The following is a 72,089-nucleotide window of genomic DNA, read 5'->3' as shown; positions in this document are numbered from 1 at the left end:
AGATCTTTGTCTTTCAGTCGGCACACACTTAGAATTCTACATTACATTAGGTGCACTGTACAGCTAGCCAAGCACACTAATTTCAAACGTGTACCAACAATTAGTACCTGAGAATGACTTCCATCTTATCTTTTTCTCTACCTCAGAAATTTGCTGGTATATAAAAATTTGATAAATTCATAATTCAATATTATCCTTTTTTTTAAAAAAAAAAGTACATTTACCCAAAATATTCCCAGCTTCTCTCAATACATTTTGTCTACCAAGATCTCTGAAGAAATTATATTTTGACTTGCCCAATATTCTTGTTAATGTTCTTCACTTTTGCATTTAGGTAAGGTCATTATTACAACAAGGCTATTTGATATGTGGACGTTGAGTCAACCAAATAAGGAGGTGGTTGTGTGTGGAGGTGTCAAAATATGTGTTGTGCTTAACCATAAAATGGTTTCCTGAAACTGCTGTGATAGAGGATCTGGCATCTTGTCAATCCTCAGCCTGATCAGATCTATAAAGGGTCTCCAAAAAGTTCATGAATAGTGCGTAGGATGAAAAAAATATGCATGAATGTCTATAGTTTCATGACATCAGTGATTATTTAAAAATTTATTGTGTATGCATGAAACAGACATCTTTTTATCTGAGTATTGTTTATAGAGTCAAAAAATTGATTCTTTTTCTCACAAATTTCAGGAAACAAGATTATAAAATATCTTCACATTGTTAAATCCAATGAAAGAATTCTAATTTTTATTCACATTGACGTTTCATTAACTTTTAACACAATGGGCAATTTCCTCCTTAATAAAAATCATCCATTTCTTTTACTAATAAAATTCATCTATTTTTCTAATATTTCACTTCATTACATTTTTTTTCCTGTTATATAACTTCTTCATCACTCATCCAATGTTAGCTGTAGGATAAAATCAGGTTTTGAACTTTACAGATGCCTTCTCTCCTCCTCCCCTTTTTAAAAATTGCTTAGGTGATTTTATCCCTTCCAATGAATGCAAATGCTGTTTATGTACCGATAATTCCCAACTCTACACATTTTAATTACTTTTTCCTTCTAAGATCAACACAGATATAGTCAGTTTTCTAATTAAAAACACTGAATGAATAAACTAAATGCTTCTAAAATTGAACATGAACAGGGAGTTACAGCATCAAAATCCTGGATCTTGTCCAATGCCAAGATTGCTGCATCTAAAATAATCTTTATCTTACTACTATCAACTTAGTAGGGCTACCTATGTAACTGGAAAGTTTATACCAACATGCATCTTTAACTTCCACTCCAAAAATAAGTTATTAATTTTACATTCATAATTAATTCCTTCAATACTAAACAATTAATTCAAGCCACCTGTACTATTTAGATATTTTTAAAAAGGAAGGAGGTACCTTTCTCTGAAGGGAGGAGAGAACTTCCACTTTGACTATGACCCTATCGTAATAAGATTAAAGTCAGCGAACTCTAAAGGCTTCCATAGCCATGGCAACTCATGACTAGAGCCTAGGGAGATTACTGACGCCATGAACAGGAGTGTCAAATTGTTAAGTCAGCAACAGGAGTCACTGTGTACTTACACCCCATGTGGGATCTGTCCTTAATGTGTTGTCTAATGTGCAGTGATGCTATAACTAGTACTGAAACAGTATTTTTATACTTTGTGTTTCTGTGTGGGTACAAACTGATGAGGTCTTCACTAATTATATACTGAATTGATCTTCTGTATATAAAGAGAATTGGAAATGAAAAAAACAACCTGGTGTTAAATTGGAAATGGCATAGAAAATTAATTAATTTTTTTAAAAAAACTATTATGTAGTATCTCTGTCTTTAATGTGCTGTACATTATTATTTAATGCTATAATTAGTATTCCAATGGTAGTTTTTTCACTTTGTGTTGCTATATGGGCAAGCTGTTGAAATCTTTACCTAATATGTACTAAACTGATCTTCTGTATATAAAGAGAATTGAAAATGAATCTTTATGTGAATGGAAGGGGAAAGGGAGCGGGAGGGGGGAGGGTTGCAGGTAGGAGGGAAGTTATGGGAGGGGGGAAGCCATTGTAACCCATAAGCTGTACTTTGGAAATTTATATTCATTAAATAAAAGTAAAAAAAAAGGTATTTTGTGCATTTACTTTTACCTCTTTCAAAGAAATTATCAACTAGGCCACCACACTTATCTTTGTAATGAAAACTTTCAGGATAATCTGCCTTCATTAGATAAGCTCCAAACAGTCTTTTCAGGGTTTAGCTGAGGCTCCCTACATCATCACTCCCACATTTTGCCCAAGATCTGCACTTTGCCTTTTTCTTTTTCTTTTTTTTTAATTTATTTTTTAACTTTTATTTAATGAATATAAATTTCCAGTGTACAGCTTATGGATTACAATGGCTTCCCCCTCCCATAACTTCCCTCCCACCCGCAACCCTCCCCTCTCCCGCTCCCTCTCCCCTTCCATTTGCATCAAGATTCATTTTCAATTCTCTTTATATACAGAAGATCAATTTAGTATAAAGATTTCAACAGTTTGCACCCACATAGAAACACAAAGTGAAGCATACTGTTTGAGTACTAGTTATAGCATTAAATCACAATGTACAGCACATTAAGGACAGAGATCCCACATGAAGAGCAAGTGCACAGTGGCTCCTGTTGTTGACCCAACAAATTGACACTCTAGTTTATGGTGCCAGGAACCATCCTAGGCTGTTGTCATGAGTTGCCAAGGATATGGAAGCCTTCCAAGTTTGCCGACTCTGATCATATTTAGACAAGGTCATAAAAGACAGAGTGAGGATAGTAACCAATGATCCTAAGAGTGGCATTTACCAGGTTTGAACAATTATACAGCATTAAGTGGGGAAAAGGACCATCAGTACACACAGGTTGGGAGTAGAGCCATTGGTGGTAGAGTAGAGGTTATGATTACAAAGGAATGAGGCCCAAGTGCACTAGACAGGGCCTAGAACAAAGGACAGAGTCATTATTAGAGGAGCTAAGAAAGGTGCTGTCTAAGCTACAAGTAATTTTTCTGATTGAGAGGCAAATAGAACCTGATAGAAGGGGCTTGATAATAATCTGGTGGGCTTTAGGCCTTGTAAATTCAGAGGCCCAAACTTTTTTTTTAATTTTATTTTTTGATGCATTATGCTAGCCCTGGCATATGTATTCTTCCTTCAGAGTATCTGTCACTATCTTTGAAGTCTAGACCAGGCTTCCTTATACTTATCATGCAACACTGAAAAGTATTAATGCTTCTTATTTATATTTACAACTGTTCTCCTCTTAACACAGACTTAGCACATGTGTGGCATTAATTATTTATAGATAATATGTGAATAGATACTTAGTTTTGAAGTTAGAGTGTGTAAATTACATTATTTTAAGATTATTTTAGCCAATCAATACTCTTTTTTATAGCAGTTAGGGTTATTTCACAGCTGTGATTTAAATATACCTATTAAAGTCATAGTGCCTGAAATAACTTGAAAAAATATGATTTATTTAACTTTTTTGTTATTCTAGAGTATGACATTTCTTAAGTTTTATTTCTTAATATTTATTTGAATCATTTTCAGAAGTAGATATTGGAAAACCTAGCCATGACATTTACCTGGTAATAATTTTTAACAATTTCAAATTGAGAATTTGTTAAACATGACAACCAGAACTATTTTAACAGAATAATATACCCATGGCTTAGTTAAGCTCTTTTTTCTACAATATCACAAAAGACAACTTAAAACTTTGGCTAAGAATAAATCTTTTCAAAGAAGATTGGGAAAGTCAGGTCAGAATGATGAAATTATACATAACCAATTTCCTTTCATGACATTTCTTTTAGAATCTAAAAGAAGATATTTTCAGTCATCAAATTGTAATTTGAGCATTTTATTCCATCATGATAAATGATAAATACTTCAAATCATGCTATTATTCTGACTATATAAATAAGATATTTTTTATAGATTGATTTATTTATTCGAAAGTTGGAGTCCGGAGCTGTGGCTCACTAGGCTAATCCTCTGCCTGTGGCGCGGGCACTCCGGGTTTTAGTCCCGGTTGGGGCACTGGTTCTGTCCCAGTTGTTCCTCTTCCAGTCCAGCTCTCTGTTGTGGACTGGGAAGGCAGTGGAGGATGGCCCAGGTGTTTGGGCCCTGAACCCACATGGGAGACCAGGAGGAAGCATCTGGCTCCTGGCTTCAGATTGGTGCAGTGCGCCGCTGTGGAGGCCATTTGAGGGGTGAACCAACAGAAGGAAGACCTTTCTCTCTCTCTCTCTCTCTCTCTCTCTCTCTCTCACTGTCTAACTCTGCCTGTCCAAATAAATAAATAAATAAATAAATAAACAGACAAAAAGTTAGAGTTTCAGAGAGAGAGAGAGAAAGGTCTTTATCTACTGCTTCATTCCCCAAATTGCTGCAACAGCCAGAACTGGATCAATATGAAGGCCAGGAGCCAGGAGCTTCATCCAGGTCTTCCTGGTGCAGGGGCCCAGGGACTTGGACCATCTTCCACTGCTTTCCCTGGCATTAGTAGAGAGCTGGATTGGAAATGAAGCATCTGGGAATCGAACCAGCGCCCATAAAGGATGCCAGCACTGCAGGCTGTGGCTTTACCCTCTTAGCCATAGGCCCAATAAGATCATATTAACCATTTTGCTATTTCCTGTAATTTAAGCTTTGGGTATTAAAACAGCTCTAATCCACATGAATAATTTACTGCAAATATTTTAGCAAAATATGTGTTAGCCATTTTCTCTAAGATAAGTAGCATTAATATGACAATAACCATAATGTGTTAATCACATTAATGTAGTAAACTTTTATTTATTTTTTAAAGATTTATTTTATTTATTTGAAAGACATAGTTACAGAGAGAGGCAAAGGCAGAGAGAGAGGTCTTCCATCGCTGGTTCACTCCCCAGATGGCTGCAACGGCCAGAGCTGTGTAGATCCAAAGCCAGGAGCCAGGAGCTTCTTACAGGTCTCCCACACGGGTGAAGGGGCCCAAGGACTTGGGCCATCTTCTACTGCTTTCCCAGACCATCATAGAGAGCTGGATTTGCAGAGGAGCAGCCGGGACTAGAACTGCTGCCCATATGGGATACCAGAGCTTCAGGCCAGGGCTTTAACTAGCTGTGCCACAATGCTGGCCCCCTTCAGTAAACTTTTAAACTGATCAAAATACTTACAGTGGATTAGCAATTTATATTTACACATTTTCATTAACCATTCATTAGTGGAAGGTCACAGAAGATTGCTTCCATTTATTGACTATTGTGAATGGTTCCCTAATAAAAATGGGAATACAGGTATTTTTTTTTTTGACAGACTGATTTCATATCCTTTCTGTATATACTCATTTGTGGGATTCTTGGATCACAGAGTGGTTCTATTTTTAGGTTTGTGAGGACCCTCAGTACTGTTTTCCACCATGACATTTACATTCCTACAAAAGTGCACAATGGTTCCGTTTTCTCCAAATTCTCCCAAACTCTTGTTACTTTATTATTCTTAATTTATTTATTTGTATGTGAGTGTCAAGGGCTGACTTTCCATAGATCTCAGCAAGGGAGCTGCTCTGCTACTTATGAAACAACACCGCTTTATTTTTTTTTTAATAATGGTCAATCTACTTGTGAAGTGATATCTAATTTTAGTTTTCATTTACATTTCCCTGAACATTGGTGACACTGAGCAATTTTTTTGGGGGGGTACCTGTGAAACATTTATGTATCTACCTTTGTAAAATGTCTGCTTAGATTTATTACCATTTTTGTTGTTTTACATGGAAAGGTCAAAAGGGCTTTATATTTCTAATTTATTTTTTAATTATTTTTAAAAATTTTGAATAACATGTTTTTAATTTGCATTATAGACAAAGGCTTAACACACCACTAAATAAATTGTTCAACAAATAAAAAGTAAGACAAGTTCAGCAGAACTGTAGGTAAATGCTATAAAAAAAATCAAAGGACAAGATGTCAATTTCACTCATAAATGATAAACTTTTAAATGTACCAGATCATTAAAACTATGGTAGTATATCATTATTAATAATTTGCTTGACAAAGAGTTAAAACAAATTTGACAAGACACTGTGTTTACAGCAAAAATGACACATAATGGAATATTCTTTTTGTATTAGGATGCTGGAGTTTCTTGTATTTTCTGGATCCTAATCCATAATCAGATGCATAGCTTGCAAATATTTTCTCCCATTCTGTAATTTTATTCTTCACTGTGTTGATTGTCTCCTTCCATTTATCTATTTTTTCTTTGATTTCCTTTGCTTTTTCAGACTGGTCAAATACTTACCCATGCAAAAGTGCTAAAACATTTCTATTATGTTTTCTTCTAGTAGTTTCTAGGTTTCAGTCTTTTATTTTAGGACTATAATCCATTTGAGTTAATTTTTTGTACATAATAAGAGAAAAATAGTTTCACTATTTTGCTTGTCTATGTCCAATTTTCCCAGAATTGTTCATTGAAAATACTGTCCTTTCTGAAATGTGAACACTTAGCTTTGTCAAAGATAAATTGCATGTATGTGCGTGGGCTTACTTCTTGGGTTCTTATTCTGTTCCCTTGGTCTATGGATCTGTTTATATGCCTCTACTATGTTGTTTTAATTATAATAACTGTGTGATACATTTTAAAATCATGGAGTTTAACGTTTCCTGTGTTTTGTTTGACTCAAGACAGCTTTGGCTATTTTAAAGTTTATTTTTAATTGTTCCACACAAATTTCATTAATATTTTTCTGGTTCTGTGAAAATTAATTTTAGCATTTCTTTTAATTGTTTATTTAAATTTTTAATTAATTTTTAACAGACTTAATGCAGATTGATGTGATTTTTAGATGCAGTTCTTTTTTTTTAAGGTTTTATTTTATTTATTTGAGGTAGAGTTACAGACAGTGAGAGGGAGAGAGACAGAGAGAAAGGTCTTCCTTCCGTTGGTTCACTCCCCAGATGGCCGAACAGCTGGAGCTGCACTAATCCAAAGCCAGGAGATAGGTGCTTCTTTTGGGTATCCCATGTGGGTGCAGGAGCCCAAGGACTTAGGCCATCTTCTACTGATTTCCCAGGTCATAGCAGAGAGCTGGATTGGAAGAGGGCAGTCAGGACTAGAACTAGCACCCATATAGGATGCCGGCGCCACAGGCAGAGGACTTACCCAGCCCCTAGATGAAGTTTCAAGAACATAATGATATTTTCTTCCTCCCCTCCCTGTCTCCCCATCCCACCCACAGATATTGCATTGAATTTGTAAATCTCTTTTGCTAGTGCACATATTTTTATGACATCAGAAGTTAGAGTTTTTTCTTATTTTTATATTGTTAGGAACAACTGAAATGTATGAAAATTACAGAATTTAAGTCAACATTGGAGCTAACTATTTCTAAAAAGTATTGTATATATTTATAGAAATATAATTTTATTTCTCTAAATTAATAAAAATATTGCATTTTATTTGATCAAATTCTACATGTTTTATATTACATATACATATAGAATAAACAAAAATTATAAAACTTGAAACATGTTTGAACTAATGTAGCTACTTTAGACCTGGCTTGCTTAAAAATTCTCTCATACTTAGACAGAATTAATTTCCTTAGAAAAGACATTTAGGTGATGAGAATGGAATAATTTTATGAATAGGAGACTAAATCAAGCACAAGTATTTTATCTGAAATCTCTCCAACTGGGAAGGATTTACTGCTAGACTAGTAAAACATAATTTAGTGTTATCTGAAAGAGTCAATAAAGACATTTGGAACAGGAACCTGAGCAAAATATGAAGTCCTAGCTTCACAGTGATTTGTCAAAACAGAGAAATGATTTGTTGTGTTGAAATTTAATTCCTGTATGTAAGACCATCTCCTTATGCATTTCAGCTTGAATGATTTTAGCAGGCCTATTAACTTATAATCCATGTGCTTTCCAGCTATACAGTGATCTCCAGGTGAGCATTTATATTCAGCTAACCAACCTAACAGGAAATTTTGCTATGAGTGCAACTGGAGAAAAAACAGTGTTTAAAGATCCTTTTGTAAGTGTGAAAGAATGAGTGAGGATCAATAAGTTCATGAAAATAAACAGCAGTCTTACATAAACCATATAAGAAAAAATAAAACATATAGAACAAACTAAAAGTTTCATCATGACACTAATAGAGATTAAGAACAGAGAAAGAATGGAGCAAAACATACGAACAATAAAATAATACATAGATCCCAATTTCTGTCATCATTATCTTTAAAATATAAATTGAACTATTTCTAATCTCCTCCATTGCCTCCAGCCTGTCTTCCTGTGGACTATGATTGTTCCTTTCCAGTTACAAACATTTCCTTCATTTATTTGTTACTTCCAAATTTAAACAAGTGATTCTTGTAAAACATAGAACTATCCATTTGATAAGGAATATGCAGTTACATCTGCACTCTATCAGGGTATAATCAAATTCCTTTCTAAACCCTACAAAATTCTATAGTCTTTGACCTTGAGACTTTTTATTTGGTTCAGTTCTTAATTCAATATAACTTTTTTGTTTAAATGAAAAGTGTTTTTTTCATCTATTACTTTTAATTAAGAAGTAAAAAGTGTGCATATTTTTGGAGTACCATATGATAAGCATAAGGTACTTTATCATTTCAAAAAGCTAGAAGATTATTTTGATTACTTTTATGATCAAAAAAGAAGACAAATGAGGAGAACAATGTATTTAATATACACATTACTCGAAATACTACCAATAATGACATTATAACTTTACTTTCTCCCTGGAAAATTTGCTACTTAAAATTCTTTAAATTAATTAATTAATTAAGTAAGTATTCTGTATGTATCATTATAATGAAGGCTTCAAGACTGCAGAATTCTTTAAAATGTTTATTTCTTTATTGTCAACAGCCTAAGAGTGCCTGACCTACAGTAGATGCCTAATTATGAATGGATTTTTTTAAAGATTTATTCATTTATTCGAAAGGCTGAGTTACAGAGGCACAGGCAGAGAAAGAGAGAGAGAAAGAGGTCTTCCATCCACTAGTTCACTCCCCAAATGGCGACAATAGCTGGGGTTAAAGCCAGGAACCAGGAGCTTCTTCTGTGTCTCCCACATGGGTTCAGGGGCCTAAACATTTGGGCCATTTTCCATTGCTTTCCTAGGTTATCCCAGAGAACTGGATCAGAAGTGGAGCAATCAGGACTTCAACCCGCACCCATGTGGGATGCAGGCATGGCAGGTATCGACTTTATCCATTAAGCTACAGCACCGGCCCTAGGTTGGATTTATAGTTAATACACTAATGCAAGGGTAATGCATTGATAAATCAAATTTAAAAGAGAATAAATAGAAGTCTCCCAAAATTAGAAACATTTTTGTATGCTTTCACAATACATAATTTTAAAAAGATAATGAAAATCATTCAGAAAGAAATTAGGAAAGAAAAATAGCAAAGAAAATCAATTGAGAAGAAATATTCAAACTGAATTATATTTTTTCATATTTCATATTTTTTTAATTTAAGAAAAACAGTTTTTATGTATTGTATATATACAAGTTTAAGAATATAGTGATACTTCTCAGCTTACTTTCTCTCCTGCCCATGTTACCAATATTCCTCCCCCCCTTATTTCTTCTCTTACTTTTTATAATTATCTACTTTCAGTTTACTTCATGCTCATGAGATTAACCCTACATTAAGTAAAGAATTTTACAAATAGTAAGAAGAAAAAAAATCACTGTTCCTCAGCAGTAGAGATAAGGTCTGTAAACAGTTATTGAATCTCAAGATGTCAACTTAAGTCCAATACATTAGATTTTTTGGTATTCTACTAGATACCACAGATTAGTGAAAACATATTTATCTTTTTGGAACTGGCTTATTTCAGTAAGTATAATGGTTTCCATTTACATACATTTTGTTGTGAAACACAGGACTCCACTCTTTCTATGGCAGAGTAGTGTTTCACAGTGTATATATACCATAATTTCTTTACCCAGTCATAAGTTGATGAACATCTGGTTTGATTCCATATCTTAACTACTGTGAGTTGAGCTGCAATAAACAAGGGGATACAAATAACTCCTTCATTTGCTGATTGCTTTCCTTTGGGTAAAGTTCAAGGAGTGGCATTTCTGAGTCATGCTGTAGATCGGAAAAGATTTCTGAAGAATCTCCATACTATCTTCCCCAATAGCTGTACTACTTTACATTCCAACCAACAATGCATTAGGGTAACTTTTCTCCCCACATTCTCACCAGAATTTATTGTTTGTTTATATCTGTATGAGAGCCATTCTAACTGGGTTGAAGGAACCTCGGTGTGGTTTTGATTTGCATTTCCCTGATGGCTAGTGATCCTGATCATGTTTTTATGTCTGTTGGCTGTTTGAATTTCCTCTTTTGAAAACTGCATATTTAAGTCATTTGCCCATTTCTTAAATGGTTTGCTTTATTTTTGTTGAGTTTCTTGAATTTGATTAACTTTTGAATTCTGATAATGAGTCATTTATCAGTTGCATAGTTTGCAAACAATTTCTCTCATTATGTCAACTGCCTCTTTACTTTGCTGGGTGTTTCCTTTGCAGTAAAGAAGCTTCTCAGTTTGATGTTCTACTTTGGTAAATTGATGTTATCAGGTCAGATTAGATCTTTGATCCATTCTGAGTTGACTTTTGTATAAATTGTAATACAGCTTGAGCATGTCTCAAATTGTACATCTCCCTCTCTTAGTCTCACTCTTATATTTAACAGGGATCACTTTTCAGTTAAATTTAAACACCTAAGAATAATTGTGTGTTAATTACAGAGTTCAACCAATAGTATTCCCTAGAACAAAAAAAAATACTAAAATGAATAAAGTTTAAGTTGTACATCAACAGTTGGGACAAGGGCTGATCAAGTCACTGTTTCTCATAGTGTCCATTTCATTTCAACAGGTTTTCTTTTTGGTGCTCAGTTAGTTGTCACTGATCAGTGAGAACAAATGATATTTGTCCCTCTGGTACTGGCTTATTTCACTCAGCATGATGTTTTCCAGATTCCTCCATTTTATTGCAAATGACTGGATTTCATTGCTTTTTACTTCTGTATAGTACTTTTTTTTTTTTTTTTTTGGACAGGCAGAGTTAATGAGAGAGAGAGGATAGAGAGAAAGAGAGAAAGGTCTTCCTTTTTCCATTAGTTCACCTCCCAAATGGCTGCTGCAGCTGGCACTGTGTCAATCCGAAGCTGGGAGCCAAGGGGTTCCTCCTGGTCTCCCATGTCAGTGCAGGGCCCAAGGACCTGGGCCATCCTCCACTGCCTTCCCGGGACACAGCAGAGAGCTGAACTAGAAGAGGAGCAATCAGGACAGAATCCGGCACCTCAACCGGGACTAGAACCTGGGGTGCTGGCACTGCAGGTGGAGGATTAGCCAAGTTAATTGTGGCGCCGGCCTGCTGTAAAGTATTCTATAGAGTACATGTCCCATAATTTCTTTATCCAGTCTACTGTTGATGAGCATTTGAGTTGGTTCCAGGTCTTAGCTATTGTGAATTGAGCTGCAATAAACATTGAGGTGCAGAGAGTTTTTTTGTTGGCCAATTTAATTTCCTTTGGGTAAATTCCAAGGAGTGGGATGGCTGGGTTTTATGGTGGGGTTATATTCAGGTTTCTGAGCAATCTCCAAACTGAAGTTTCTGAGCAATCTCCAAACTGACTTCAGTACTAGCTTTACCAGTTTGCATTCCCAGCAACAGCATGATAGTGAGCCTTTTTCCCAAATCCTCACCAGCATCTGTTGTTGGTAGATTTCTGTATATGAACCATTCTAACCAGGGTGAGGTGAAACCTCATTGTGGTTTTGATTTGCATTTCCCTGATTACTAGTGATCCTGAACATTTTTTTCATGTGTCTGTTGGCCATTTGGATTTCCTCTTTTGAAAAATGTCTATTGAGGTCCTTGGTCCATCTCTTAAGTGGGTTGTTAGTTTTGTTGTTGTGGAGTTTCTTCATCCCTTTGTAGATTCTGGTTATTAATCCTTTCTCTATAGCATAGTTTGCAAATATTTTTCCCATTCTGTCAGCTGCCTCTTCACTTTCCTGTCTGTTCCTTTTGCTGCACAGAAACCTCAATTTGATGCAATCCCAAATGTTAATTTTGGCTTTGACTGCCTGTGCTTCAGGAGTCTTTTCCAAGAAGTCTTTGCCTGTTCCTACAGGGTTTCTCCAATGCTCTCTAATAATTTGATGGTGTCAGGTCATATATTTAGATCTTTAATCCATGTTGAGTGGATTTTTGTGTAAGGTAAAAGGTAGGGGTCTTACTTCAAGCTTCTGCATTTGGAAACCAAGTTTTCCCATCACCATTTATTGCATAAACTGTCCTTTCTCCAGGGCTTGATTTTGGAGCCTTGATCAAATATGGCTGTAGATGTTTGGATTGATTTCTGGTGTTTCTATTCTGTTCCATTGGTCTATCCATCTGTATCTGTACCAGTACCATGCTGTTTTGATTACAACTGCCCTGTAGTATTTCCTGAAATCTGGTATTTTGATGCCTCTGGCTTTGTTTCTGTTGTACAAGATTGCTTTAGTTATTCGAGGTCTCCTGTGTCTCCATATGAATTTCAGCATAATTTTTTCCAGGTCTGAGAAGAATGTCTTTGGTATTTTGATTGGTATTGCATTGAATCTATGAATTACTTTTGGGAGAATGGACATTTTGATTATATTGATTCTTCCAATCCATGAGCATGGACGATTTCTCCATTTTTTGGTATCCTCTTCTAATTCTTTCTTTAAGGTTTTGAAATTCTTATTGTAGAGATCATTAACATCCTTGGTTATGTTTATCCTAAGGTATTTTATTATTTTTGTGGCAATTGTGAATGGGATTGATCTTAGAAGTTCTTCCTCAGCCATGGCATTGCCTGTGTATACAAAGGCTGTTGATTTGGGGGCATTGATTTTATATCCTGCTACTTTGCCAAACTCTTCTATGAGTTCCAATAGCCTCTTAGTAGAGTTCTTTGGATCCCCTAAATAATATCTTCTGCAAAGAGGGATAGTTTGACTTCTTCCTTCCCCATTTGTATCCCTTTAGTTTCTTTTTCTTGCCTAATATATCTGGCTAAAATTTCCAGAACTATATTGAATAGCAGTGGTGAGAGTGGGGATCCCTGTCTGGTACTAGATCTCAGTGGAAATGCTTCCAACTTTTCCCCATTCAATAGGATGCTGGCTATGGGATTTTCATAACTTGCTTTGATTGTATTGAGGAATATTCGTTATATACCCAGTTTGTTTAGAGTTTTTATCACGAAAGGGTGTTGTATTTTATCGAATGCTTTCTCTGCATCTAATGAGATAATCATATGGTTTTTCTTCTGCAGTCTGTTAATGTGGTGTATCACATTGATTGAATTGCAAACACTGACCCATCCCTGCATGCCAGGGATAAATCTCACTTGGTCTGGTTGGGTGATCGTTCTGATGTGTTGTTGCATTCTATTGGCCAGAATTTTATTGAGGATTTTTGCATCTATGTTCATCAGGGATATTGGTCTGTAATTCTCTTTCAATGCTGCATCTTTTTCCGGCTTAGGGATTAAGGTGTTGCTGGCTTCATAGAAAGAATTTGGGAGGGTTCCCTCTTTTTTGATTGTTCTGGATAGTTTGAGAAAATTGGAGTTAGTTCTTCTTTAAATGTCTGGTAGAATTCAGCAGTGAATCCATATGGTCCTGGGCTTTTCCTTGTTGGGTGGGAATTTATTACTGTTTCAATTTCTGTCTCATTTATGGGTTTGTTTAGGTTTTCTACGTCTTCCTGGCTCAATTTAGGTAGGTCGTATGTGTCTAGGAGTCTGTCCATTTCTGATAGATTTCCCTGTTTGCTGGCATACCAGTTCTTGTAGTAGTTTCTGATGATTCTTTTTATTTCTGTGGTGTCTGTTTTTATGTTTCCTTTTCATCTCTGATTTTATGGATTTGGGTCTTTTCTTTTTTTTTAGTTAGTTGGGCCAATGGGGTGTCAATTTTGTTTATTTTTTCAAAAAACCAGCTCCTCATTTGGCTGATTTTTTGTAATTTTTTTGGACTCAATCCTGTTGATTTCTTCTCTGATTTTAATTATTTCTCTTCTCCTACTAGATTTGGGTCTGGTTTGCTGAAGTTTTTATAGATCCTAGAGATGCATCGAAAGCTCATTTATTTGGTGTCTTTCCAATTTCTTGATGTAGGCACCTATTGCTATAAAGTTTCCTCTTAACACTGCTTTTGCTGTATCCCATAAGTTTTGATATGTTGCATTGTTATCCTCATTTACTTCCAGAAAGCCTTTTATTTCTTCTATGACCCATTGTTCATTCAGGAGCCTGTTGTTCAATCTCCATGTGTTTGCATATGCTCTGTGGATTCCTGAGCTGACTTGCCCCAAATGGTAGAGTTAGAAACGTGCTAGTGGATTCCAATTCAATCCCATCAAGGTGGCGTGTACCAATGCCATCTCACTAGTCAAAGTGATCAGTTTCAATTCACAATTTATCATAATGATAGGTTAAGAGTCAAAGGGATCACATAAACAAGACTAGTGTCTGCAAATACTAACTGATAGAATAAAAAATGGAGAGAATGATCCAACATGGAAAGCAGGATACACAGCAGACTTATTGAATGGCAGATGTCCTAAGCAGAACTCTGGCCTCAGAATTAGCCCTAAAGGCTTCATATCTAGCTGAAGAGCCCATGAGAGTATTTTAGGCATGGAAAGCCAAGACACTGTGGGGAAAAAAAAAAACCTAAATGAAACATCTCTGCAAGTGAGATCTCTGTGAGTGAGATCCCAGTGGAAAGAATGGGCCATCAAAGAAGGAGGTACCTTTCTCTGAAGGGAGGAGAGAACTTCCACTTTAACTATGACCTTGTCTAAATAACACCGAAGTTGGCGAACTCAAAAGGCTTCCATAACCTTGGCAACTCATGAAAAGAGACTAGGGAGATTATTGACTTCATAAACAAGAGTGTCAAATTGTTAAGTCAACAACAGGAGTCACTGTAGATCTCTGTCCTTAATGTGTTGTTCAATGTGAAGTAATGCTATAACTAGTACTGAAACAGTATTTTACACTTTATGTTCTGTGTGGGTGCAAAATGTTGAAATCCTTACTTAACATATACTAAATTGATCTTCTGTATATAAAGATAATTAAAAATGAATCTTGATGTGAATGGAATGGGAGAGGGAACGGGAGTTTGGAGGGTTGTGGGCGGGAGGGAAGCTACAGGGTGGAAAAAGCTATTGTATCCATAAGCTGTACTTTGGAAATTTATATTTGCAAAATAAAAGTTAAAAAAATAAATTGTAAGACAGGTGATTTGTTTCATGGTTCTTAATGCAGAGAAACAATTTCCCCACCACCATTTGTTGAAAAGACTGTCTTTGCTCCAAGGATTTATTTTAGCTCTTTCATCAAAGATTAGTTGGGTGCAGATGTTGGACTTATTTCTAGAGTTTCATTTCCATTCCATTGGTCTATATGTCTATTTTTTTGCCAGTACCAGGATGTTTGATTATAACTACTCTGTAGCATTTCATGAAATGTGGTAATGTGATGCCTCCAGCTTTGCTTTTGTTGTTTATGATTGCTTTAGGCATTTGCGATCTCTTAACATATGAAATCTAACAACATTTTTTTCTGTATCTGAGAAGAAAGGAAAGAGGAAGGAAGGAAGGAAGAAAAGAAGGAAGGAAGGAAGGAAGGAAGGAAGGAAGGAAGGAATATGGGGGGGGGAGGAAAGATAAAGGAAAGGAAGTATCATTATATCCTTAATATTGTATCTAGGAACTACAGTGAATCTCTTTCCTTTGTATTAATTTCATGTTAACCTCAGAGTTCATGAGAATTGTGTTGTAGCAATTATCATGCACTTGCTGTAACCCAGAAAATCTAATGTATCATTAAATTCCTTTAAAATACATGAAAATATAGAAATAAAAAATTACTCTTAACTATTTGTAATAATTTTAAGACCTAGAAGAATTCAAGAAGTTCCTATAAAATAAGAATTACAGAAAACACCTTTAATGAATTTTTGAACTTAAAATAATTTTAATCTCATCCGTGTAGTTTGGGTTGTTTTTCCTGTGCTGCTGGAGTCTGTTTTATAAGTCCTTGTCCTTTCCAAAATCCTGGAGTGTCTTCTCAGTGTTTTAGACTCCTAGTTTCATAATTTCAGGTCTTACCTTGAGATAATTGTTTCATTTTCAGTTGATTTTATACATAATTAGAGATAGAGTTCTACTTTCATTACTTTGAATATACAATTTTTCCAACATCACTTACTGAAAAGATTGCCCTTTTTCCAATAAATTGCTTTACTGTAGCTAGTGCTATGGCATAGTAAATTAAGGCTACACCTGCAACATTGGCACCACATATGGGCACTGTTCTGTATCCTGGCTGCTCCTCTTCTGATCCAACTCTCTGCAAATGGCCTGGGAAAACAAGGGAAGACGACCCAAGTGCTTAGCCACTGCACCCACATGAGAGTCGGAAAAAATTCCAGGCTCCTGCCTTCAGATTGACCCAGCTCCAGCATTTTTAGAAATCTGGAGAGTAAACCAGCAGAAGATGGATTTTTTCTCTGTCTCTCCCTCTCTGTAACTTTGTCTCTCAAATAAATAAATCTTTAAAGAATAATAATAATAATAAAAATTTTGCTTTGCTACTTATAGTTTTTTGTGTTTTCATGTAAATTTTAATATTGTTTTTACAAGTTCTGTGAAAAATGCCATTGGTGAAGACATCATTGTGGCAACAGTTAAACTACTGTTTATGATGCCAGCATCCCATAGCAAAGTGCATGTTTGAGTCCTAGCTACTTATCTCTGATCAAGATTCTTACTAACATACACCTGGGAAGGTAACAGAAGATGGTCCAGCTACTTGAGTTCTTGCCAACCAAATAGAGACCCATATGGAGCACCTAGCCCCTAACTTTGTCCTAACCCAGACAGTTATGGCCATTTGGGGAGTTTGATGATCCTCTCTTTCTCTGTCTCTCTTTATCTCTTTCTCTTCTTATACATTCTGGTCACTCTCACAAATAAAAAAATAATATATAAATAAATCTTCTTAGAAATATTATTGGTATATTTAGAGATATTACATTTAAGCTCTGAGCTACTTTGGGTAAAAAGCACATTTTAGTGATGTTGGTTCCTCCAATCCATGAACATTGGATTTTATTTCATTTGTTTTTGTTATTTTCAATTTCTTTCATCAGTGATTTACAGTTTATATTGTAGAAGTGTTTAATCTCTTTAGTTAAACGTATCCCTAGGTATTTTATTCTTTTTATAGGTATTAGAAGTAGGATTAATTTCTTCGTTTCTTTTTGTGATAATTTGTAATTGATTTCAAAAAAACACTACTGATTTTTTACCTTGACCTTTTATCCTCTTACTTTGCTGAATTCATTTATTTATTCTAAAATTTATTCTAAATTTATTCTAAAATTACTTAGTTTGTTCTTTCTATATAAGATAATGTCATCTGCAAACAGGAACAATTTCATTTCCTTCATTCTTATTTGGATATCCTGTAGTTCTGTCTCTTGTTATTTTTCTCTGGCTCAAGTTTCCAGTACTATATTGAACAAAAGTAGTAAAAGTGGTCATCTTTGCTTTATTCCATATCTGAAGGAGAAAGTCTTCAGCTTTTCCTTATTCAATATGTTATTAGTCATTGGTTTGTTATATATGGCTTTAGCATGTTGAAGTATATACTTCAATATTTAATTTGTTGAGAGTTTTTTAATCATGAAAAGATATTGAATATGATCAAATACCTGTTCTGCATTTTTAGGATGACCATATGGTTCTGGTCCATTGTTCTGTTGATGTACTGTGCAATGCTTGTTAATTTATGTATGAAGAACCATTCTTGCATCTCTAAATTAATCCCACTTGATAATAGTTAATGACTTTTTAATGTTCTATTGGATTCCACTTGCTAATCTGTATCTTGGAAAGAAAAACTTTGACAAATAAATAAATAGAAGGAAATTGACCAATTTACTACAAAATAACCAAAGTATCATGCAAGAAATCAAGGAGGAAATTTTTCAATATATTAAGACTAAGTAAAATAGAAATCCAAAACATCAAAACCTGTGGGCTACAACAAAAACTCTACTGGAAATGAAAGGCTCCATTTTCAGATGACTGGTACCCACTGCCTTCAAAGTTGAGGTCCCCGTTGCTCTGTCTTCTCTCTTTTCTCAGAGAATGGTTTGCCGGTGTGGGGACAACTGATGATTCTTGGCCAGGGAGACTCTTGTGGAATCAGAAGGTCTTCATTCATGTTGACCTAGGGTCAGACATTATCCCATTTTACTGGGATCCCTTTTCTCTCCACAAAGGTCAAAAACCCACTGTTCTTGCCACTTTTTAATCAGACCACCCCATTTAGAATAATCCTGGGCTAAAAGATTTTAAGTTACAAGGGAGAGACCACTTTTTCTTTTTCCTTCCAGACTTGGAGTGGTCACCTCTGACATCAGAGATCTTCTCCCTTAAAAGAGAAACATCAGCCACCTTCTTACTATAGATGCATTGAAGTGGGCACTCATTTAAACTGAGTGACTTTCTTCTGGTGGGAAGGCCCAGGAAGGTTTGCACTGGCCACTCTCTGGCTAGGCCAGCTACTGGGTTTTTGCCCTTCAGTCAGGTCATTTCAAAGAATGGGGCAGATGCCTTAACTGGGATCCCAACAATAAATGTTCAGAACAGGAGGTTTAGCCAGTTTAATCTCCATGTTACAATCTTTAAGGTAATCTCTTGTGTTCTAAATTCAGTCTGCTGTGTAAACTGAGTCCAAACTGCTATTTTGAAAAGATGACAGAGGCTGCTAGGTCCCATATTTTCTGTCTCCATGGCCAAGCCTTGGGCCACTTTGGATAAGGCAGACAGCAAAACAAAGTTCTTAGCAGACATTAGGAACACACACTCTAAACTTACTGTTTTCTCTGGATCCAATTTTCAGTCCTTAAACCTCCTTACCCATCAAGGCATAGTCACCTCACCGCCACTTTATTATCTTTATTCTTAATCTTCTTGTCTGGCCAAGTTTCCCCCAATGACCTTTCAAAAGTCCTCATGCAGCCCCTCCCATTAAAGGCTTAGAAGGTAAGGAGGGAAAATTTTGTGAAACTCTCCATGTGATTTCTTAAATGCTATTGCCAATGAATATAGCTGCCGCTACCTGTCATTGATGTTTTATAATTTTGTGCATGACTATTTTTTAAGTCTTTTGACATTCACAGTTCTGATTCTGCTTTAGTAACATTTGCAAGTAGATTTACAGAAAAGACTCTGACAAATGATCTTGAATATCAGGTTTGTGACTGCTTTGAAATCAGTGAAATACATAAGATTTTCAGGACTCTGAGGGAAAAAGAAACTGAAAAAATTCACAAAATGATTAACAAAGATCACACAAGTGCTAGTTACATGTGAGCAAATGAAAAGATAAAATTTGTGAATTTCTATGTCTCTTACTTAAAATATTATCAATGGTATATAATAAATGTTTCATCTTCAGGAAGTTTTCCCTATTATTGCTATTGTTTAGAGTGATTTGATAAGGAGACAAATGTGTTTACCTTTCTCACCCTATTTAATTGCCCTAAAATTTAAAAACTTTTCTGAAGATTTTTGTTTTTTGAGGCAATGTGACTGCATGAGTTTAATAAAATTCTGTTCTTCTCATAGCAGGATACGTTTAGATGCACAGAAAACCTGGCTTCAATAATTCTTGTTTTGTTGTTGTTGTTGTTTTTGTTGTTGTTGTTTTGTTTTGGTTTCGGTTTTTTTGGACAGGTAGTTATAGAGAGTGAGAGAAGGAGAGAAAGAGAGAGAAGGGTCTTCCTTCCGTTGGTTCACTCCCCAAATGGCCACTATGGCTGGCGTGCTGTGCCAATCCGAAGCCAGGAGCCAGGTGCTTCTCCTGGTCTCCCATGCGGGTGCAGGGCCAAGGACTTGGGCCATCCTCCACTGCCTTCCCGGGCCACAGCAGAGAGCTGGACTGGAAGAGGAGCAACTGGGACAGAACCTGGTGCCCATATGGGATGCCGGCGCTGCAGAAGATAAACCAAGTGAGACATGGTGCCAGGACTTCAATAATTCTTAACATGCATTGAGTAAATGAAATTGTCACTTCCTGATAAGCCCGGAAGTTTCAACAATTTAGTTATTATAGTTAATTTTTTTTTTTAAAAAGTCTAAATCTGCCCTGGATTGGCTTGTTTGAGAGTTTTCCAAATCTGAGATTATTGAAAGGTAAAGCAAATTTTGTTACAGTAATTAATGTAAACAGTCAATAACAATCCTGTATACTTGCCTTTATAGTGCAACTCTGTTCATTGTTTTCTAATTTTAATGTTATTGTTGTGTGTTTGTATACATATGTATATATATATATATATATATATATATATATATTATTTTTAAGGTTTGTGCCTTTTGACTGCCAAAATTCTACTGAGGTGGGGCCTGCACGGTGGCACAGTGGGTTAAAGCCCTGGAATGAAGTGCCAGCATCCCATATGGGCACCAGTTCTAGTCCCGGCTGCTTCTCTTCCAATCCAGTTCTCTGCTATGGCTTGGGAAAGCAGTAGAAGACGGGCCAAATCCTTGGGCCCCTGCACCCAAGTGGGAAACCCAAAAGAAGCTCCTGGCCATTGCGATCATCTAGGGAGTGAACCAGCAGATGGAAGACCTCTCTTTCTGTCTCTACCTCTCTTTATAACTCTGTCTTTCAAATAAATAAATTAATTAAAAAAATAATTCTACTGAGGTAAAAATTCCCAGTAAGAAATGTTGACCTGGCAATCATGCCTATGAAACACGTAAGGCTTCATTTAGGAATGGATTCAAGGCGAAGTTAACCTAAGGGCCACTCCTAAAACCTCTTTGTTTCTCAAGTGTGGCTGAAAGTGTTTTTTGACACTTAGCTCTGGTCATCAAATACTTCCTTCCCAACATTAGCCTAGATCAAAAACAGGTCAAATTCAACCCGACAAACACAATCAAATTACAGGAAGACTGATGAGCAATGTGCTGATAAAAAGAACTTGATCATAAGGAGGCAATAAAAATCAAGATGGAGTTCTGATGTCAAGCTTAACCAAAAATAAGATAAAGCCAAGACCTCAGCAATGAAGGGTTATCCTCCATGGCTGCCTGATAGTAGCTTTCACAAAACAGTTTCCTTTTTATAGTCCAGGATATTCTGGATTGTAGTCTGCTAGTCACTAGCTATTTCTGTCTGCTCTCTGCTCTCCTTTGGTATATTTAATATCCCTAACTCTGCTGATTCGATAACTTCCAGTGAACTTTTTGCTGTTGTTTTTACCATTTGAGATTATTCCCTCAATCAATTGCTTCCTGTGATAGGATTTATCACAGAGATGCATAGTTGGTTCAACATACATATATCATTATATGTGATACATTAAATCAACAGAATGACCATGAAAAATAAAAGGATCATCTCAATAGATGCAGAGAAAAATCTGAAAAAAATCACCATCTATGCACAACAAAAACCTTGAAGAAATTAAGTATTGAAGGAATCTATTTTAACATAATAAAGTCTATACATGAAAAATTCACATCTAGCATTATATTGAAAGGGGAAAACCTGAAATCTTTTCCTCTATGGTATGAAATTACACATGAATGTCTACTCTTATCACTCTTATTCAATATGGTACTAGAAATTTTAGCTGGGGCCATTAGTTAAAAGAAATACAAGACATACAATTAGAAAAGTAAAAACAAAAATCAAATGGCATTCTGTAACTGAACCATCCTTCCCTTTGTCCTTTCACATTCTAGCCTTGATACTGGTCATGCACTTGAAATTATAAAAGAAAATAAATCTTCCTAAATTTTTTGCCTTCTAATTAACAAGAGCTAAATGAATTTTGTAGTTATAGGGAGGTAGCCAAACAGAAAACTCCAGATAAGGTGAGAATTTATGACCACTCCTCTCTCCCAAACTCTGTCTATTTCAAAGAAGTCTCCACCCTGTCCTCAGTAATCTGTTTGACCACTTCCCCTAACAACCATTTTCTCTTTAAAAAAAACCCTCTACCTTCCCAAAGGTGGACAATAAGAAAAAATATGGTCTCCTTGCACCAACTTCCATCTCTGGAGTATTAAATATTCATATTAGAGCAGGCTGGGCGTATTTTTAGCCTGCAGCCAATCCATGTACAGAATTCAAGAGACTCCACCACAGGGCTATTAAAATTGATAAACAAACTCAATAAAGTTACAGAAGGCAAGACTAGCTCTCAAAAATCAGCAGCATCTTTACATATTCATTGTGAACTCACCATAAAGAAATTACATTGGCAAACTCTTTCATAATAGCTATCAATAGCATAATATTTCTTAAATAAATTTGTCCAATGACATGAAAGACTGCTAAATGAAAATTACAAAACATTTAAGAAATAAAGCAAATAGAACACAAAAAATTACAATATTCCCACCAAGTTCATGAACTAGAAGAATACATATCATTAAAACATTTATATTAGCCAAAGCAATTAACATATTTAATGCAATCCCCTTCAAAATACAAAGAACATTTTCCACAGAAATTGAAAAATCTCTGCAATTCCTATAGAAACAGACACCAAAAAAAAGTAAATAGTCAAAACCATCTTGAACAATAAGAACAATACTGAAAGCACCACAGCATCAGATTTCAAGGCATACTATAGAGCGATTGAACCAAAACAGCATGATGACAACACAAAAATAGACATATAGACAAATGGATAAGAATAGGAAACGCAGATTCAAATCAAATGCTGAAATTGTAAAATAATCTACATTTCTAGAATGTAATTTAGCTCACTTTCTTATAATTTCTTATTTGCTACAAATGTTTGTACTTTTTCATTAATCTCACAAATACACATTCTTAAGTGAACAGCTAAAATAATCATTAGGTTATATTTCTCAATTTTGCAGTATAAATTGTGTAGCATTCACTGTCCAACCTCCCAAAAAAAAATAGAACATGTTCTTCTATCTGCCTACTGTGTTCATTATCTTACCTCATTTCCATTTTTAATTTTTGTCAATGATTTAACATGAACAGTACTTGACAGATAAGAGTATCAAACATTTTCACTTAGAAATATTTCACTCAACATGCATTTATGTTCAGCTTTTAGGCCTGAAGCTTATTTTCTGCTAGTAATTTATGATTTCCTACAGATTACATATTAGTAGGGTCTATTCAGCACAAAATGTTATCCGCATTTTCTAGCCCCCTGGAAGAATACTCAAGGACAACAGTGATAAGTGCTTTCATGTTGGAAGGTTACAGATGCCTTAATGCATATGCTAAAAATACTCCATTGTGTGTGGAGCCACCTCATAGGTGTTCTTCTGAAAATTAAGGTTTTCCCTTTAGGGATGGCATAGACAATTTTTGTCGTTAAAAGTAACGGAAAATTCATATTTCACAGAATTATCATGTTCATAGGACAATTTTTTCTATACATGTTGGAAATTGAATTCATATACCCTTAGTCCAGTAAGGTCTGGAAGGTGTTGGAAATAAAATTACCTAAGATTAAAAATTTAAAATGCTAATTTCATAGTCTTTGAAAAAAAATTAATTTACTTTCATTTTTTTTTTTCAATTTGGGAATCATGTAGGTAGGTAGAGAGAGAGAGAAAGAGAGAGAGAGAGAGAAATAGGCAGAGATTTTCTGTCCAATGCTCTACTTCCCCAAATGCATGCAATAAACAGGGCTGGTTCAGGTCAAAGCCAGAATCCCTGAATTTAATTTGTGTCTCCCACTTTGGTAACACAGACCCAATACCTGAGCTGTCTCTTTCCTCCCAGGGTGTTCAACAGCAAGAATCTAGATTTGAGGAAGTGTGGTTAGGACTTGAACAAGCACTCTGAAATGGAATACAGAGTACCCCAAGAAGAGACTTAACTTTTGTACCAAATGCCCATAACTTCCTGATAGATACTTCTCAGTGAGTAGCTGTATAATATATTAACAATTATATTTATATTTATACCACAAATAAAACCTATGTGAGAGGGTGAGTGTTTGTTACAACAGTTAAGGCAACACTTGGGATGTTGCATTCTGTTGTGTACGTTTGAGTTCCAGCTGTGACTTGATATTGATTTCCATTTCCTATGAATATTCACCCTATGAGACAGCATGCAATGACTCAAGTGGTTGGATCCCTGCCACTGATGTGGGAGACTAGGATTTTGTTTATGGCTTCTAAATTCAGCCTAGCTTAATCTCGGCTATTGAAGGCATTTGGGGAAGTGAACCAGTGAATGGGTAATCTTTGTTTCTCTCTCTCTCCCTCTCTCTCTTTCTCTCTCACTCTGTCTTCTCCCTTCTTTCTGCCTTTCAAATATATAAAGTATGATAATAAAAGAAGAAAAAAACCCTACACACACATGAATGACAAGAAATAATTCAGGGTAATGAGAAAATGGAGAAGAATAGGCATATTTATAGAATTAAACTGATTTCAATCAATTTCCCAAGAACTTTAAAAAGAGAACACTTAAAACAAAGTGTGAGAGCTGGCGCTGTGGCATAGTGGGTAAATTCACTTCCTGCAGTGCCGGCATCCCGTATATGCGTCGGTTGGAGTCTATGCTGCTCCACTTCTGATCCAGCTCTCTGTTATGGCCTGGGAAAGCAGTAAAAGATGGCTCAAGCCCTTGGGGCCCTGCACCCATGTGGGAGACCCGGAAGAAGCTCCTGGCTCCTGATTTTGGATCAGCACAGCTCTGGCTGTTGCAGCCACTTAGGTAGTGAACCAGTGGATGGAAGACTCCTCTCTCTCTCTCTCTCTCTCTCTGCCTCTGTCTCTCTGTAACTATGCCTTTCAAATAAATAACTCTTTAAAAACAAAGTGTGATGCATGTAGGCATCTCTTTCTTCTTTTGCTTTTGTGTTTTGATTTTTAAAAAATTTTAGTGGTATGTGTGTGTCAGTTTTCCTGCAAGTGTAGTTAGTGTTTTGTCCAACTTTGTTTTGAATATTCGTCAAATTTTTAAGAATGATATACTATGATAGTCTTAATTTTCTATGACTTTTACCAATTTTTAAAAATTTTATTTAAGTAATACAATTTTCATGCATTCCATATATACAAACTTAGTAACACAATAATACTTCCCCTCTGTTACCCTCCCACCCACTCACACACCAACCCTCTTCCTCTTCCCTCTCACACTCCCACTTTTAATTTTTACAAAGATCTATTTTCAGTTCACTTAATGATCATATAGTTAAGCCTACACTAATTAAGAGTTCAACAAATAGTATGAAGAAAGAAAAAAGAAAAGCAGCATCCCTCAACATAAGAGACAAGGGCTATAAATAATTGCCAAATCTCAAAATGTTCATTTCACTCCAATGCATTATATTTTTGGTACTCTATTAATTACCTCATATCTGAGAAAATATAAAATATCTGTCTTTTGGGGACTGGCTTATTTCACTAAGTATGATGGTTTCCAGTTGTATCCATTTTATGGCGAAAGACAAGATTTCATTTTTTTAACAGCTGAGTGGTACTCCATACTGTACTTATACCATAATTTCCTTTATCCAGTTAACACTGATGGACATCTAGGTTGATTCCATATTTTAACTATTGTGACATGAGCTACAATGAACATGGGGAAACAGATAACTCTTTCAGATGCTGATTTCTTTTGGTTTGGGTAAATTCCCAGGTGTGGGATGGCTGGGTCATATGGTAGGTCTTTATTCAGATTTCTGAGGTATCTCCATACTGTCTTCCACAGTGGCTGCACCAGTTTATATTCCGACCGTGGACCAGAGAACCTTTTTCTCCCCACATCCTTGCTGACATTTGTTTCTATAGGAGAACCAGTCTAACTGGAGTCAGGTGAAACCTCATTGTAGTTTTGATTTGCATTTCCCTGATGGCTAGTGATTCTGAGCATTTTTTCATTTGTCTGTTGGCCATTTGCATTTCCTCTCTTGAAAAATGGCTATCCAAGTCCTTCTACCATTTCTTACCTGGATTGTTTGTTTTGTTGTTATTCTATTTCTTGAGCTCTCTTTAGATTCTGGAAGTTAATGGTTTATCTGTTGCATGTTTTGCAAATATTTTCTCCTTTTCTGTTGGTTGCCTCTTCACTTTGCTGAGCATTTATTTTGTAGTGCAGAAGCTTCTCAACTTGATGAAATCCCATTTGTCAAGTTTGTCTTTGATTACCTATGCTTCTGGGGTCTTTTACAAGAAGTCTTTGCCTACACCAATGTCTTGCAGAGTTTCCCCAATGCTTGTTAGTAATTTTATGGTATCAGGTCATAGATTTAGGTCTTTGATCCCATTTTGAGTGGATTTTTAATAACATGTAATGTAGGGGTCTAACCTCATACTTCTGAATGCAGGATCCAATTTTTCCAGCACCATTTGTTGAAAGACCATCTTTGCTCTAGGGATTGATTTTAGCTCCTTTGTCAAAGATAACTTGGTTATAGATGCATGGATTGATTTCTGGAGTTTCTATTCTGTTCCATTGGTTTACAAGTCTGTTTTTGCAGCTGTACCAGGCTGTTTTGATTGTAACTGCTCTGTAGTATGTCTTGAAATCAGGTATAGTGATGCTCCAGCTTTGTTTTGTCATATAAGATTGCTTTACATATTTAGGGTCTCTTGTGTTTCCATATGAAGTTTAGCATCATTTTTTTCTAGATTTGCAAAGCATACTATTGGTGTTTTGATTGGGATCACATTGAATCTGTAAATGCCTTTTGGTAGTATGGGCATTCTGATGATGTTGATTCTTCCAATTTATGAATATGGCAGATTTTTCCATTTTTAATATTTTCTTCTATTTATTTCTTTAGTTTTTTCTTTATAATTTTCATCATAGAGATCTTTGACATCCATATTTAAATTTATTCCAAGGTTATTAATTCTTTTTGGAGTGATTGTGAATGGGACTTATTTTAAAAGTTTTTGTCAGCCCTGGTATTGTCTGTATATACAAAGGCTATTGACTTTTCTGTGCTGATTTTATATCCTGCCACTTTATCTACTCTTTTATGAGTTCCAATAGTCTCTCAGTCAAGTCTTTTGGATCCCCTGAGTTATCTACAACTATTTTATTGTATTTTTTAAATATTTTATTCATTTATTTGAAAGTCAAAGTTAACACAGAGAGAGGAGAGGTAGAGGCAGAGACAGAGACAGAGAGAGATCTTTTACCTAATGGTTCCTTCCCAAATTGGCCACAACAGCCAGAGCTTTGCCTATCCAAAGCCAGGAGCCAGAAGCTTCTTTCAGGTCTCCCACATGGGTGTAGGGGCCCAAGGACTTGTGCCGTCTTCTACTGTTCTCCCAGGCCACAGCAGAGAGCAGAAGTGGAGCAGCCGGGTCTTGAACCTGCGCCCATATGGATGCCGGTGCTTCAGGCCAGGGCATTGACCCACTGCTCCACAGTGCCAGCCTGTCTATGACTAAATTTACTGTATGTGAGTGAAAAAGAATTGGTTTTGTTTATTGTTTATAACCCTTGACTATGTTCTTGCTTTGCTATTATCTTGTTATTTTTTTTTGTTGGAATATTTTGCTCACTGGAGTGTCCAATCTTTGAATGTAATGTACATTTTAAACATCACCTCAAAAATTTTTAGATAATGAAGATACAAAATTTTACAAAGGATAACATCAGATAACCATATTAAAATGTATTTTTTGATATACATATGAAATTCTATGAAAATTTCAGAACTTTCTCAAAGCAATTCCCATTGTTTTCCCAAGTGAAAACAGTTTTTAATCAAATTCTTCCTTAATATTTAACCACTGGTGTTTAATTATCCATTCTTTCTCATAAATTTTTGTCTTTCCCAGCATTAGATGTAAATAGAATAAAACAGTATATAACTGTATTACTCAGCTTTTTCCGTCAATATAGCAAATATCTGATATAGGCTAACTGGATATGTTTTGTTTCATGATTCTGGAAGTTCACTGTCTAAGTTCAGGCCTGTTGGTGATGTCATGCTTGCAGTGTCCTGAGATGGCCCAATGATAGGCAGTGTGTAAATCTATGTGTTTTTCTCTCTGTGTTATAAAGACAGTAAATGCAATGATGACCATACTATAATGATACAATCAAACCATTTCCCAAAGGCCTAACCTCTAAACATCATAATTCAATTAAATTGGTTACCTCTTAGTTGTAGCAACATAAGATTTTGAAGACCAAACTTCTGAGTTTTGGGGGAAAATGTTCAAACCATAGCGTTATGATCAGAAGACTTCCTGAATTAGCATCATACATTTAAAAGTAGTTTATATTACATATTCAAAAGCTTATTCCTTTCCATTGTTGAATAATATCCCATTGTATGGATTTATCACATTTTATTTATTTAATTAAAAGACAAAGTGGATTGCTTCTGACTTAAGGATTGTGAACAAAGTTTCTATAAACATTAACATGCAGATGTTTTATGAATCTGCCTTCATTTCTTTTGGGAAAATTCCTATGGTGAGACTATCTGAGCATTTGGTAAGTGTACGTTTGCTTCTGTATTAGTCTATTCAGAGTTCTATAAAAACCATCAGAAACTAGATGTCCTATAAACAGCAGAAATTTATTTCTCATAGTTCTGCAGGTTGGCAAGTCTCAATTCAAGCTGCTGCCATATGCAGCATCTTCTCATTCTATTCTCATGTGGGAAAAGAAGTTGAGAGAGTTTCCTGAAGCAAACACTATTCATGAGGGCTGCGAGCTATGAACTGATCACCTGCCAAAAGTCCCATCTTCTACTGCAGTTATCAGGGGAATGCAAACACTCAGAAAATGGCCTCTTTTAATAGCAACCAAATTTATTTGTAGAGTAATTTTGTATTGTATAATTTTATATTTATAACACAACCTTCTACACTATCTATGTTCACTGTCACATTTGTTACAGTTAGTGAACTGACATTGACACATCATCACCAGGAATGGTTTGCATACAGATCACTCTCATTTTTTTTAAGATTTATTTTTTGAAAGGCAAAGGTGTGTGGGGGAAATAGACATAAGAGCTAGAGAGAGAGAGATTGAGAGAGAGATCTCACATCTGCTGCTTTACTCCTCAAATTCCTCCAATGCCTGGGGCTGTACCAGGCTGAAGCCAGGATCTATAATCCCTGGGTATCCCATGTGAGTGGCAGGAACTCAAACACTTGGTCCATCTTCCACTGCCTTCCTATTCACATTAGCAGAACTATGAATAAGAAACAGAGCATCTGAGACTTGAAATGGTGCAGGGATATGGGATTCTGACATCATAGGTAGCAGCTTCACCTGCTGCACCACAATCCTCGCACACACAGGTCACTCTTGAAGCTGTACATTCTATGGAATAATGCATAATTATATATTCAATATTATAGTATTAAGTAGAGTTGTTGTACTGCCCTATAAACATTCTATGCTCTGCTTGTTCATCTGTACCTCCTTTCTAACTCTTAGAAATCACTCATGTTTTACTTGTTCCCATTAGTTTTTGCCCCTTAAAAAGTAGTATTATTGCAAGGGCATAAGTATATAGCAATTTTAGCTGGATATATTTCACTTACTAATATGAAATTAGGTCTTGTCTATGTCTTTGCATGACTTGAAAACTCATTTTTTTTCAGTCCAGAATATTGTTCCTCATAATTTATTTATCTATTGATCCATTGAAGACTATTTTGGTCACTTCCAGGTCTTAGCAATTATCAATAAAGCTTCTATAATTGTCTCCATGCTGGTTGTTTGTGGATATAAGTTTTCCATTCATTTGAGTAAATGCCAAAAATGGAGATGACTGCATCATCTGGTAAGGTCATGTTTGGCTTTATAGTAAAATGTCAAAATGTCTCTCAAACTGCCTGCTGTAAATTTTGCTCTCATCAGAAATGAATGAAATTGGTATTGTTCCACAATATGGATAGCATCTGGTATTGTCAGTGTTTCGTACTTTGGATTTTTTGTAGGTATGTAAGTGATATTCATTTCATTAATTTTTACTTTATTTTATTTCAGGGGCAGAGGGACAGAGAAAGACATAGGGTCAAAGAGAATCAGTCCTCAGTGACTGAGGCTAGGTTGCCATGAAAGCCAACGGTAACACAAACCCAATTACTTGAACATCATCACTACCTTTTGGAGCCTGCATTAGCTGGAAGTTGGAGTCAGGAATCAGCATGGAGAATTGATCCCAAGTACAATGATATGAGATGCGGCTATCTTTTCTGTTGTTGTTTTTAAGATTTATTTATTTATTAGTATGTCAGATTTCCAGAGAGAGATAGAGACAGAGAAAGAATCTTCCATCTGCTGGTTCACTCCCCAGATGGCCTCAATAGCCAAGAATGAGCAAGGCCAAAGCCAGGAGCAGGAGATTCATCCAGGTCTCCCATGTGGGTGGTAGAGGCCCAAACACGTGAGCCATCTTCCACTGCTTTTCCCAGGTCATTAGCAGGGAGTTGAATCAGAAGTGGAGCAGCTGAGACTCAAACTGATGCCTCTATGGAATGCCAGCATCATAGGCAACAAGAAGCTTTACCTGCTCTGCTACAACACTGACACAAAAATGTAGGAAGCTTAACCACTAGCCTAAGCATCCACTCCCAAAGTGGGCATCTCAGTATTGTTTTAATTTTGAATTCTCTGGTGACAAACGAAAGACACTATGCAATTTCTTTTTCTATGTTATCTACTTGAAATAGGCATTTCTTCTAGAATTAATGCTGCTTATGTTTGATTTACTCCGTGTTGGGAGAGAAGAGGAAGATAAAAATAAGAAATTCTGTGTTGCCAAACGTTGTTGTGGAATTTGATCATCACAGTTGTGCCTACTACTGTTTATTGTTTCGTCCTCAGATGGTTGTACTATTTGAGGATATGGTATATAGGCAATTTACCCACTTAAGTCAACAACAGAAATGTGTTCCTGAACTTTTGAACTATATTTTCTGATTTCTTTTAAAAAAGAACAGAATTCCAGAGCCACTAAAATCACACAATTCATGTAGATATGTTTATGCATTGTCAGTGTTCCTTTTGGTTCTTATTTATAATTTTGACAACTTTTGAGAACAATACTATGGGAGATCATAGAAGCAGTAGCTAAGATTATCAGAAAGAAAAGACTGATTATACAAACTATTTTAAGTTAGACTTATAGGAAGACCAGAAACTATTAATACATCTTCTTTTAGGGAGTTGGAATAATGCTCCACAAGACATAGCAGGGAAATGACATTGGAGTTGTAGAGGTTGCCCTCTATCTGCTTCCAAATATATTCCCTGTTGAGAAAGCATACTTTTTTAAGAGATTTAGTTTATTTATTTAAAGTGAGAGTATGAGAAATAAAGAGACGAGAGAAAGAGAGAAAGAGAACTTCCATCCACTAGTTTACTCTCCAGATGGCCATAACAGCCAGGAGGCCTGGCACAAGCTAAAACCAGGAAACTGTAATACCATCTTGCTTTTCCATATGTGTGCAGGGGCCCACGTATTTGGCCCATCTTATGATGCTTTCCCAGGCATATTAGCAGGTAGATAGATCAGAAGTTGAGCATCCAGAACTCCAACAGCACTCATATGGGATGCTTATCCTGCTATAACAAAATCCAAGCCACCTTTATATTGTTTTGCAAAGTATGTCAGGATGGAAGCAGCTCTGGAGTAAAAGGGATAAAGTCAAAGATATTTAATTGAGAAAGGTTCTCAGACAGGTGCTCATATGGAATGCAGGTGTCACAGGTGGTAGATTAACCAGGTGAGTCACAATTCTGGCCCAGGGCAAGCATAATTTTAAAAAATCTCCTTCCAATCCAGGGGATCTCCCCGGAAGGGTAGAAGAGAAATAAGATGATTTTATTATTAAGTAGTAAGCCAGAATGCTTTAGTGTCATGAACACTCTACTAGGAAGATTGCAAAGATGGGTCAGCCTTCTATAAAGCATAATTACAATCCATTACATACATGTTTTCAAGATAAACAGCTAATCAGAAAATAAAAGGACTTGGCAGAATTATTTGTTACAAACTTCATCCTAGATTTACCTGGTAATTAGGGTGGCTATTTTTATTTCCTAGTTTGACTTATACAAATGAGATATAAACTCATACCTGTATGGTGGGAGATAGCTTAGCAATTTGGAGCAAGAAAGCTGTTGATGTTATTCTACTGAAATCATACCAACAGGGAAATGAGAGCCCTAATGTCCTTCATGATTACATTTGAAAAATATGCTTCCAAAGTTCTTTAATCCACTTTTAGAGTACCTCAGTGAGAGTTTTCCAAATATTAAAGGCTGAAATGTGTCCTGTTACATTCACATGTTGCATTTCTAATATCTTCTGTCTCAGAATGTGACTGTATTTGAAGATAGTATCTTAAAAGGTGATTAAATTAATAATCCACCATTTGGTTAGGCCTCACTTCACCGTGAATTGTGTCTTACAACAGGAAATGCAAACACACAGGTACATCAGAGTTGTACTAGCACAGAAAAAAATTCCTGTGTGGACAGAAGAAGAAGACCATCATTTACAAGTCAAAGAGAGAGGGCCCAGGAAAAACCAGACAGACAACACCTTGGTCTTGAACATCTGACTTCCAGAGCTATTAGAAAATATATTTTCTGTTTTTTATATCACCCAATCTATAGTATTTTGTAATGACTCTCCTCATATACTAATATACAAATGTGATATGATACTCCACTATATTAATTTTAGGAGATAATTCAATCTATAAAGATTATTATTGCTTTAGAAAATAAACAGAGGATCATAAGAAAATTTGAACATCTCTATGCTAACAAATTGGAAAATCTTGAAGAAATGGATACATTACTGTATATATAATTTATAAATATTAAATGAAGAAGATCTAGAAATATAAACAGATCCATAAAAACAGCAAGATTGAAGCAGTAGTTAAAAGGTTCCAATCAAGGAATATTCCAGGACCTCAGAGTTTTACTACTAAATTCTACAAAACATCTACAGAAAAACTGACTCCAATACTTTTCAAACTATTCCTAAACATTGAAATATATGGAATTCTTCCAAACACTTTTTGAGAGAACCGTATCACTCTGAAAGCAAAAGCAAACAAAAATACAAAGAGAACAATACAGACCAAAAATTCTCAAGAAAATATTAGCAAACTGAAGCTGCCAGTGCTTCAAAGAAATAATACATCATGATCAAGTGACTCAAAATTGAACAAATCTATAATAGTTGATAGTTAGTTTTCTATGACCTACAGATGCCATTGTACATTTCCAAATGTCCCTTGGAAGAAAAAATTTCCCCTTCCCCTGGATACCCAGAAGACACAAACTCCCTTATGTGAACGAGCTAAAATTAAGAAATCAAATATAATAACTGAATAATTAAAGATTACATTTGTGAATAAATTCTTGGAGTCTAATTATTTGTGACACTTGATATCTTAGTTCAAAATTTAAAAAAAAAATCATTTGTCCAGCATTGAAGTTCTTAATAGTTCATGGCAGAACAAAACTATTTTAGAATGTAGATTAGATTACAATGTGAAAATATGTGAAATTATCACATTTAGCTTTTGGAAAACTGCATTTTTGCCTTATTATTATCCTGTGTGGTTTATTTGGGGGATATGTCTTCTCTGTATAAGTGAACAAAATCTCTACTTTAAATTGACTATAAACTAGTCACGCTTCTTCCTATCTCTTCCTAGAATTTAGAACATTTTCAGTTGTGAACTTGTTTTCTGCTCCCTTTGAGAGGTAAATCTCTGTGTTTCTTTCTAATTTCAAAACCCTGGAGTTTCTTTTTGGAGGACTTGGGAGCCACTGCTTTGAAGCATAAACATCAACAGAGATGGCACCGTTAATTCTCAGTCTCTGGTGGCATGGGGTAGGAGTCTACTTTGAAAATCACCACCTGGCAAACTCAGATGCCTAATCACATCACCCATTCTTCCCAGTAATGCCTTCAAATACTTTTCTACTGGTTTATCCCAGCAACTGCAAATTCTCTTGCTTTTACTTCCTTTGAGTTTAATTAATCTCTTTCCTCTGTTGCAAGTCATAAACAGTCTTCTAATCCCGTTTAACATGTCTTGTAAAATTATTCATTGATATAATATGATTTCATTGATATAAAATGAGCTAAAGAGTTTACCAGTTTGTTTTTTTTTCCTTTGTTTCTGGACATGTGTACATTCAAGGCATATGAGACCTTGTGACTTTTCATACAAGGGAATAGCATAGTTAAAAGTGGGCTTGATTGTGGACCTAAGCACTTGATTCATCCTCCAGCTCCTGTCCATGCCATTAGCAAGGAGCTGGATCAGAAGTGGAGCAGTGCCAGGACTCGAACTGGCACCCATATGGAATGCCAGCACCACAGCTGCAGGCTTAAGCTGAACTCTGTCATATAAATAACAAATCATTTAAAGCATTTTACCTTCATTGCTACATGAAATCGTTATCATTGCTTAGATTGTAAAATACTGCAGTATAGAACAGATGTGGAATAGAATAGTAGTGTTTTACTAAGATCTTTAGTCAGTGCTGTTTCCACTGACAAAAGATCAAAAATTAATGCTTTCATGAAAAAACATTAAAGGGAAAAGTAATCTCAATGGACGGCATACTCTTTGACATGTGGAATATGTATCAGTGGCACAACAGTAAATGATATTTTAAATGTTATTTTTGGAAAAAAATGTTGACATCATTGATCTCACTTGTTTTTACTCACAATGTTTACAGTGTTGGAGTCATGTGTGCTCCAGTTTTGACAGACTACCGTTTGTCGAGAACATCTGCAATATATTGATAAAAGCTAAAACACGATCTGAAAATTGTTTGGGCAGGCTTTTCAAGACTGCCAACAGAGTGGACACATCTTCCTGTGGCTTTAATCTCTTTTTATGCTGCAGCCTCTAGAGCTTATTAGAGCTGCTGATTTTCTCACATTTCAAGGTGAACAAGGAAGCACTTCAAAGGCTAAGTCAATCTACAGTTTGGTAAGTAGGGTGTGGAAATCTCAAGTGGGCAAAGCATGCCTTGCCCGACTTTAGATTCACCACAACAATTAAATAAGTAGTAAATGTACAGAGTCAAGATGCTTATCCTTGACAAGAGAGAACAACTGAAAGATAGTAATGACTCTGTCCTATCACCCACAGAAGATAAAAAAGTCAATCGCCTTCCTAAGTTTCCCATTCATTGCCAAGTACAGAAAAATAAACATCAGCCTTAATCCCCTGGTACTGGTACATTACAATCCCAAATTGCTTAGTTTCTCATTATTCCTACATAGTAGAGAATTGTGACTCTAAGTCCATGACCAGTAGATTTCTTTCTTTTAAGGAATAAAACTGTTTTCAAGGTTTAATGGAAAACTAGGGTTCAAAGTCCTCTGCTGACATTTCCCTTCGACATTTATTAGAGGATTCTGTAAGCTAGCATTGCACCTGGCACAGGGGACAAGATGATCATAAAGGAAATGCAGTCCCAAGAGAGATGGCTCTCAGTGTACTGAAGACCAGGGACAATATTGAAGCCAAAATTACGATAATAAAAGGTACAATGACAGAGAGGTGCATGGGACATTAAAATCATGTTAGATTTTAGTAGGAACTGCAAAATATACAACTTAATATGTGCTATAACCTCAAGTGTTTAAAAAGAGAGTCTGAAAACTATTTATGAAGATATATCAGAAGATGCATAAAATATCCCAGCTCTTGTTATTTCTTAATGATAAGTTATTAAAATATTTAAATAGTTTATTGTATATGTTCCAATTTTAATAAGGTATTATATTTATAAATATGAAATAGATGTAAATATTTCAAAAATATCATGTTTTATTCTCAGATCCAAACGAATAATTTGATAAGACTGAAGAAATAAAATAACTTCATAAAGAACATAAAAATACAGTTATCATTCTCTGACTCAATTCATCATTTATATAAACAAAGAAACAATTTATTGGTTGAAATGTATTGATATATTGCAATTTATGGGTAAGACATTTCACTGATTTACATATATTTTATAGTTTATAATTATATGAGTGAAAACAATTCCACACACTAAAAATACTAATTATATATATGTATAATATACATATATATATAAACTATCTCCCTGATAGAAAATAGACAATGTAATATTTCTAATTAATAATTTACTTGTTTCAATTGATACTTTCTCACAAGTCTAGGAAGAAGATGTAGAGAAATTTTCTGTCATTTTTCAAAAATATAACAGACATTTAATTGTGACAGAGAATGGACAAATGCTTTTCAGCATAGTGAGTCCAGGGTACATATTGTAAGAAAATAGACTAGTCCAAGTGATCAATTTCAGCTCACAATTGATAGCTCTGATAGGTCTAAGAGTCAAAGAGATCACACAAACAAGACAAGTATCTGCTAATACTAACTGATAGAATCAAAAAGGGAGAGAAAGATCCAACATGGGAAGTGGGATACACAGCAGACTCATAGGATGGCAGATGTCCTAAACAACACTCTGGCCTCAGAATCAGCCCTCAAGGCATTCAGATCTGGATGAAGAGCCCATGAGAGTATAGCAGGCATGGAAAGCCAAGATATCATGGAAAAAAAAAAAAAAAGACCTAAATGAATGATCTCAGTGAGTGAGATCCCAGTGGAAAGAACGGGGCCATCAAAGAAGGAGGTACCCTTCTCCGAAGGGAGGAGAGAACTTCCACTTTGACTATGACCCTATCGGAATAAGATCAAAGTCAGCGAACTCTAAAGGCTTCCATAGCCCTGGCAACTCATGACTAGAGCCTAGGGAGATTACTGACGCCATGAACAGGAGTGTCAAATTGTTAAATCAGCAACAGGAGTCACTGTGTACTTACACCCCATGTGGGATCTGTCCCTAATGTGTCGTCTAAAGCCAAGTGATGCTATAACTAGTACTGAAACAGTATTTTTATACTTTGTGTTTCTGTGTGGGCACAAACTGATGAGGTCTTTACTAATTATATACTGAAGTGATCTTCTGTATATAAAGAGAATTGGAAATGAAAAAAAAAAAAAACCAACCTGGTGTTAAAATGGAAATGGCATAGAAAATTAATTAATTTAAAAAAAAATATGTAGGATCTCTGTCTTTAATGTGCTGTACATTGCTATTTAATGCTATAATTAGTAATCCAATGGTAGTTTTTTCACTTTATGTTGCTATATGGGCAAAATGTTGAAATCTTTACCTAATATATACTAAACTGATCTTCTGTATACAAAGAGAATTGAAAATGAATCTTTACATGAATGGAAGGGGAAAGGGAGCGGGAAAGGGGAGGGTTGCGGGCGGGAGGGAAGTTATGGGAGGGGGGGAAGCCATTGTAACCCATAAGCTATACTTTGGAAATTTATATTCATTAAATAAAAGTTAAATAAAAAAAGAAAAAAAAAAGAAAATAGACTAGAATATAAAGCTTATGTATCTAATTGACATATGAAATGGCCACAAGTCCCTCCATCACTTATGTAGCTGCTGCTTTACACTGTAGCTTTCCTTCAGCTCTTCTCATCAAGATGCAGAGTGTATGTCTCCAGCTTGTGGAACCAGGGCTAGTCCTGTGATTCATGCTGACTAACAAAATGTGGTAGCAGTGCTTTTGGGAAACCCTGAATTTCGGTACGAAGAGAAAAGGACATTTGGATTCTTATTTTCTTGACTATTTCTCTCAGACTACCAAATAAAGAATTCCTCTTCATCTTCTTGGAAGATTGGAAATTATATAATGGAAGACTATTGAGGCTGAGTTCTGGAAATACCATCAGACTACCACTTGAGGACAGGGCCAACAACAAACACCATGAATGATCACAAGCTGGAACGTCAGAAAACAGTAGAGCCACAAGTTGACTTGGATCTCATGGGTGGTTCCAGGTAAAACCAATGGGACAATGGTAAAAAATAATGGGACAATTGCCCATTGTTTCCCATTACAAATTACTGACATACAAATTTCTGTAAAGCAAATAATATACAGCAATAAAATTGAGTGTATAAAGCCAGGGGCTTTTGTGATGGTTGGTTATGCAGAAAAAAGTAACTGGTAAACTTTAAAGACATCTAGTTTCTGAAATAACATTAATTTTTCCTAGAGAAACTGATATGCTATCTTTGAATGACAGTCAATGGTAAAAGAATAGGTAATATTTAATGGCAAGCAAGGTGCTAAATATTTTTCATTTATAGCTTCTAATAATCCTAAAAGTGATAGATATAGTACTTCCCTTATGTTTACTATATAAATATTGAAACTTCAAAAGAGATTTCAAATGTTGTCAATAGTTCTATCAGTAGAAAGATGTAGAAAGAATTCCAACCCATATCTAATTTTAAGGCAATTTTCATAGCTATTATGCAATAGTGTACCTTGTTCTTCTCTACAGTCTCACAATTTCCAAATATATTACCTATGATAAGGAAAAAATGTATCGAAACAGAATAACACTATACATTAAGAATACAAATAAAGTAACATTGGTATTAAATCATTTAGTTCTTTGTATTTTTTTCCTATATGTTCAAGTAGACATTCAGTATGTCTTCCTTAATGGAAGTTTCAAATCTATCCTTCTAGGAAGGTCATGTAGCTTTACATGACTAACAGAATATACCTCTACAAGAGGAGCAAATGTCTATACTCATTCAGTTAGAAAACAGAATGGAAACACAAGATTATAGACCAATGAACTATAAATATTGAGAATCATTAAGAAGCTTTTACAATAAATTATGTGAAAGCAACCATTAGGCTAGAAGAGAAAATATACATGAAAAATATACACCAAAACTTTTTCTTAATATGATATTAGTACAAAGTGTAAGTGAAATAAACATATACAATACAGAAATGCTTCAGGTAAATATCATGCCTCTTAAAATGTGTATAAGACATAGCATTCACTTTGTATCTTGAATATTTTCATAAGATAATATTTTACAAGCATGTACTCTGAGAAAAAAAATGGTAGGCTGCTTCTCAAGAGCAAGTTCTGGGCTTGTTAAAATATTTCTTTATGAGAATAAATGGCAAATTTATTAAGCAGAATATTCAAAGACTAACCCAGACAGATTTGTGAACTATAAATGTACAACTTAAGCAAATGACATTTTAAGTTCACCTTTGAATTTTCCTCTCTTAATGTCTCAAAATAGCACACAATTATGGATAAATATGGTCTCCCTATTGCTCAGAAATGCCACTTCTAGATAATGCAGTTTTTGTGAGTCCTAAGAGAAAGATTTGGAAAAGATCTACATTGTTTTTTTTTTTTTCTAAAGGGAAAAATCTGGAAACAAATGAAATATCTAGCCAGCACAATATGTATATCAAAATAATTTAAGAGAAATGCTGATTTTATTTATTTGTTTATCTAGTTTAAGGGAGCTCATTAACACATTAGACTCCCAGGGTCACAGCAAATACATGATATAATTACTACAATCCTACAATGGAATTCTCAATTCTTATGTTAATGTGGTATTAACACAAAGAGAGTGGTGGGTTCAATGCAGTTCATAGATACAGTTCTCAGACTATAATGATATTTTCATTCATCTTCCCTCCCCTACTCCTTTCTTCCCCTTTTTTCCTTCCTTTCTTTTTTTCTTTCTTCCTCTCTCTCTTTCATTCTTTCTCTCAATTTTTAATTTCATGTAAATTACAAGTGAAATATTGACTTATGCCTTGTAGCTGTGAGGGAATACATTTAGGTCATACCATCATGTAAAAACCATAGGCCCTTGCAAAATTGAATATTGTAGAGCATAATCAAGTTTATTCTGAGGGCTCCCCTAAGGCTTATTTTGTAAGTCAGTCCATAGCAGTGCAGAGGGGTTGCTGGGTGTTGTGTTTATTATTTCTCTTCTGAATAGATAATGACTTTTAATTTTAGGTCACTGACCCTTTTATAGTACTTTCACTTTTTTATTTCTATTGAAGAATACAGTAGGAAATATTAACTTGCAAGTTCATAAAATTTTTTCATATGCATGTCATATATTTTAAAGCAGATTATTGAAAGGCCCCAAAATAAATAAGCCAATTATATAGATGCACACACACACACACACACATATATATATATATTTGAGTAACTCAGGCTTTTCAGTGAATTAAAAAATCACAAATAACTAAGTTTCATATGATTTTCACAGACCATTTTGACTGGTAGAAATTTGACATACATGTTCACTCAAATGCACTATACATGAATATTCATGGTACCATAAATAAAACAGAAAAATAAGTGATTTCAACATTCTTTTTTTTCCTTTTTTTAACTTTTTTTAATAAATATAAATTTCCAAAGTATAACTTTTGGATTATAGTGGCTTTTTCTCCCCATAACCACCCCCCACCTGCAACCATCCCATCTCCCACTCCCTCTCCCATCCAGTTCTTCACCAAGATTCATTTTCAATTTTCTTTATATACGGAAGATCAATTTAGTATATACTAAGTAAAGATTTCAAGAGTTTGCACCCACACAGAAACACAAAGTATAAAGTGCTGTTTGAGTACTAGTTATACCGTTAATTCACATAATACAACACATTAAGGACAGAGATCCTACATGGGAAGTAAGTGCACAGTGACTCCTGTTGTTAATTTAACAATTTACACTCTTATGTATGACATCAGTAATCACCTGAGGCTCTTGTCATGAGCTGCCAAGGCTATGGAGGCCTCTTGAGTTCACCAACTCTAATCATATTTAGACAAGGCCATAGTCAAAGTGAAAATTCTCTCCTCCCTTCAGAAAAAGGTACCTCCTTCTTTGATGGCCCAAACTTTCTGCTGGGATCTCACTCACAAAGAGCTTTTATTTAGGTTTTATTTATTTATTTATTTATTTTGCCACAGTGTCTTGGCTTTCCATGCCTGAAATACTCTCATGGGCTTTTCAGCAGATCCGAATGCCTTAAGGGCTGATTCTGAGGCCAGAGTTCTGCTTAGGACATCTGTCTTTTTATGAGTCTGCTGTGTCTCCTGCTTCCCATGTTGGATCGTTCTCTCCCTTTTGGATTCTATCACTTAGTATTAGCAGACACTAGTCTTGTTTGTCTGATCCCTTTGACTCTTAGACCTATCATTATGATCTATTGTGAATAGAAATTCATCACTTGGACTAGTGAGATGGCATTGGTACATGCCACCTTGATGGGATTGTATTGGAATCCCCTGGCACATTTCAAACTCCACCATTTGGGGCAAGTCCGATTGAGTATGTCACAATTAGTACATCTCCTGCCTCTCTTATTCCCACTCTGAAATTTAACAGGGATCACTTTTCAGTTAAATTTAAACACCTAAGAATAATTGTATGTTAATTACAGAGTTCAACCAATAGTATTAGAACAAAAAAAATAATAGGAGGGATAAAATATTAAGTTGTTCATCAACAGTCAGGACAAGGGCTGATCAAGTCACTATTTCTCATAGTGTCTATTTACTTCAAAAGGTTTCCCCTTTGGTGCTCAGTTAGCTGTCGCCCATCAGGGAGAACATATGATATTTGTCCCTTTGGGACTGGCTTATTTCACTCAGCATGATGTTTTCCAGATTCCTCCATCTTGTTGCAAATGACCGGATTTCACTGTTTTTGACTGCTATATAGTATTCTATAGAGTACATGTCCAATATTTTTTTATCCAGTCTACTGTTGATGGGCATTTGAGTTGGTTCCAGGTCTTAGCTATTGTGAATTGAGCTGCAATAAACATTGAGGTGCAGACAACTTTTGTGTTTGCCAATTTAATTTCCTTTGGGTAAATTCCAAGGAGTGGTATGGCTGGGTTCTATCGTAGGGCTATATTGTGGTTTGTAAAGAATCTCCAGACTGACTTCCATAGTGGCTTAACCAGTTTGCATTCCCACCAACAGTGTCCCTTTTTCCCTACATCCTCTCCAGCATCTATTGTTGGTAGATTTCTGAATGTGAGCCATTCTAACCTGGGTGAGGTGAAACCTCATTGTGGTTTTGATTTGCATTTCCCTGATTGCTAGTGATCTTGAACATTTTTTCATGTGCCTGTTGGCCATTTGGATTTCCTCTTTTGAAAAATGTGTATTGAGGTCCTTGGCCCATCTCTTAAGTGGGTTGTTTGTTTTGATGTTGTGGAGTTTCTTGATTTCTTTGTAGATCCTGTTATCAACCCTTTATCTGTTGCGTTGTTTGCAAATATTTTTTCCCATTCTGTCAGCTGCCTCTTCACTCTCCTGACTATTTCTTTTGAAGTACAGAAACTTCTCAATTTGATGCAATCCCAATAGTTAATTTTGGCTTTGACTGCCTTTGTTTCCGGGGTCTTTTCCAAGAGTCTTTGCTGGTCCTATATCTTGCAGGGTTTCTCCAATGTTCTCTAATAATTTGATGGTGTCTGGTCGTAGATTTAAGTCTTTAATCCATGTTGAGTGGATTTTTGTGTAAAGTGAAAGGTAGGGGCCTTTATTCATGCTCTGCACATGGAAATCCAGTTTTCCCAGCACCATTTATTGAATAGACTGTTCTTACTCCAGGGATTGGTTTTGGATCCTTGATCAAATATAAGTTGGCTGTAGGTGTTTGGATTGATTTCTGGTGTTTCTATTCTGTTCCATTGGTCTATCCATCTGTTTCTTTTTTTTTTTTTTTAATTTTTGACAAGCAGAGTAGACAGTGAGAGAGAGAGACAGAGAGAAAGGTCTTCCTTTTGCCATTGGTTCACCCTCCAATGGCTGCCGCGGCTGTCACGCTGCGGCCGGCAGACTGCGCTTATGAGAAGGCAGGAACCAGGTGCTTCCCCTGGGCTCCCATGGGTTACAGGGCCCAAGCAGTTGGGCCATCCTCCATTGCACTCCTGGGCCATAACAGAGAGCTGGCCTGGAAGAGGGGCAACCGGGACAGAATCCGGCACCCCGACTGGGACTAGAACCTGGTGTTTTGGTGCCGCTAGGCAGAAGATTAGCTTGTTGAGCTACGGCACTGGCCTCCATCTATTTCTGTACCAGTACCATGCTGTTTTAATTACAACTGCCCTGTAGTATGTCCTGAAATCCGGTATTGTGATGCCTCTGGCTTTGTTTTTGTTGTACAAGATTGCTTTAGCTATTCAAGGTCTCCTGTGTCTCCATAGGAATTTCAGCATCATTTTTTTCCAGATCTGAGAAGAATGTCTTTGGTATTTTGATTGGTATCACATTGAATCTATAAATTGCTTTTGCGAGAATGGAAATTTTGATGATATTGATTCTTCCAATCAATGAGCATGGAAGATTTTTCCATTTTTTGGTATCCTCTTCTATTTCTTTCTCTAAGGTTTTGTAATTTTTGTCTTAGAGATATTTAACATCCTTGGTTAAGTTTATTCCAAGGTATTTGATTGTTTTTGTAGCTATTGTGAATGGGATTGATCTTAGAAGTTCTTCCTTAGCCGTGACATTGCCTTTGTATACAAAGGCTGTTGATTTTTGTGCATTGATTTTATATCCTGCTACTTTGCCAAATTCTTCTATGAGTCCCAGTAGTCTCTTAGTAGAGTTCTTTGGATCCCCTAAATAAAGAATCATATTATCTTTAAAGAGGGATAATTTGACTTCTTCCTTCCCCATTTGTATCCCTTTAATTTCTTTTTCTTGCCTTATGGCTCTGGCTAAAACTTCGAGAACTATATTGAATATCAGTGGTGAGAGTGGGCACCCCTGTCTGGTACCAGATCTCAGTGGAAAAGCTTTCAACTTTTCTCCATTCAATAGAATGTCGGCCATGAGTTTTTCATAAATTGCTTTGATTGTACTGAGGAATGTTCCTTCCATACCCAGTTTGCTTAGAGTTTTCATCATGACAGGTATTGTATTTTATCAAATGCTTTCTCTGCATCTATTGAGATATTCATATGGTTTTTCTTCTGCAGTCTGTTAATGTAGTGTATCACATTGATTGTTATGAGAACATTGAACCATCCCTGAATACCAGGGATAAGTCCAATCAAGTGAGTATTTTATACAATAATGCATCTAGAATATTATAAGGTATTATAAAAGAGGTTGAAAGTAACAGAAACTTGCTTAAAGTAGCATGAACAGTCATGATTAGTTCACATAAGATTGTTCCAGAAACAGTGTGAGTCTCTCTCTGTGTTGCATAGGTATTCAGTAGAGTAATGTTTAAAAAGACAGATTTGGACCCAGGGTGCTAGATCTCTTTCCTAATCATGTTGCTCAGTCTCTTCTTGGGATGATTTTGTATTTTTGTATTCAGTGATGTTAGCATAACAATGACTTACTGATATAATTATAGATAGATAGATAGATATTTGAGATAAATAACTAATCTCAATAAAGCATGTGGAACAGAATACCATACCTGGTAAGGATTTATTGTATGTTAACTATTACTGCTTTTGTTGTTATTATCAATAATACAGTGAGTAGTTATTATCATAGTAGTAGTAATTAGTACTAAGCAAAGGTCTTTTCTATCCTTTCACTCTTCCATTTAATATGCAGAATTCATCTTAAGCCTAGTGGTAATAAGATAAAGAGTGGCTAGGCTGTCTGTTGATCAAGCCTTGCCAGGGCAATATGAGAGATCACCTCTTTCCCTAGACTTATTTATACAGAAACTTATCCTTTCTGACAAATGCAAGATGTACGTTCATTTTTCCTCATTGGCAATATTTTTTTTTATTCCTGTTCTCTGTTTCTTGGATCACCCTTACTCTCACTCAATAAAGTAACAGTATTTATTTAAAAAGATAATAGCATTATACTAACTGATTTAAAAGTATATGCTTATCATAGATATAATGAAAATTTAACTTATTTTGCTACATAATAGTTCAATTTGAAGTGAAAATTGTGTGTGCATACATATATATATATATATACATATATTATATTCATATTTGGGAATTAGTTTTTGAGAGTTACACATTTCTGAAAACAAATATGATGTCACAGGGTAGCCAACTTCCAAAATTTTCAGTGACCCACTACTTCCTTTTTGGTGCCCATTCATTGTCCTTATTAGACCGGAAACCAAATTCATGCACATAAATGAAGAACATGAACTTTTGGTGAATAAAAATGAATGCAAGGAAAGTGATGGAAAAACAGTTGTTCAGATTAGTTTTTAAAATATCTATGAATTTCTTATCTGTCTCTTTCTCTCCCCCTCACCTTGAAGGAGTGTAATCTACTGTATCATGAGTGGCCTTATGGAAAGACTCAGCTGAGAAGAAACTTATGCTTCCAAACCAACAGCCAGTGAGGCTCTCATTTGCTAACAGTCGGTGTGGAATGTCTTGTCTCGTAGGTCGGTATTGGGATAACTGCAGCTCCAGCTAGTTACTGTACTGCAGCCTGTGAGTGACTGTGAATAAAGGACCTCTGTATGTGACACCCAGATTCCAGATGCCCAGACTAAATGCTCAAGTGCTTTATTTTCTTTAAACTCCTGAATGTCTGAGTAACGTGTTATGCATTAATATATATTATGTTCAACATTAGTAAAATGCTAGAAATAAATAACTGATTTGTAAGTACCAAATTCATATATACTTATCAAAATTTACTACTTATATTTGCATGCTTTATTGATACTATATATGCAGAAAGAGGATTTTAAATATATTTATCATTGCACTTTTCTTGGGTGAATATATGACTGCCCTGGTTAGTAGTCATTTTAAACTTTAAAAATATTTTTAATTTACTTGAGAGTTGAGAAAGAGGAGAGACAGACAGATTGCTCCATTCTGCTGGTCAGTCACCAAATACACATCATGTGTGGTCCCTTAACTCTGGTCAAAGCTGGAGACAAGACTTCAATCCAATTCTCCCATAGGAGTAGCAAGAATCTGAACATATTATGTAAATATTTTTTCATATTTGTTTATAATTATTTGGAGGAATATATATTTTTTGATATTCTATTTGTTCTATCAACTTTTAAGAAAGGGATATTTAAATTTTCAATACTATTCGTGAACTTTTCTCCTCTTTCAGTTTTGTTTTATTTGTTTTCAAATAAGCATACAGCCTGGATTGCTGATTATCCTAGGAAGTGTTCTTTTTTATTACTATGCAATTTCTTTTACTTTTTTATGATATAACCATATCTTTTGAACAGTATTTGTTAAACATCTTGTATATTCTTATTCAAAGAATAAGAAGGGTGCCAGTGTGGGTAGGCAGGAGGGCAGGGTAAGAATCTCCACTATGCTCCAAAATATTTTTATGACATATATGAAATCTGTTCACCTTAAAACTAATAACCAGGGCAGTCATATATTCACCCAAGAAAAGTGCAATGAGGAATATATTAAAAAAATCCTCTTTTACTCTAAATAAAAAGTTTAAACAACATAGTTTTTTTAATCTTTTTATTACACATAGTATATAATGTTAAAGGCTATAGTGATTTTTTTCTGCATGATTTTAAATACATTTTATGTTAAAATTTTTCTTTGGAATACTCTTCCATTTAGTATATGCTTTTTTTAACTTTTATTTAATGAATATAAAATTCCAAAGTACAGCTTATGGATTACAATGGCTTCCCCTCCATAACTTCCCTCCCACCCACAACACTCCCTTTCCCACCCCCTCTCCCCTTCCATTCACATCAAGATTCATTTTAAATTCTCTTTATATACAAAAGATCAGTTTAGTATATATTAAGTAAAGATTTCAACAGTTTGCACCCACATAGAAACACAAAGTGAAAAATACTGTTTGAGGACAGAGATCCTACATGGGAAGTAAGTGCATAGTGACTCCTGTTGTTGACTTAACAAATTGACACTCTTGTTTATGGCATCAGTAATCACCTGAGGCTCTTGTCATGAGTTGCCAAGGCTATGGAAGCCTTTTGAGTTCACCAACTCTAATCATATTTAGACAAGGCCATAGTCAAAGTGGAAGTTCTCTCCTCCCTTCAGAGAAAGGTACCTCCTTCTTTGATGGCCCAAACTTTCTGCTGGGATCTCACTCACAAAGATCTTTTATTTAGGTTTTATTTATTTATTTATTTATTTATTTTGCCACAGTGTCTTGGCTTTCCATGCCTGAAATACTCTCATGGGCTTTTCAGCAGATCCGAATGCCTTAAGGGCTGATTCTGAGGCCAGAGTTCTGCTTAGGACATCTGTCTTTTTATGAGTCTGCTGTGTCTCCTGCTTCCCATGTTGGATCGTTCTCTCCGTTTTTGATTCTATCACTTAGTATTAGCAGACACTAGTCTTGTTTGTCTGATCCCTTTGACTCTTAGACCTATCATTATGATCTATTGTGAATAGAAATTCATCACTTGGACTAGTGAGATGGCATTGGTACATGCCACCTTGATGGGATTGTATTGGAATCCCCTGGCACATTTCTAACTCCTCCATTTGAGCATGTCACAATTAGTACATCTCCTGCCTCTCTTATTCCCACTCTTATATTTAACAGGGATCACTTTTCAGTTAAATTTAAACACCTAAGAATAATTGTGTGTTAATTACAGAGTTCAACCAATAGTATTAAGTAGAACAAACAAAAAAAAAATAATAGGAGGGATAAAATATTAAGTTGTTCATCAACAGTCAGGACAAGGGCTGATCAAGTCACTATTTCTCATAGTGTCCATTTCACTTCAACAGGTTTCCTTTTTGGTGCACTTAGTTGTCACCGATCAGGGAGAACATATGATCTTTGTCCCTTTGGGACTGGCTTAATTCACTCAGCATGATGTTTTCCATATATGTACTCTACAGAATACTATACAGCCGTCAAAAACAATGAACTCCAGTCATTTGCAACAAAATGGAGGAATCTGGAAAACATCAGTACATGCTTTTAAATATATAATTGATAATTTCATTTGCCATATCTAATATTATATCATTAAGCATATTTTACACTTAAAATATTTTTCTGATATAAAGTTAGGTATAAGATAATCTGTTGCTCTAAAATTCTCCAATACCAAATGTATAAATTTAATTTATACATTAAATTAATCTTTGAGAGATGTATTTACCTTTATTCATTTAAAAAAAATCATTTAACTGTGTGCTGGTTTGCTCACTCATCAAATATCTGACTGAAACTAGGAATCAGGCACTCAGTCCAGGTTTTCCATATGGATAGTAATGGCTCATGTAGTAGAGTCATCACCAGTTGTCTCCCTGGTTGTGCATTAGCAAGAAGCTGCAATTGAAAGTGGAGCAGGAACTTTAACCTGACACTCCAATATAGGATGTGGATATCTCAAGAGATGGTATGACTTTAGTACCAAATGTCCACCCTAAGAAATATTTTATTATAATTTTAAATTATTTTATTTTATAAATTTTATTGAGTATTCATTAACATTTCTAATGTATACCATTAATGACTTTTAACTAACATTTATTTTTTAAACTTTGACATATTTGGGGGCTGTCATTGTGAATCACTACATGTGACACAAGCTCCCCATATTAGCATAGCAGTTCAAATCCCAGCTGCTCTGCTTTTGATTCTGCTTCCTGTTCATATGTCTGGAAAGGCTATGGGTGATGACCAAATATTTTTGTTTCTGCTACCTATGTGGGCAGACTTTCTGGTTGTAGACTTCAGCCTGTTCAGCTCTGCCTAGTCCAAGTAATTAAGGGCTAAACTAGTAGATGGCTCTCTTGCTATTTCTACCCTTCATACAACTAAATATTTTTAAAAAGCCTAAAATATTTTATTATCACTAGTTTTCTAATAAACAACACAACAATGAAAAGGAGAATGTTGAAATTTACAATTAATACATCGTGTGACTCATTTCTGTTCCTTCTTTATAGAATGTTTATTTTAAATGGCCTTTTATCTTAGGTTACAAAGCCTTAATCGTGTATAAATTATTTCAGGTGTAAGTAGTTATGACATAGAGTATTTACTTCAAATTAGTGAGCAGAAATTTCAGAAGGAACTTAAATATCTATTTTTGGTTCTGTTAAATTTCAGAAGTGATATGTGCAAATAATTTGTATTTTTAAGTAGGATATTTGATAAAACACTAACATAGAACATTTATTAGAAGACATTCATTTGTACTCAAAGACAAATCCTTTCATGATTAATGGTTTCTTAATTAGATTTGATAGATTTCTCACAACAAATAAAGAAAAAGATAATATATCAAAATTAATAGCCATTTCTTGACATTGTTATTTTGTCATCTGTATTTCCTTCAAAGGGCTTTCTTTCAAATATCCATTATGAACATTTTATATAGAATATAAGCTAGTGTCAGAGAGTTTCATTTGTCTTTCAAAAACATAAAGTATATTACAAATGTGACAAAATATATCATTGAATAAAATACATAATAACTGAATTATCTTTCAAAGTACTTTAACATCTCAATAACTATGCTAAAAGACCTCAATTTTGTAACCATTGTTCCAGTATTAGTTTTCCCTTATATAAACATGTGAAACTTAAAATTTACATATCACAGTATTGCAATGTAAATCTAAGCTTCTAGTAATTTATCTATAAGTTTTTTTAAAAAATATATTTATTTATTTAATCGAAGGACAGAGTGAGAGAGGGAAAGAGAGACAACTTCCATCTGCTGTCTCACTCCCCAAATGGCCACAATGGCAAGAGCTGGGCAGGTCTGAAGTCAGGAGCCAGGAGCTTCTTCCAGGTCACCCAAGTGGGTGGCAAGGCCCAAGCACTTGAGCCATCTTCTGTTCCTTTCCCAGGAACATTAGTAGTGAACTGAATCTGAAAAGGAGCAGCCAGGACTTCCAGCATTGCACATATGGGCTTCCAGCACTGGAGCATGTGGCTTTAACTGCTATGCCACAACTTTATACCCAATCTACCAGTTTCAAGTAGGCTGTGGCATAGTAAGTTAAAGCACCACATATGATGCCAGCACTGCGTATGGGTACTGGTTCAAAAGTCCAGGCTTCTCCATTTCCAATCCAGCTCCCTGCTAATACTCCTGGGTAAAGCAGCAGAAGATAGGCCAAGTGCTTAGGCCCCTACACCCATAGGGGAAACCTGGAAGAAGATCCTTGCTCTTGGCGTCAACTTTGCTCAGCCAAGGCTATTGTGGCAATTTGGAGAGTAAACTAGAGGGTGGAAGATCTCTTTTCTTAAAAAAAAAAAAAAAAAGATTATTTATTTATTTTTTTGACAGGCAAAGTTAGACAGTGAAAGAGACAGAGACAGTGAGAAAGTGACCAAATGGTCACTACAGCCGGCACGCGGCGCTGATCCGAAGCCAGGAGCCAGGTGCTTCCTCCTGGTCTCCCATGCAGGTGCGGGACCCAAGCACTTGGGCCATGCTCCACTGCTTTCAAGGGCCACAGCAGAGAGCTGGACTGGAAGAGGAGCAACTGGGACAGAATCCAGCACCCAACCGGGACCTGAACCTGAAGTGCCGGCGCCGCAGGCGGAGGATTGGCCTAGTGAAGCATGGCACTGGCTATTTTTTTTTTTTTTTGAAAGGTTGAGTTACAGACAAAGAGAGGGAGAGACAGAGAGAGAGGTCTCACATCTGCTGGTTCACTCCCCAAATGGCTGCAATGGCCAGAGATGGCCTGATCCAAAGCCAGGGTCTAGGAGCTTCTTCCAGGGATCCCACATGGGTGCATGGGCTCATGGACTTGGGCTATCTTGCACTGCTTTCCAGGTACATCACAAGGGAGTGGGATTGGAATTGGAACAGTCTGGACATGAACTCTCATCCACATATGATGCTGGCATTGCAGGCAGTGGTTTAAACTACTAGGCCTCAATGCCAGCGCCCTCATTACTACTTCTATAATTTTTTTTTCTGATCTGTAACAACTATTAAAGTATTTAGAAATGCAGGATGTTATAAATAATGCATATTTGGTACCCTGTTTTAGTATTTTCTTTTATTTTTTTAATTACAACAACTTAAAATTTTTTATTTCAGTCCTGTGACCTGAAAACTGCAGATAAAGGTGGTGGCAGGGCCAGGCTCCCGCTGAAGTTTTAAAGGAGGATCTTGAGGATCTTTGCTACTCAGCTTCTGGTAGTTGCAGGCCTGTCTGCTTGTGTGGAAGCCTAACTCCAACATCTCCCTTATTATTTACATGGCCATCATCTCTCTATATTTGTGTCAAATTTTCTTCTTCTTAACCTGATTACTTCTGCAAATACTTTATTTGCAAATAAAGTCTTGTTGTGTGCTGGGACTAAGACTTCAACATATCTTTTTGGAAGGCCCATTTCAACCCATAATAGATCTTAAGCAAGTGAAAGGAAGAGAACTGAATCATGTGAGATTTCCACAATATTGTGTAAAATGGCAAGACCTAAATTGGTGAGTTTTTGGGTAAAAGTAATTTGGTCAGGTTAGATCAGCTGGCAAACAGGAACATCCATGGTCTTAAGAAACAGAATGAGAAACTCTCCATGAAATCCTTCATATTTCTATCTGGAATATGGAGTGGTTTTTAAAAATTGATTGTTTATACATCTCATTTATTTTTACAAGTAATTTAATACTAATAGCAAAAGGAAGTTTACTATGACAGTTCAATGCATGATTAAGATCACCTTCTAGATATTTATTAGAGAGAAAAAGATCTAACATTTAAAACTGAAAATTTTAACTGAAATTGATAATTCAGTTATTTAAGGACATTTAGTATAATTTTATTTAAATTGAGGAAACAAAACTAATCCAATACATGTAAGTTTAACCTAATTAAAGCAATGTTGGTTAGGACATTTATTTCTTGTTAAAATTTTACTTAAAATATACTTCTAATGTATTACATGAGATGTCAGAATCATGACTACAAAACACACAGGCAATATTTTTTTTAATTTTTAAATTTTTTCATTTTTTCCCAAAATAAACTTTTTATTTAGGGAATACAAACTTCATGCATTTTATAAGTACAATTTTAAGAATATAGTGATTCTTTTCACCATATCCCCCCTCCCACCCACTCTCCTACCACTCCACCTCCTCCCTCTCCCATTTTCAGTCCCATTCTCCACTAGGATCCATTTTCTATTAACTTTGAAAACAGAAGACCAACCTATACTAAGTAAGGAGTTCAACAATTTTCATGGAAAAAAACAAAAAACTGTTCTTCAACGTCCAAACAAGGACTGCTCAAATTCATTGCATCTTGAAATTAATTTCACCTCTATTTTTTTAGAAACTTAATTAACTTTAAAGAAGCACCCAAGAATGATACATGTTTTGCAAGCATTTCAACAAAATTATAATACAACTCTTTGAGGACAGAGGTCCTGCTTGGGAAGTTAGTGCAGAATAACTCTTATTGTTAATTTAACAATTAACACTTTTATGTATGACATCAGTGATTACCTGAGGCTCTTGACATGAGCTATCTAGGCTATGGAAGCCTTTTGAATCCACAAACTCCATCAGCATTTAGACAAGGCCATAAGCAAAATGGAAGTTCTCTCCTCCCTTCATAGAAAATATTCTTTGATGACCACTTTTTTCCACTGGAGTCTCACCCACTGAGGTTCTTCATTTTGGACATTTTTTGCCACAGTGTCTTGTCTTTCCATGCTTGAAATGCTCTCATGGGCTTTTCAGCCAGACTAGAATGCCTTAATGGCTGATTCTGAGGTCAGAGTGCTATTTAAACCAATTGCTATTCTATGAGTCTGCCATGGGGACTGCTTCCCCTGTTGGAACATTCACTCTTTTTTAATTCTATCTATTATTATTACCAGACACTTAATCCTATTCACATGATAACTTTAACACTTAAGATTGTATTTTACCACACAGCTTATGGGGATTTGGGTCCCCACGGCAAGTTTTAAACTGTATCCTTAGAAGTCCATAGGGACGTATGCAGAACTATACGACTTTACAACTACAAACTTCACAGACTTCATAATTACTACTTTAGGAGCATGGTGATTCTTCACACTGTGTCCACACTCCCACCCATACTCCCACCTCTGTTCCTCCTCCCTTTCTTATTCCCACTCTTATTTTTTACTGAGATCTATTTTTAATTGGCTTTAAATGTGTATGTTTAACTCTATGTTAAGTTCAACAAAGAGTATTAAAAAAAAAAAAAAACTGTTCCTCAACAGTCAAGACAAGGGCTGTCCAAGCCACTGTCTAAAAGTGTCAATTTCACTTTTATAGATTGCCTTTTAGGTGCTCTATTAGTTCTCACAGATCAGGGAGAACATATAGTAATTGTCCCTTTGGGTCTGGCTTATTTCACTAAGTATCATGTATCCTAGATTATTCGATTTTGTTGTAAATTATGAGATTTTTTTTAACCACTGTGTCATATTCCATATTGTACATATCCCATAATTTCTTTATCCAGTCTTTAGTTAACAGGCATTTGTGTTGATTCCATGTCTTAGCTATTGTGAATTGGAAATGCAATAAACATGGGGGTGCAGATAACTCTTTCATATGCTGATTTCATTTTCCTTGGGTTAATTCCCAGGAGTGGGATCGCTGGGTCATATTGTAGGTCTATATTCAGATTTGTGAGGTATCTCCATACTGTCTTCCACAGTGGCTGCGCCAGTTTACATTCCCACCAACAGTGGACTATGGTACTTTTTCCCTATATCCTCACCAGCATTTGTTGTTTGCTGATTTCTATTTGAAAGCCATTCTAATAGGGGTGAGGTGAAACCTCATTATGGTTTTGATTTGCATTTTCCTGATGGCTAATGATCCTGAGCATTTTTTTTCATATGTCTGTTGACCATTTGGAGTTCCTCTTTTGAAAATTGTCTAACTCTTCTGCCCATTTCTTCACCCAGTTATTTGTTCTGTTGTGGAGTCTCTTAATCTCTTTATATATTCTGGTTGTTAATCATTTATTAATTGAATAGTTTGAAAATAATTTCTCCCATTTTGTCAGTTGCTTCTTTACTTTCCTGAGTGTTTCTTTTACAGTACAGAAGTTTCTCAATTAAATGTAATCCCATTTGTTAATTTTGGCCTTGATTGCTTGTAACTCAGGGATCTTTTCCAAGAAGTCTTTGCCTATGTCAATGACTTTCAGTGCTTCCCCAGTGTTCTCTAATAATTTGATGATATCAGGTCATAGATTTTGGTTTTACTCCATTTTGAGTGGATTTTTGTATAAGGTATAAAGTAGGGGTCTTGTTTTATGCTTCTGCAAATGAAAATCCAGTTTTCCCAGCACCATTCATTAACAGATGGCCCTTGTTCCATGGTTTGATTTCAGCTCTTTTGTTAAATATATTCACGCAGGTATGGTTGAAAGGAACAGAAGACAACAGAGGTTGATATCACATTTTTCAAATCATAACAGGTCTGATTAAAACCTATGTCAATTATTATACAAAATGTCAATTGTTTTACTTCATTAAGTCTTGGTAATATAGAACCCAGTGGCACAGAATAGACAAAAATGAACCACAGCAAATAGATATGCAGGTGAAGCAGCATGGTCTCCAGGCAAACTTCCTTGCATCCAACAGACATTCACTTAGCATAGCCAACAGACTGAAGCTGTTTTAGGGTTCTGGGTCCAGGAATGGGAAGTGGCTTATATTTATTTGGCTAACATAATCTATTGACATTATGACCAATTGTATTAGTCATTTTGGTCTCTTATAACCCTTGACTGCGTAACTTAAAGAACAAACATTTGTTTCTCACAATGTAGAGCTTAGGAAGTCCAAGATCAAGGTTCTGGCAGATCCAGAATTTAGTGAGGAGCCTGTTTTCTAGTTTGCAGATATTTAACTTCTAGTTCTATCCTAAGATACTTGAGAGCAGAAAGAGAAGCAAGATCTCTTGTGGCTCTTCTAATAAATGTGTTAATCCCATTCATAAGGACGACATCTTCATCGCTTCGGACACTCCAACCCCATAATAAAACACTGTGTGATGGGTTTAAATTTATTAATTTGGGGGGAGTGGCACAAATAGTCCATAATATTAAGCATACAAGAAAAGTAAAATTATTCAATTGACTTTTTTGTTTTCTAGGATGCAATGTAGCATAAAGAAACTTAAAATATATCCAAATTAATGAGGTCATCATTATTAATTAGCATGTGTTTAGTACTTTGTTTCCTGAGAGTATATTATCTTAAATGGTTATTTTCTCTCTCTCCCTCTCACTGTCTAACTCTGCCTGTCAAAAAAATGGTTATTTTTCATGTGGTTATTTAGCACAGTCTAAAGTAATAGATTCAAAAGATGCATTCCATTTCAATTGACATATAGACATTTGTTTATTTAGCAAATGTTAGAAAGAACCTTTTTTTTGGAGGAGTTGAAAATAAAAATATCTTACATTGCTTGAGAAGGAAAACATGCCTTCTGCTTTTTGACAATGAACTGTTACAGTTACTGAAGATTGAGGACATAGTAAAGGAGCTTACATGCTGATAACTGTTAGGATTCAAGTCTTTCAAAGAATATTGACTTTCTTCTAAGCACATATGTATACATTGATAGAACATCCACACATATGTGTTGTTAGCTGTTTTATACAACAACTAAAAGTAGGCTGCAGCATTCTGAGTTCAGCATTATAAATACCATTGATATTAGGATGAAAAGAAGTGACGGCTTGAAAACATCAGCTTCAACAATTTGCATTACTGTTGTTTACTTGATGATTCTCTGGTGGACAAATGCTTTTTTTTTTTTTTTAATTTATTTGACAGGTAGAGTTAGGCAGTGAGAGAGAGAGACAGAGAGAAAGGTCTTCCTTCCATTGGTTCACTTCCCAAATGGCCACTACGGCCGACGCTGCACAGATCTGAAGCCAGGAGCCAGGTGCTTCTTCCTGGTCTCCCAAGCAGTTGTAGGGGCCCAAGCACTTGGGCCATCCTCCACTGCCCTCCTGGGTCACAGCAGAGAGCTTGACTGGAAGAGGAGCAACTGGGACTAGAACTCGGTGCCCATATGGGATGCTGGTGCCTCAGGCGGAGGATTAACCAAGTGAGCCACGGTGCTGGCCTGGACAAATGTTTTTTTTACAAATTTGCTTCATAAAGTAGATGTCTGATTGCAGCCATTGCTTACATTTTGAAAAAGTTCTGGGACTACTACTAACAGAACTTTGTAAGGAGTATTGGCTGTGTTGCTATAGACTCTTGAGGGAAAATTCTACAACTAAACTTTCTATTTAGTTATAACAGACACTAAACAAGAAACTTGATTATTGAATAAGGTGGGATCCAACAAGAGTATAGTACAGGATTCAATAATTTATGGGTTACTCTTTTCTGAGGAAGCTGAAAATATGAACGCTTAATGAGGGAAGGCAAGGCTCAACCACATGGTTTAGAGAATGAATAGTAGAAAGCAATATATAATTGAATATTTTTGAATGTTGCAGGATTATTATGGTTATATAACAAAAATACTTAATTCAGATCTCAGAAATGTATTGTGTATTGAATATAGCAGAATTTCTATGGAAGAAAAGTAAGAACTATTCTAAGTATATGTATGTGTGTGTATGTGTATGTATGTGTCTGTTTGGATAATTGATATCTTGAGAACAATCCTGGGAAAAATTGGTACAATACTGTAAAAGTTATTTTTTTTTAGATTTTTAAGAGTCAATCTTAGCTGCACTAATTTTAACCACATATGTTGTTTATTGATGGAAGTACCTAGCTGGCTCATGAAATAGTAATCAATGAGAAAGCACAGAATTTAAGATTGAACTTAACATTGTAGAAGTAAATTGAGAGAAGAATGATGGGCCAGTCTTAATTTATTTTAATAGAAACAATTAAAAGAATATTAAATTATATACAGAGTATCCATGCGGCATAAACTAAAGTTGAGCTAACTATTTGCCATCATTATGTTTGACTATAAAATTAGTTACATGGTTTATAGCTTCCTAGAAGCATTTTCCTACTTTGTTAGACGTATCTCCTATTACTGCAAACATATTTTAGGCCAGGCACTGAGGCAAAATGTGTTAAGCTGCTGTCTTCCATGCTGGTATTCCATATGGGTGCCAGTTCGGTTCAAGCAGTTGCTCTGCTTCCAATCCAGCTCACTGCTAATCACCCTGGGAAAGCAACAGAAGGTGGCCGAAGTCCTTGGATACAGAACTCATGTGGGAGACTGCGAAGAACCTCCAGGTTTTCCGTTTCTTCAATATAATTTTGCTTCAATTTTATCATGTTGCATGCAAATTGCACCTTGTTTTATAATGTAGTAACTTAGAAAATATATTCTGTGGGGCCTGCTCTGTGGCACAGCTGGTTAACGCCTTGGCCTCAAGTGCTGGTATCCCATATGGGCACTGGTTCAAGACCTGGCTGCTCCACTTCCAATCCAGCTCTCTTCTATGGCCTGGGAAATCAGTAGAAGATGGCCCAAATCCTTGGGCCCCTGCACCTGCGTGGGATGCCAGGAAGAGGCTCCTGGCTCCTGGCTTCGGATCAGCACAGTTCCAGCCATTGTGGCCAATTGGGGAGTGAACCATCCGATGGAAGACCTCTCTCCCTCTCTCTGTGTAACTCTGACTTTCAAGTAAAATAAGTGTTTAAAAAATAAGAAAATATATTCTGTAATAATCTAAAAATGAAGCAGAGAAAAAATCAGTTATTAATTCAGTTAAACCATGGTGTATTGAGGGCAAGATTGTAGAGTGTAAATTGCAAACCTATTGATTCAGAGAATATCCAGTGCAGTATTTAGAGGTTCATTATTGTGGCATAGTAGGTAGGGCCTCCACTGCAAAGTTGGGATCCTATATAGGTGCTGGTTCCTATTCCTGGTACTTCATTTCCAATTCAGCTCCAGGAACATGGGCTGGGGAAGCAGTGGAAGAGAGCTCCTGTTACTCATGTGGGGGACCTGGAAGAAACTCCTGGCTCCTGATTTCGGCCTGGTTCTACCCTGGCTGTTGCAACTACTTGAGGAGTCAACCAGCAGATGGATGACCTCTGTTTGTCTCTTACGCTGTCTATAAATGACTTTTGAGTAAATAAATGAATATTTTAAAAAAGAAATATATTTAAATATGTCTTATACACTTTACAAGCACCATTTTCTATGTTTATAGTTAATTTGAATTAGAAATGTCCAGCAAAACCAAAGTTTTTTTTTTAATTACATAAATGTGAAAATTGGTATTTATGCTATGTATTGCATTGTCTTCTCATTTGTAAAACCAATGAATATTAGGTCTTTAAAGCACAGAGCCTGAAAAGGAAACTTTCAAAGAATAATCTCATTTATATAATTTCAGTACAAAATGCGGTCCCTGATACATAATCAGGAAATGTTATTTCTTAAAGTGGATCTCGGCCTCAGTGCACAGCTCTCTTTGATTCGATTTCCACTGGCAACACTTCTCTGCATGATTTCGAAATGGACAGATTAAGTATAACTTTACAGAGGGCTCATTTGTTCTTATTTCCAACTAGGATGATTATATGTAGTTATTCTACCCTCATTTTCAAAAGAAACCTGTATTTCAATAAATAAAAATTTTAAAAGCTTTTAGCTCTAAAGGGAAAGCAATTTATCCCCCAAAATGAAAAAAAAAATATAATAAGTAATTTCATCATTCATGAAACATTCCTGTTAATATTAATATCCCACCTTTAATTGGTTCCTCTGGACATTCAATCAACTCAACATATTCAGTTTTCCTTAGAACACGACTGAGAATATATTCAAAAGTTTCTAAGAGTATAACTGTTAAAAGTATAGACTAGAAATTATGGTCATTAAACCTCAAACACTTCAACTACTTTTGAAAGTATTTTGACATTCTAAATATATTAAGGAACCATTGACATAAAAATTGTATGATAAGTTAAACTGTACTATTATTATTATTAGTTTTTAGAAAGGTATTCATTTTTGACAGGAAATAATTTTTAAGGAAATTTGCTGATATGATTTAAGATACTTGTAAATATATGTGTACTATACAATTTTTTGAAGTTTTAGGAGTAGGATTCTATCCAGTGATTTTATTTTCAAACTTTTAAAATTTTAGGCTCTTCAAAATTCAGATAGAAATATATTATTGCCACCTTTATTATTTGACCAAAGCTCTACTAATATGCGATGAAAAGTGATATAACATTTACTCAGATGCTTAGAACAAAATGTATCCATTCAGAGTAGCATTTTTATGAAGCATTGTCCAGTAGAATGAATACCAGAAACTCCTTTTATATTTCAGCACAGTCTAATATGATCAAATAGCATTTAAAATTATGTCTACAATATTCCTTAAATGCTATCTGATCCTATTAGACTGTGCTGAAATGTAAAAGGAGTTTCTGATATTCATTATACTGAATATCCTAGCCGATGTGTTGTTGGATTCTGTATCTTCTAGCTGATACGTCATTCAGTTAAATTAGCTAATACATTGTTGAGGATTTGTGCATCTATGTTCATCAGTGACATTGGTTTATAGTTTTCTTTCTCTGTTGTATCTTTTTCTAGTTGAGGAATTACAGGGATGAAGGCTTCATAAAAGGAGTTTTGGAGGATTCCTTCCCTTTCAATTGTTTTGAATAGTTTGAGATTAATTGGAATTAATTCTTTTTAAAATGTATGTTAAAATTCCACAGTGAAGCTGTCTTATCCTGGGCTTTTCTTTGTTAGGAGGGTCTTTATTATTTATTCAATGTCTGTTATTGGTCTGTTTAGATTTTAAATGTCTTCATGACTCAATTTTGGTAGATTATATGTGTCTAGGAATTTATTGGGTTTCCCAATTTGTTGTCATAGAGCTCCTTTTAGTAATTCCTGATGATTCTTATTATTTCTGTGGTATCTGTTGTTATATTTCCTTTTTCATCTCTGACTTTATTGATTTTGGTCTTCTCCCCCTTGTATTTGGCTAGTTGGGCCAATGGTTATAGATTTTGTTTATTGTTTAAAAAAAAAACCCTTCATTTCAATGAACTTTTGTATTTTCTTGTTTCTATTTTTAAAATTTTTCTCCAATTTTAATTGTTTCTTTCATCCTACTAATTTGAGGTGTGGTTTATTGTTGCTTTTCTAGGTCCTTGAAGTATAGTGATACTCCTTTATTTGGTACCTTTCCAGTTTCTTCATTTAGGCACCAATTGCTATAATATTCCCATTTAACATGGCTTTTGCTGTATCCAATAATTTTGGATATGATGTATTTGTCATCTTTATTCATTTTCAGAAATGTTTTGCTTTCTCTTTTGATTTCTTCAATGACCCATGTTCATTCAGGAGCATGTTGTTGTCTCTATTTGTTTGCATATGATCTGGAGATTTCTTGAGTTGTTGATTTCCAGCTTCATTCCATTGTATTCAGAAAAGATGCATAATGTGTTTTCAATTTTTTTGAATTTGTTGAAACTTGCTTTATGGCCTAGCATATGGTCCATCCTAGAGAAAGTTCCATGCACTGATGAGAAGAATGTGTGTGCTGCAATTTTGGGGTGAAAAGTTCTGTTGATGTCAGTCTTCTAGTTGGTATCTGGTCTTCTAGTTGGTTTTATACTACCACACATTTTCTTGATTATATTGTTGTTTCATTTCTCAACATAGGACTCCCTTGAGCAACTTTTGTAATGCTAGTATGGTGGTGATAAATTCTCTCTTACTTATTCTATGTTATAGAATTTTTTTCTCCTTTGCTTTTTAGGATAGTTTGTGGTTTTGTGTTCAAGTACAGACATTTTTCTTTGGCTTCGTCTATGCTGCTGATGACACTTTGTTCTATTTTATTATTATTATATTTATTGGCATCATTATTACTAGACTTGCTGAGTTCTTCATTGCCAGAATTCTGTTTGGGCCATTTTCACAATCTCCACTTCTTTACTGACTTTCCCATTTATATTAGTTTTTTTCCTGATTTTTTTCAATGATGTCTCTATTTTATCACATAGTGTTTCTTAATAGTTGGTCTTTGAATTCTTTATCATGAATTTCCTCAATATCCTTTTCTTTGAAATCTGTGGCTAGAAAGATTGAATTCTTTTAGAGGTGTGATGCTTCCATTTATTCATAGTTGGAAAGCTATGGTGGAAAGCTCACATTTGGTAGATCGTTTTTCTCTAACACTTTTATTAGAAGGCTTTTATAGGAAAACGACTTCTCCTGATGACTTGTCTTAAGATATCAACATGATATCCTATTTTTGTATTTCCAGTTAGGCAATAAAGTGTAATCTAATCAAATATTTCGATGCAACACTTGTGATAGTAAAATCAGAGACACATTTCACTTATGGGTTCCTGTACACACTTCAGTGATCCGGGTGGTGTACTGTATCATTTTTCTGATCTTTCAAGCAATAAAACTGATGTTGCTAAATTGTGGAGTGTGGTGGATTTCATAAGCTCTGAATATCTCTTTTCCATATTTGTTGGCATTTTACATTTGCAAAATGTTTAATAAGACAGCTAAACACAGAACCAACAATGCTTTAGTTTTATGAGCAGCACATCATATATAACTGTGGATGACAAAAGACTTTAAGTCGCCATGTTTAAAATTATAAACTAATCAACCAACAAGAGGCACTTGCTTACTTCACAGTATTTTTGAAAGCACCTGTAGGATTTTACAAGTATTTAACCCTTTATGTCCTCCTATAGGTTCCTATGGACTTTTTCCAGCCACTTTTATTGTATTCAGTACTTTGGGATGGCTCTGTAAACAGATGAAGCCAATAATGTATTAATAGTACCAACTGAGAGAAAGTATGGTTAACTGAGGTTACTAAAAACAAAAAGCAATTCAAATCAATTGGCAATCTACAAAAAGAGTTAAAGATTTTAAAAGCTATTATTAAAATTGCTATATTGGTCTATTATGCTATATTATATGTGTGTACATATTGTATGTCCACATGGGGAAATTTTATTAAGAGTTTTATTTTAAATGGCTTATAGATAAGATTGTCCATAAATTTAAGCTGCTAAAATCAATCAAAGATACATTTTAATTTGTATGACCTGAATCTGTGTATCATATGTTTTAAACTTGTTGGTAGAAAGAAACTAAAAACATTTTAGATGGTTGTGCTTAAGTTTACTGATTAAACAAACTACACCATGTTAGATATTTAAGAGGTGTTTTCAAATACATGATTCTTAAAATTTATAGAAGGCATTGGACCTTCTGGTAAATGTTTTCTTAAGTTGTTATCTACTGGTTGAAACGGTTTGCTAAGTATTCATGTGATATTGCTATTGTCAGCAAGCGATCTAGGACTTGCTCCCTCATTTCTCTATTCTAAGCCCAACTTGTTCTTTCATTTCTCTATTCTCTTCAAGGTAGGAAACTAATTCTATTATGAAGGAATCTGTAGGATGCACAATTTAATCTTTAGACCTTATAAAAGAGATGGCTAACATTTTTCTGTAATAGCATAGCCAAAATAAGAACTTAAATAATAATCTCATAGCTAGATTCACTTCGCCATCAGCGAAGTATACAGTAGGTAGAAAAAACCTCCCTTTCAGACCAAAGGGGAAGAAAGTTTTAAAGTGAGAATATAATTTTCCTCATGGGCATTGTCTACCTTAGAAAAACTACTACAGAACATGCCTGTGACTATAGACTTGTAGTTCAGGCCACCGAAGATTAGAGATGGGACCTGGGCACTCCCTTGACTTGCATCCTCTGGTCTGCTTTAACAAAAACCAGGAGGAAAAGAAAGCTCGGCATCAGAAGCAATGGGTGGCAGGCCTATTAATGGCTGATCTGTACAGTGATCTGCCCTCAAGCAGACCCAACAGGCCAGTCCACTGCAATGGCTTTCAAAGTGGTAAGCCTGGGCTTCAGCAGAAGTCAGCTTGTGAAGAGCCCTGGCAGCTCTGCCAAGAGTTGGATCACTGGAAATGGACCTGCCCTGGAGTCGAAGGATGCCCAGGTCAGAGCCACAGATCTTATTGGCTCTAAGCTGAAAAGCCCTTCACTCAGCCCAACTTCCAAAGTGACCACTGCAGCTGAGGGGATGGTCAAGTAGGGTCAGCAACATTGCAGGCAGAACTGTAAATTTCTTGTAATTTCTTGTTAGAGATGCCACCTGCCTTGACCTGGCCAGCTCTCCTCCCAGGCCAGCCAAGTAATGAAAGTCAACAGAGTGCCTTCCCCTAGGAGGTTCACACCTCCCTTAGGATATACCCCATGTGAAGAGATAGATAGGTCTGGGCCTCTTCACTTACAAGGCCTAAAGCCCACCAGATTATTATCAAGCCCCTTCTGTCAGGTTCTATTTGCCTCTCAATCAGAAAACTTAATTGTAGCTTAGACAGCACCTTTCTTAGCTCCTCTAATAATGACTCTGTCCTTTGTTCTAGACCCTGTCTAGCGTACTTGGGCCTCATTCCTTTGTAATCATAACCTCTACTCTACCACCAATGGCTCTACTCCCAACCTGTGTGTACTGATGGTCCTCTTCCCCACTTAATGCTGTATAATTGTTCAAACCTGGTAAATGCCACTCTTAGGATCATTGGTTACTATCCTCACTCTGTCTTTTATGACCTTGTCTAAATATGATCAGAGTCGGTAAACTTGGAAGGCTTCCATAGCCTTGGCAACTCATGACGACAGCCTAGGATGGTTACTGGCGCCATGAACTAGAGTGTCAATTTGTTGGGTCAACAACAGGAGCCACTGTGCAGTTGCTCCTCATGTGGGATCTCTGTCCTTAATGTGCTGTACATTGTGGTTTAATGCTATAACTAGTACTCAAACAGTATGTTTCACTTTGTGTTTCTATGTGGGTGCAAACTGTTGAAATCTTTATACTAAATTGATCTTCTGTGTATGGGGAGAATCGAAAATGAATCTTGATGCAAATGGAAGGGGAGAGGGAGCGGGAGAGGGGAGGGTTGCGGGTGGGAGGGAAGTTATGGGAGGGGGAAGCCATTGTAATCCATAAGCTGTACACTGGAAATTTATATTCATTAAATAAAAGTTAAAAAAAATGTTTAATAAGAAAATGCATCGACATAGTTAATCTATACCTTACCTTTTGGAATAATTATAATGAAATAGTACTTAGGAAAGAAAAAGAATGAAATGATACGAACAACAAAATGAAATTTCAAAAAACTATGCTGAGTTCTAAAAATATATGAGAAGCAAATCTTGTACAATTCTGTTTATAGGCAATTCTGGAAGATGCACTATAATATGTAGTACTAGAAAAGAGATGAGTGGCTGCATGAGGTTAGAGAGATGGAGTACAAACAGACATGAGATGCAAGAACATGTTTTAGTAATGTTTATGTTAATATGGATAATATGTAACCAAATTCATTAAGCCCTGCTTTAAAAATATGAGCTTAGTATAAGAAAAAATTAAACTAAACCTTCAATTGTAATGTAAATTAAAATATATTATCAGATATATATATCTGGCCGCAAATGGTCGAGTTAGAAATGTGCCAGGGGATTCCAACAGAATCCCATCAAGATGGCATGTACCAATGCCATCGCACTAGGTCAAGTGATCAATTTCAGCTCACAATTGATAGCTCTGATAGGTCTAAGAGTCAAAGAGATCACACAAACAAGACAAGTATCTGCTAATATTAACTGATAGAATCAAAAAGGGAGAGAAAGATCCAACATGGGAAGTGGGATACACAGCAGACTCATAGAATGGCAGATGTCCTAAACAACACTCTGGCCTCAGAATCAGCCCTCAAGGCATTCGGATCTGGTGGAAGAGCCCATGAGAGTATAGCAGGTATGGAAAGCCAAGATATCATGGAAAAAAAAAAAAAAAAGACCTAAATCAATGATCTCGGTGAGTGAGATCCCAGTGGAAAGAACGGGGCCATCAAAGAAGGAGGTACCCTTCTCCGAAGGGAGGAGAGAACTTCCACTTTGACTATGACCCTATCGGAATAAGATCAAAGTCAGCGAACTCTAAAGGCTTCCATAGCCCTGGCAACTCATGACTAGAGCCTAGGGAGATTACTGACGCCATGAACAGGAGTGTCAAATTGTTAAATCAGCAACAGGAGTCACTGTGTACTTACACCCCATGTGGGATCTGTCCCTAATGTGTCGTCTAAAGCGAAGTGATGCTATAACTAGTACTGAAACAGTATTTTTTATACTTTGCGTTTCTGTGTGGGCACAAACTGATGAGGTCTTTACTAATTATATACTGAAGTGATCTTCTGTATATAAAGAGAATTGGAAATGAAAAAAAAAAAAACAACCTGGTGTTAAAATGGAAATGGCATAGAAAATTAATTAATTTGAAAAAAAATTATGTAGGTTCTCTGTCTTTAATGTGCTGTACATTGCTATTTAATGCTATAATTAGTAATCCAATGGTATTTTTTTCACTTTATGTTGCTATATGGGCAAAATGTTGAAATCTTTACCTAATATATACTAAACTGATCTTCTGTATACAAAGAGAATTGAAAATGAATCTTTACATGAATGGAAGGGGAAAGGGAGCGGGAAAGGGGAGGGTTGCGGGCGGGAGGGAAGTTATGGGAGGGGGGAAGCCATTGTAACCCATAAGCTGTACTTTGTAAATTTATATTCATTAAATAAAAGTTTAATAAAAAATATATATTATCTCAAAAATTTTAAAAAAACGAAGGAAAGCAGAAAGTAAGGGAGAAAGAGAACAGAGAGAAAGAAGGAGGGGCAAAGAGAAGCAGGAAGGGAAGTATGATATTAGAATTATATCTGGGGCTAGTGCTGTGGCACAGTGGATTAAAGCCCTGGCCTGAAGCACCGGCATCCCATATGGGTGTCGGTTCTAGTCCTAGCTGCTCCTCTTCCCATCCAGCTCTCTGTTGTGGCCTGAGATGGCAGTAGAGGCCCCATGTGAGAAACGTGGAAGAAGCTCCTGGCTCCTGGCTTCGGATCAGCACAGCTCCAGCCTTTGTGGTCATCTGGGGAGTGAACTAGTGGATGGAAGACCTCTCTCTCTATCTCTACCTCTTTCTGTAACTCTGTCTTTCAAATAAATAAGATAAATCTAAAAAATAAAGATAAAAAATTATATCTAAGTACTACACTGAATCTGTTCTCTTTTTATTACTATCACATAACAAGAGAACTGATGAGAATTGTGATGTGGTAATTATCATGCATTTGCTGTAACCCTGAAAATCTAATGTGTCAATAAATTCCTTAGAAAATAAAGTGACAGAAATGACAGGGGCTGGCACTGGGTTAAAGTCCCAGCTTGCAGTGCTGTCATCCCATATGGGTGCCGGTTCAAGAACCGGTTGCTCCATTTCCAATCCAGCTCCCTGTTAATGCATCTGGTAAACCAGAGAAGGATGGCCCCATAGCTTGGGCCCTTGGCACGATGTGGGAAACTCAAAAGAAGCCCCTGACTCCTGGCTTTGGTTTGGCTTAACTCCAGCCATTGTGGCCATTTGGAGAGTAACCAGCAGATGGAAGACCTGTCTCTCTGTCTCTACCTCTCCCTGTAACTCTGTATTTAAAATAAATAAAATAAAACTTTAAAATAATAAATAAATATTACCTTAAAACTAAATAAAAATGTAAATAGAGAAAAGAGAAACTGAAATAACTGGAACTATTTTACTTTTTAAATATTGTAAAACCAATACTGTATAATCCTTAGGATAATGTTATGTTGACAATAGCACAGATATATGGATTTAAAAAAAAAAAAGAAAAAAGAAGTAGACACCAGAGAACAACTCATTCATTAATAGTCAATCAGCTTTCAGTAAAGGTCACAACAATTAAATTGAAAAAAGAGCTCAAGAATATTTATCAAATAATATTCATTTCACATACTTCACAATCAAATTAAAAAATAAGTCAAAAATATATTTGAATGGCAGAATTATAGAGAGGCAGAGGCAGGGATAGAGAGAGGTGTCTTCCATCCGCTAGTTCACTCCCCAGATGGCTGCAATGCCCAAAGTTGCACCAATCCAAAGCCAGGAGCCAGCAGCCTCCTTTGGGTCTCCCATGGTGGTGTAGGAGCCTAAGGACTTGGCTATCTTCCACTGCTTTCCCAGGCCAAGGCAGAGAGCTGAATAGGAAGTGGTGCAGCTGGTCCTTGAACCGGCACCCATATGTGATACCAGCACTGCAGGTGGCAGCTTTACCCGCTACACCACAGCACCTGCCCCAAAATATATTTTAGATACACATACAAAACATACAATGTTAAAGAATCTGGATAAATGTATAGGAAAAACTGTTTTGTGCTCTGACTTGGCAATGATTGTTTTACACAGGACATAAAAATACACAGTGCACCTGCCAAACCATAGCTCAAACAAGCAATATGATCAACATCAAAAGTGATAAATAATATTTATAGTGTGTATATAGTAGTGTGTATGCATAATGAGAAGTTATAAGAGTGACACATTTTACCTTCATGGCTTTCCTGCCAGCAGCACATTAGTATAATCTTAAGAAAAAAAGAAAAAAAATTATCAAATCCCAGTTGAAAGTTATTCTACAAAATGTATACATGGTACTTCTTGATCCTGTCAAGACCTATTTTCCAAAATTTCCAAAATAAGGAAAGTCTGTGAAACTGTCAAGAGGAGTCTAAGTAGATGTGAAAACCAAATGTAATGTTCTTTCCTGGATGGATTACTGGAACAACAACAAGGATACTGCAAAAAAATAGTGAGGTACAAATGAAGTGTAATTTATTTGTGAAAATAACATTTTAATATTGGTTCAGTAATTGGAAAAAAAGGCATTATCTTTAAAATATTCTAATATTAAGAGAAACCAATTTTCAGGGTAAATGGGGATTTTCTGCATTGTCTTCTCTATAATTTTATAAATCAAAATTGTAACACAAAAGGTTTTCATTATAAATAAATGGTTTCTTAGTAAAATTATAAGGATAAATATTGTGCATATGTAAGTGCAGCTTATTTTTCAGTAACTTATCTTTGTCTTTTCAGCATTTAATGTCAAGCAAGCTTTGTTTCATTTCATTTTCCCTTAACCTTGCATTGTGGATGATATTTCTCTTTGTTTCTATTGCTTACTAAGCAGTCTTGACCTCTTTTTTCTATATTTAATCTATCCATAAAATGCTATTATTTGGATGTTCATCTTATTCATCGATTCCTCTAAGTGTTGGACGAAACACTAACTGAAAATGAATTTAATAAAGATAGACAGTGATTCACAGTGTTCCAGAGATGCCATTAAGATAACAAATAATGCATGTCTCTTGAATAGATGAAAAGGAAATTACGGAAAAGTAAAGATCTACTTTAGTTTTGGCTTTGGACATAATTTGAACTGAACTGTTTTATTTACTTTCCTTAAAAGCTTGATAATCAAAACATAGTAACTTACTTTAGTCAACTCTGTTGTATCTTGTCTCCAATTCACACCAATGGAAATTCCACAAAATTGCTAATGAAAAATCTCACTAAACTTCAATATAGAGTGGCCCAAATGCTTGTTTACTACTCATATATTATCAAGAGCCGTAGCCAAACCCTGGAGCCAGGAACTCAATTCAGGTCTTTACAAGGGTGGCAAAAACTCATTTGCTTGAGCAACTACCACTTTTTTCCAGAGTCTATAATAATAGAAAATTGTAGTTAGTCCAGAGCTGGAGAGGAAGCAAACACAGGCACTCTGATATGAGACAAGGGCAGCTTAACTCTAGGCAAAATGCCCAGCCCAGATACTTTTTAGTAATTTTATGGATACACAAGCAAATGTTCAGATGGCTGTATACACACACACACACACACACATATATATACTTGATAAGGGGTATCAATCATTCATGCCACTTACTATATTGTTGGTTTACAGTGTTGAAGAGCACTCAAAATATCTAAACTTATTTTTGTTTAATTTACTGAGATCTTTAGGCCAATTGCTCTATAATCATTATTTTATAAAATGCCAATGATTCTTTAAGAGAAATTTTAAAGGTAAAATGAAACCCAAAATACAAGATTTAGATGGATTAAAACAAGTAGAAACAAGTAGGAAAACTAAAATAGCATATTCGAGTGAAGAGCAGAGTCTTGTCAGGAATAAATGATGATACCAATAGGTACTAGTGTACTACATGGAAACAATGCATGTGTGTGCACACACACAAACACATAGAGGGTGAATTTCTTACACATAGTGTGAAGGATCCATAATCTTTGTTTGCACTTCATATTTATACCCTTTACCCCCTTCTATATAGATTTCTCTAATGTTGGAAATGTATATTTTTATTCATAAATTTACTTGTTTAGCCATGGTCTCATCAATTGCACAAATGTTACCTATAAGTTTGCCTTGTACCAGCTACAGTTCAGGGTAAATATTTTTGCCATCATGGAAATTTCCACAGGTGTCTGTTCCAGCAGGACTTAATGTCATTTCTGAGACTCTATTTGTTGATCGTGATACACACACACTAATTTGAGTAATAACCAGAAATGGTTCCCAATATCCGTTATGGTCCCATTCATCATTTTACTGCTTTTGAATAGATCGCTATCCCTTTCAATAAATGTAGCAGTTCCTATAATAAAGGCTAGATATTTTAATTAATATATATACATATGTTTATGTGACTTAATAGCCCTTTGGAGACAAAGCTGTAGTTTAAGTATATAGATCACATTTTTTCACCATTTAAATATGAATTAGTAGTAACTGCATTAATTACAAAAGTCGAACTGGTAAACATACACTTCAAAGCACTGGGGTACTGAAATTGCATTAATGAAAGATGAGTAGTGGGAGTAACTTTTTTTCAACTTTTATTTAATAAATATAAATTTCCAAAGTACAACTTTTGGATTATAGCAGCTTTGCCCTCCATGACCTCCCTCCCATCTGCAACCATCCCATCTCCCACTCTGGCTCCCATCCCATTCTTCATCAAGATTCATTTTCAATTATCTTTATATACAGAAGATCAGTTTAGTATATATTAAGTAAAGATTTCAACAGTTTGCACCCACACCAAAACGCAAAGTATAAAGTACTGTTTGAGTAGTAGTTTTACTGTTAATTTGCATAGTACAACACATTAAGGACAGAAATCCTACATGGGGAGTAGGTGCACAGTGGCTCCCGTTGTTGATTTAATAATTGACACTCTTATTTATGATATCAGTAATCACCCAAGGCTCTTGTTATTAGTTTCCAAGGCTATGGAAGCCTCTTGAGTTCACCAACTCCGATGTTATTTAAGCAAGGTCATAGTCAAAGTGGAAGTTCTCTCCTCCCTTTAGAGAAAGGTACCACTTTCTTTGATGGCCCATTTTTTTCTGCTGTGATATCACTCACAGAGATCCTTCATTTAGGTCATTTTATTTTTGCCACAGTGTCTTGTCTTTCCATGCCTGAAAAATTCTCATGGGCTTTTTAGCCAGATCCGAATGCCTTAAGTGCTGATGAAGAATTTTTTATAAATGGACAAAACTAAGAATTTCTTGCTTTATTTACCCAAATTGGATTGAATATTGCTTATTAATGTTTAAAATATAGTTATAGTTGAGTAATTCATATGAGTGTTACTGTTGTTTTCTGCTGTAGAGATTCGAAAAGAATAGATATTTATTCTTTCCTGGTCTGCTACCTCAAGAAAAAGCTAAATCTCTGTATTTGGGTACTCAGACAGAGATGAGGAGTCACTAGTAGCTTTTATGTTATATGACTGAAAATTACATAAACGGGAAAAAAGTCTTTATAATGTAATTTTTTATCTAAACTCAATTGAAGGGAATCCTGTGATGGACACCTCCTGTTTTTACAAATTTCTGTTTCCACATTGTCAAGAAACTTTCATAAGGAAAAAGAAAAACTGACTATTGTAAGGTGAAGTCCAGGAAACCCAAATTCTCTAGTATTTACTTTTCTGTTCATCTTCAGAAAAGAACTAAAAATAACATGACTGAGATTGAATTTCTCACTACCATCAAGTAAGTGGAACTTGGATTTATATTTGGATCAAAACAAAAAATTGAAGTAATATCAGTTGAATTTGCATTTCATGAAGGAATTTTGAGTATATCACCTCACTAACCATCTGCTAAATCTTTTCAAATCATTTTGAATACAATTTTGAACAGAAAAGCTGCTGTTCTGTGTATTATAATCTGGCTGACAAAAATAGCAAATGTACAAATTAAAGAAGGAGGCAAGAAATATCAGTTAACATAATTTCTCTGATAAAAGACATCAAACAGTAGAAATATAGAAAACAAAATATTATTATGTTTGATGGTTGGCAAATGCCTTTGGAGAAGCCAACATTAAGTAGATGTTATAAGAAGTTGGATAGAGAGAGAAAAGAGGGGAGGGGGGAGAGGGGAGAGGAGCGGGGAAAGGGGAGAGAGGGGAGAGGAGAGGAGAGGGGAGGAGAGGAAAGAAGAGAGGAGAGGAGAGGAGAGGAGAGGAGAGGAGAGGAGAGGAGAGGAAAGAAGAGAGAAGAGAAGAGAAGAGAAGAGAAGAGAAGAGAAGAGAAGAGAAGAGAAGAGAAGAGAAGAGAAGAGAAGAGAAGAGAAGAAAATGCCTCAGGAGAGAAATGGAATGATAGTGTTAAAGTACTCACCACTTCTTGAACTTTTGGCTGAGATTAAGAGTAAAGGAATCACAAATTCAGTGCAATTGAAAGTCAGCATGGTTAGATGATTTATCAAGCTGTGGTTTAGTGAGTTATAAAACTAAAGTTAGGAGAAAATTTCTTTCTTTTTTTTAATTTATTTGAGAGGTAGAGTTACAGGCAGCAAGAGAGAGAGACCGAGAGAAAGGTCTTCCTTCCATTGGTTCATTCCCCAAACTGCTGCTATGGACAGTGCTGTACCAATCAGAAGCCAAGAGCCAGGTGCTTCTTCCTGGTCTCCCATGCGAGTGCAGGGCCCAAGCACTTGGGCCATCCTCCACAGCCCTCCCGGGCCACAGCAGAGAGCTGTACTGGAAGAGGAGCAATCAGGACTAG

The sequence above is a fragment of the Lepus europaeus genome, chromosome 2, assembly GCF_033115175.1.
Source record: "Lepus europaeus isolate LE1 chromosome 2, mLepTim1.pri, whole genome shotgun sequence".
NCBI classification, from domain to species: Eukaryota; Metazoa; Chordata; class Mammalia; order Lagomorpha; family Leporidae; genus Lepus; species Lepus europaeus.
The sequence above is the reverse complement of the archived record's forward strand: the minus strand, read 5'-3'. Positions refer to the sequence as shown.